This window comes from Camellia sinensis, chromosome 4 (assembly GCF_055761805.1).
Source record: "Camellia sinensis isolate YWXY chromosome 4, ASM5576180v1, whole genome shotgun sequence".
NCBI lineage: Eukaryota > Viridiplantae > Streptophyta > Magnoliopsida > Ericales > Theaceae > Camellia > Camellia sinensis.
Window position 1 is genome coordinate 111,638,028 of NC_138964.1, and position 72,089 is coordinate 111,710,116.

Here is a 72,089-nt window from a genome sequence, read left to right on the forward strand (position 1 = left end):
AAATATATTTAGTTTAAAATCTCTACAACATATACAATATTTTAAAGAGGACATATATTTTCAGATCCATCATAAATATTATTTATAGAGATTTTTCTGTATGCAAAATTTTGATCAGAACTTATATAACATTATATGCAGAATACATCACGCGCGCTATTAAATTTTTTACATTACATTGATTATATCATATCACACTATACTACATTGATTATATCATATTAAACAAGAAGAACAAGATGGAGTTATGTATATATGTATATATATATATATATATATATTATAAACTAGATGGAGAAAATTATTTATTTGTTTGAAAGTTGTGAACTTTGTATTAAATTGTCTACAAAAACGGTGGCTCCATGTTTGAAAAAAACAAGAAGAAAAAATCAATCTTATTTTTATCTTTTTAATTCTTATCATTTGCTGACTATTTTAAATTTAAAGAGTGTGCTTATGTAAGCAATGACATCAAGAGCCTGCTTATGTAAGCGATGACATCAGGAGCGTGCTTATGTAAGCCATGACGTCAGGAGCGTGCTTATGTAAGCCATGACGTCAGCAAGGAGCGTCCAACGGGTATATTTTTGTGTATAAATAGAAGTGTTGGATGTGGAGAAAAACCAAGAACTTGAAGAGAAAATTTTCTGTGAGCTTCAAATTGTATTCTTCTCTTTCACTTTCAAATCTAAGTCTAGTTTTTGTTCTTACACTTTCATATCTACTCTTTGTGAGAGAATTATTGTAAAAGTGGGTCAATTACCACTTATTCTTATTCCTTATTTCTGTGAGAGATTTTGTAAGGGTAAGGCATTTATTGTTGAGTGAGGCTCAATAGATAAGAGTAAGTCCTGTGCCAAATCCACAAGCTTGGTGGTGTATTTATTCAATTGATAGTAAAGAAATTCTCAAGGAGGTTCCTTGGGGAGTGGACGTAGGCCTGGCGTGCCGAACAACTATAAATCGCAGTGTTTGATTTTCTCTCTCTATCTCTTCTACTTTTATATTGATAATTATTATTCTGTTTTTTTTATTTATTAAAATTCTGAATATTGTGTTATTTTTAATATTGTGAAATTTTTAATAACCCAATTCACCCCCCCTCTTGGGTTGCCTATCTGGGATAACAACAGACTTGCAGACAGTGGTCAACTTCATGATGCAGAACAATGTGATGTAACTAGTACTTCCTTTGCAAGACACACCGGCACCAGTAGCCAAGACTGATATCCAAAAAAGAGGACAGAAAGTAGTACCAACTGTCCCACAATATGCTAAGGGATAGGAAAATTCACATCGGCAATCACGAGATGCCGGGCAGACAGAATCAGTGTGAGGGGAGTCACAGAGGACATCACGGACCAATGGGACCTATATCAGGGGATCTCGTCAGATCCAAGGACAAAGTCCTTTGTTTTGACGATGAAGGGGACGTGGAAAAGTCCAAAAAGACGCATCTTAACACAAGAAGCAGCGCGCCAAAGAGGCTTTAGTCGACTGACAACCGAGCTCTCGGACGAACGAAGAAGGACCTGAGAGATTACTTTCAAAGGAAGAGGTATAATGTTGAGATCACATCCAACGTCCAGCCAAAGACATCATTCTCGGTGGAGTTGGATCTATGAGGGTAAGTTTGATCCAACCTTTCACATCGGTTTATAGTTAAATTCAATGGCTTTGTGGAGTGGAAATGAACAACTATTATGTAACGTGTTCTCATCGTCGTTCGGGGAAATAACATTAGATTGGTTCTACAAACTCCTGAAAGGGTGTGTGAAGAGTTGGAAAGGCTTGGTCAAGATGTTTGCAGCTAGGTTTGTTACAAACAAATTGCAGTCACTAAGGGTAGACTCCTTATTGGCTTTGAAGATCAGTGATGACGAAGGTCTTAAGGCCTACGCCAAGAGGTAACATGAGGTTTATAACCAAATTTCGGCTTATAACCAAGAACTTGTAATGATATCTTTTAAGAACGACTTAGATGATGATTACCCACTTCGACAGTTGCTTGTGAAGACACTCCCGAAGAACATGGAGGAATTTATAGCACGGATCAAAAAATACGCCAAGGCAGAGAAAGATAAGAAAGCAAAGAAGATGAGTACAATGAATCAAGGGAAGACAAACGGTTTGCGAAGCGAAGCCGAGGAAATACCAATGTTGACAGGTTGGAGTTAGGATTGAGATCCGTATAGGCAGTGAGTATAGTTTTCAAGATCCACATCTATAAATCTTGGAGAGAATCAAGAATCAGCTAACTATTGGGCACCATAAAAGGTCCCGAGAGAATACATGGATTGGAACCCTGCGAAATGTTGTACCAGATCCAACAGAAAAAGCCCAGGACAGATGGATATCGGGAGGCCAATGATATCTTTCACTGAAGAGGACCTAGATATGGTACAACATCCAGATAACGATGCTCTAGTGGTGACATTGAAAATTGGTGACTACCAAGTAAAGCACATCCTAATTGATCAAGGCAACTCTTGTGACATCATGTACGTCAGATATTAGAAGGAGCTCGGCCTCCATAAGGATGATTTAAAGCAAACCGACAACACTATGGTTGGATTCAATGAGATGCTGACATGGCCGCTAGGAACCACGAGTTTGGAGGTGTAGGTAGGGACTAAGAAGGTAACTATAGAGTTTACAATGATAGATACCCTCTCTCTATACAACATCATTCTGGGAAAACCTTGGTTGTATGCAATGAGGGTTGTTCCCTCAACACTACACCAATTATTGCGGTTCCTAACTAACCAAGGGATTGAATAAGTGAGGGGAGACCAAGTGCAGGTGAAAAATTGCTTCATGGTAGCAATGAAGTATACCTACAATGTGAGGAAAGCAGAGATAGCAAAGATTGAAAGCGAAGACTAAGAGGTCTTGGAGGATGTTGGCAAAGAATCTACCGACAAGAGGGAAGAACCCTTGAAAAAGGTTCTAGTACAGAAAGGCGATGAAGAGCAATTCTTTCTCTTCGGCTTCGGCTTAGCTGAGGAAGAAGAAAGAAAAACGGAGAATTTTTTGAGAGAAAACATAGATGTGTTCGCCTGGACACCTTACGAGATGCCAGGGGTTAGCCCGAGGTCACCTGCCAATTAGGATATTTATGTACCAATAAAGAAAGCAAAAAAAAGAATGGGATAGAAAGAAGCAGGGTAGAAAATTATTACAATACTTAAACAATTACATATCTGAATAAGAAAAGAGATGAAAAAAATATTACAACAACATAAAACTACATAAATCTTTCAAATTAAAGAAAAACATAAACTTCATGTGCCTTAGAGACCACCGAAAACTGTTTTGCTCGTCATCGGAAGACTGCTCTGTTCTGTTCAGAAAAAGTTGGCTAGCTAGCCAAAAAGTTAGCCGCCCAGCCAAAAACTTAGCCAGTTGGCCAATTAATTAGCTTGCTAGCCAATAAATTGACTGGCCAGGCAATTAGGCCTGGGAAAAATTTGTTTTGTTGCCACACCAAGAAAGAACAAATGGAGGATATGTAGGTAGCCCAACTAACCACTTCCAATTAGATTACAACAGGTTTATAATATGAATTAAAGCAAGAAGATTAATATAAGAAAGAAAATATAAGAAAATGAAAGAGATTGAAACTTCACCTTCTAAAGAAATGATGAACTTTTTTGATTTTCAAACTCTCTATTGGTCACCCTCAAGTGTATGAAGCATGTTCTCAATCCTCCATTCAAAAATTTAGAATTCTTGTTAGAATGGTGATTTGAATCGTTTAACAGTGTGTGTGGGAGAAATTGTTTGACTCTCTAATTTTCTCACTTTCAACAACAAACACTTTTCCTTTGATCAAAGCTATTAGAATTTGGCTATAATGGAATTTCTTGGATGGTTTTGATATATAGAAGATGGTATAACAGTGTATATGGAAAATTAAGGTTTATGACTCAACTATGATTCACCCTCAATTCAAGCAAGACTTTTCCTTATATCAAATCTCCCCTCTCTCTAAACAATATGATATTCCTTATAGACAATGGTGGAAGACTTAATAGAGAAGATAGTGGGAGACAAGGTGGAAGACAAGGATCATGGGATGACAACGATTAAGCACTTGACCTTTGCTTTAGTTACTCCTCTTTTGAAGAGGCAGACTCTTTTGATAGTGGAGGGTAAGTGGATACACAATGCATATCAAAAATATCTAAGGTGGCATCTGCCATACGCATTAAACAAGAATTTTGTCGAAACTGCCCTATTCCTGGACAAATTAGTCGACCGGCCAATTAATTGGCTCTAGCCAAAAAAATGTGCCTTGGCCTGACTAATTTGCACAAAATAGGATTTTTCGATAGAATTATTATCTATCGAAATTGAGAAAACATTATAGACATACTGTTCTTTGCTGAAGAAACTGACTAATTTGCCTTGGCCTGACTAATGTGCCTTGGCCTAACTAATTTGCTCCTATTTCCATACTGTTCTTTGCTGAAGAAACTAAGAAAACATTTCACTTTGGAGTTTAAAAATGAGTCTCGAAACATTATGGACATACTCGGAATAAAGTGTGGAAGTTTCGAAAAAGAATTTTGAACGGGACATAAACACTTGGCCAAAATAGGCTTAGGGTTAGGAAGAAAACTCAAATTCCCTCTTTCTTATTGAGGATTTTGTGAGATAGCACATTCTTGTTTTCATCATCGGGTAATCAAAAGAAAGCACCTAAGTCTTAGGGCCAGCCAAAATGATGTCTACAATACCGAGCTAGACAACTGAAACCAAAAATAAAGAGAAAAATACAAACAGGGGAAAGGTCAGAAGTTACCCTAATGGCACTAGAAATGCCAACTCGATACATCATTCCATCATCCAACTTTTTGAAATGAGCCATGTTATTGGGTAGAAGGAACCCTTTGTTAATTTGAAAACCCAATTCTGGGGTTTCCATAAAGCTATCATTGGTTGACACGTAGGTGGCACGGTTGCGCAAAAACATCTGAGGCCTGAAGCGGGCCTCTATGTACATTTGTAGAAGTAGTTTGTGAGGATCCTTCAGCTTTTTGACACTTGGGAGGAGGAAGTTCTAAAGAAGAGAGTTTATTCATGGTGGAAGGTTTTTTGGATTTTACGAATTTAGGAGACGTAAACCCCACAGCAGCATCAATTGGACTAGATTTAGAAAAAGCTCTACTCTTTTTTTTCTTTATTTATAGATTGGAGCTCGGTTGACTTGCATAGCCTCTGCTTCTTCTCCATAACAGGAGGGTTGGAACGACAAGCCAAAAAAACAACCACTAGATCCTCCACTTTAACTCCAGGTATTTCCATTGTTACATCAATGACTAGTTAGAACTTCTTCTCACTCGAAGTAACACCAGTTGAACTACCTTGTTGATTAGAAGATTCTTCAAAGGTCTCCCCCTCGTCAAGTAGGTAGGGTCTAGGAGACATATACCCAATAAGCTTGGGTGCAGATTTTTCAATTTTTGGAAAGGCCTAAATCTTCTTCAAGTCGCTAAGACGCACTTGATACTCTCGCAAATTTTTGACTGTGTTGACATTGGAAACGAAAAAAAAGGGGAAGATCAAACTAAACAAGTCCAAATTAGAGGAAAAAGAAAAGTTAAGAGTGGAAAGCTAGACCAAAACCTGCTCGCCAAATTTCCTTGGGACTAGCTAGACTTTCAGGGAATCATCATTAAATTCCCAATTTCCAAAAATGGCAACAATATCATCCTCTAGGTCTTTATTGGTTTCGGGGAGGATGGTGACAAGCTTTTTGGATATCTTCCCAGGCCTTCGATGATATTTGAGGTCTTTGACCTCAGCCTTGGCATCGTAGGTAGTATAGACGCAAACAAACAGGATTTCTATCTGTCATAGTTAAAGGCCCTAAGTCCTATTTAACTCAAAAACGCCAACTTCTTTTCTATCTCTCGCTCTATATTTCTAAATAAAATAGTGATGAGTTATGAGAGATTTGGAAATAAGGAGGAGAGATTTATATTTATCGAATCAATACGACTTGACACGAGCATCGTTTCATCAGACGCACGCGTTAGATTGGGTCTAATAACTTGAAAACACGCGTCCGGGTCAAACGTGGTGCATTAGACGAAAGGACAGCAACCCAAAAGCATCAGTTTAAGTGAATCATTGCGCAGAATCAAAATCCCCGATAGAAGAGGAATTGAAATTTGATGGTTCGCTCCCAAATAAATAACACTCGAACTTCTTCTGTGGTCAGAAACCCTAAAAAAGTTTAAAGATGGGGAGAATTGTGGAAGGGCAAATTAAACCATTGAACAGGACCAAAAATCTGGATCCATAATATTAGAGGTGCAAGACTAGAGATCTTTGAGTCCAAGAATTAGGGGTCCAAATGGTTAGGACCATGGCATACAGGATGCATGCCCATAAGGGTAGACTCTCTCAAATGTGTCTTCCTAAAATAATGGCCCAACTAACTCCTAGATAAACGTGCCAATCTGGTGCATGATCTCTAGAAAAAGGAGGTTGACATGAGGAGTGGAAGGAGGCTTAACCGTCCACAACGGCTAGTGAGAGCAGAGTATAAATAAAGAAGGTAACAAAGGCTAAGATACACACGATTCAATACACTTCCTGAACCTATACTCTCATATTTTACTCCTTTGTTTACTGTTTTGCTAACTTACGCATCAGAGAGTCCCCAGGCTTCTCTCCACCCACTCCTTTGTCTTTTTATGAGTGTATTTTTAGGGTTCAAGTAGTTTTATTCTCACCAGAGTACCACCACAGCCAAGTGGTTCAATTTTACCCACCACAATTACTATGAGAAGCATTTCTCTTTCCTGTCCTTCTGTTTCCTCCCAATTTGAAGGGAAAGTGGAGTGCTTAAAATGTTTGTATTATTTCCTCCTTATAAGCCCTCTATGCAATTCCCTTCCCTCTCCTTTAAAAAAATCCAAATATGATTTTAATTAATTTTATTTGACCAAATCCTTCACTTTCGTTCCTAAACCATCAATCCAAAAGAAGTGTAGAATTGTAAATAATATTTGTGAGTTTGTAATACTACTGTTAAGTAAAACCATCTCCAATCAATCACCAAAATTTTCATTTAATTTGATTTCAAATTTAAGTAGAAAGTTTGATTTGATATGAATTACTTCGATTTTTTTATCAAATTTTTATCAAAATCTTTTAAAAATTTATCTTTTCATCTCAAATTTCACTTTTCATCAAATTTGATGGGAAAAAATTGTCTATAATATTTCATATTTTTAAAATTTTATCAAATTCAAATTTAATTTCTCAATTTTATGAAAAGAATGACTCCATTTATTTGATGAAATAATTAAAGATAATTTTTGAATACTCTTTTATCAAATTTAAATTGATGAAAATAAAATGAAAGATGGGAAATGTTCTAATGTTCAAATTGTAGTGGAACTATTCGAGTCAACTCGGAGACCTCCAAGTCTAACAGATAAAAGAGGAGAGAAAGAGGAGGGGTAGGTGAGAGAAAGAGGAGGAGGGTTAGGTGTGAGTTGTGTTTTCGGATCTCTATCTGTATGTCTGTCTTTCTCTTGTGAGTTGTGTTTACTCCAAGTTTGAAGCAGCGACCCGTCCTCCATCCAGCACAGATCACATCACAGGTGCTAGAAAGGAGGTAACTTCTCATTCCATCTCTCTCTCTCTCTCTCACTGTGGTAACTTTGATTATTTCACTACTAGTCCACAAAACCCATGTCAACCACACACACAATCAACTCAATTGTGTTCATCACTCTCTCTTTCTCTCTCTCTCTCTCTCTCTCAAATTTTACATAATTGAATTATTTTAATTTTTTTTTTATATATTAAAATCAGTTGAATTGAAACAAATATAATGGATGCATAATTTTGCAATCCCTATGGAATTGGATGTGCTTTTTAACTTTAGCTAAACTCAAAATATGCCTCAAGTCCACTGTCAGGTTAAACAAACCGTTACCATCTTATTTTCCTATTGGATTACATTGTTTGTTTTGGCCGAAAATATTCTTTATAATAAACATTTTTTTGTAAAGTAAATGTTCATTATGTTTCATTGCAATCTTGAACTAGTGTGCTAATAGGTATGGTAGTGATGGTATTGTTGTTGTGGTGGTAATCAGTGGCGGAACAGGAAACACGAGTAGCAGGGGAATCTTATTTGACGTGGGGACGGTAAATAAATCAAGTTAAGCCAAATTTTAGATTGTTCAAAGAGCTTAAAAAATATGTTTAAATTTGTTTATTTATCTCTTTAACCGATCTAAAATGGATTAATTAATGAGCTTTAAATCAAGATTCAATAACGTAGTTTTTTATGTACTTTTTATATAGTGGATATAAGCTTACTAAGCTTATTATATGTTTTTATAATGGATATAAACTTACCAAGCCTAGTTCAACCCCAACTCAGAAAACTATTTTCACACAAATAAAAATGATGGGTATTTAATTTTTCTTTTTTAAACACAAAAGACAAAATGAAGAAAATAAAACAATATTTTGGCTCATATATTATTGTGTAAATTACACTAATCCCTTGATATTTGAATATATATATATATATAGAGAGAGAGAGAGAGAGAGACCCATAACTTTGGCATAATTATATTAGACTCTCTTAAGATTTTAATTCATATAACAATAAGTCCCATTTCATTCATAATTTTTTAGTCATATGGATGGAAAAATAATGTTGTCATCTGTTTTAAATTGTATATTTTGTTTTGTTTATCTTTGTATTTTCATACTATCTGTATTAGTTATGGTCTCTTTAGCCGTACTAAAAGGAAAATCAATATAATCATCCTAAAACTATGGAGCTTGTATTTCCTCCATATTTGAAGAAAGGTCAATGTAATTTAACTTATATTATTTTGCTGAAGTTGAATATTGAGTAACATATGAAATGGAAACAATAGAAAGCTTTATTGAAAAGGATTGCGTCTGGCTGATGAAAGAAAGACATACATGGAGGATTCAAGAATTGAGGGGCAAGGAGGTGGCAATTATGTATAACACAAGAACTAAAAAACAAAAATTAATGACACTAGAACGAAATTTTGAAGCTTAAAGGTCATCGCCCTCTTGGTCTTCCAATGGTGGTAATAGAGTGGTGAGGCAGTGGTGTTGGTGGTGGCATGGTGGCGCTCGTAAGATTTTAGTTTGAAAAATATTTTTTACCTTCATAAGTAGAAAATATTTTCCACCTAAATAAGTTTATTTTTTGTTGATTATAGAAAATATTTTCGGTCGACTTTTATTTTTTGTCATTTGTACATTAGAAAATGTGGAAAATGTTGGGGTTTTGCTCTATATGAGGAGTTGTGCACATGTGAGTAGAAGCCATGAAAGTCTAAGAAAGCTACAAAATGAAGAAAAGAAATGCAACTGCAGATTTGGGCTGAAGATTCAACTGAGCTATTTGTTGTAGGGTGGTTGTATAGCATGGCTACCATCAATGTTGCCGGTGGCTTGTTGGTAGGCAAGCTTGACTTTAGGCTATCTCATTTTGGGATGAGGTTAGTAGAGCAAGCATGGGGAAATCAAGACAAGCCAAATGAGAGAGTGAAGAGAGATTGACCCTCTATGTGAGAGAGAGTGTTCCATCAGTGTGAGAGGGGAAGCTAAGTGTGAGTTGAGTAAGCATGAGTGTTACCTCCTCCTCCCTTGTAATATCTTTGTATTCTCTCCATCTATACTGAAATTTGGTTACTTTCCTGTAGATGTAGGCATTAGGCCAAGCCACGTTAAATTTTTTTTATTGTTTTGTGTATGGAAGTTAATTCTGGACATCCTAGGCGGAGTCCTCAGATCCCAACAAATCTTGGGATCCCGTCTAGGATGTTCAAAATAAACTTTCATGCACAAAGAACCCACATACACAAAAAGACAAATAATTTAACATGGTTCGGCCCAATGCCTATATCCACGGGAGAGTAATCAAATTTCACTATATATATATGGAGATTATAAAGAAATTACAATGAATGAGGAGGAAAACACTCTTCCTTAACTCAAGTCCCATATGACTCTCCTTCTCACACCGAGGGAGCACTCTTGCTCACACAAAGGGCCAATCTCTCTGCTTCACTCTCATTTTTTTCTCTTGGTTTCCTCACTCGCTCCAATAAACTCATCCCATATTTATATACAAATGGGAGAGTCTAAAGTCAAGCTTGCCTACCGACAACATTAATGGCTGCCACTCTACACAGTCACTCTACAACAGACAGCTCGGCTGAATCTTCAGCCTAAATCTGCAGTTGCATTTCTTTCTTCATTTTTTCAGCTTTCTTTGACTTTCATGGTTTCCATTTTCAGAGCTCCTCACACGGCGCAGAAATCCAACAGAAAATGCTTTTCATAAATTGTTAGAAAATGCAGAAAATATTTTTCATAAAATATTTTTTGCTGAAACAAATAAGTGTCAAATAAAAAGAATTGATGATCAAAAGGAAAATAAAAAGAAAGGAAGGTTTTCACTTGTAAATGGATGTCAAACTCATTTTAGGTGGTGGAATTGCATTCAGGTCAGAGAATTGAAAGCATCATCTCAATGCCTAGCCCAGACAAGGAAAGCAGACCTCCAAGTAAAGAGCTAAGACGAACTCAAGCTCTAGAATGGATTGAGTCCACCACAAAGCCAGATCGCCAGATATGCAAGCTGGACACAGCTTCTCCAAAAATTGATGACAATGAACTCCAAGAGCTTTATGATTCACTTCCAAGATTTGGCCCATTTTACATTACAAACGAGGAGTCCTTGATGTCCAAGCTTAAGGAGGCGACGTGGCAACACATATTAACACGTGCACATGACTCAAATCCCAAAGCGACATACTCTACTTCATTAAGAAATATAGAAACACAAGCTAGAGGTGCCTATGTTGATGGCATAGTGGATGATGAAAGTAAAGTGACTAGAAGTCAATTTATACAAATGATGATCAAGGATGGTTGCTTTATCCTCCAACTGGCATTATTTGCTCTTGGAGGTTCTGAACAACTGTGTTATCCACCTGACCATCTCGTTTTTGGCAAACAACGGAACACTGATCAGCAGATCCGAAGATGGATCAAGTCTTTGTTCTTCGTTGGAAACCAAATTCCCCTTGTGGTATTGAGAGAACTGATGAATGGAAGCTTCTTCCAGCAAGTGGTAATGAAAGGGAAATGGGAACAACCACAGGACTTATTCAAGAGGGTCTTGTATGATTTATTGGTGTTGCCTGTGCTGGAGGAACGAAGCCAACAATGCCACCATACACCTACAACTTTATTGCAAGCACTTAAACGAAAATTAAGACTTGAAAAAAAATCTTTTTTGCTTCAGCAACAACCTACAGACCTTCTTCATGGCCTTCAAATGCTGGTAATTGGACCAGGAGGTGACTCTCCAAGCTCAACCAAATACAAAAATGATGAGACTGTCGTCCTTGACATTGAGAGTTCTTCCTTCAGCTACAAAATTCATAGTGCTACAGAGCTGAGACAAAGAGGCATCCATTTCAAGCATGCCAAAGGAATTGGAAGTGGAGGGATAAAATTCATGACAAACATGTTTCGTGCAGTGCTTACATTGCCTACTTTCTTGGTTGATGATGATACTGAGGTTTTGTTTCAATATCTCAAAAATTATGAGATCTCTCAACCGCTGGGTAGCAACAAGGGTGATGTGTGCTCCTATTTGCAGTTTATGAGCGAGTTGATTCGTACATCTGAAGATGTCAAACTCCTTGTCGACAGTGGGATAATTTCGCGAACAACTCCCGAACAAAGAGAGAGGTTGCCAGGAATTCTAAAAAGGTTGGCCAGTGGGGATACTAATCCGAATTTGCGCCTTGTAAGACTCAAGATTGATGATTATTCTCGCCCTCCATGGGATAAGATAAGGAACTTCCTTAGTCTGGTATTGTTACTCACTGTGGTGCAAACTATTTATACTGTTCTGGGTTATTACAAGAAGCCTTAATCAATGTCTATATGATTAATTAAAAAAGCTCCATGAATTGGATTTCAAGCTAGAACAAAAATGTGTTTCATATGCATGATTTAATTTAATAAATGCTATGTCTTTGATTGTATGATCCAATCTTAGCCAACCGAGTCCATTAATGAATCCTTGTATGTAGAGTATGCCTCTAAAAATGGCCGTCTTGTTTTCACAAATACAAATTTGTCACATGCTTATAGTATATAACCTAAATTAAATCAAAGGCAAAATTCATTTTAGCCCCTTATGTTGATGGAGCACTTCACAGTCTCATCTCACTTTTAAAAATAACCAAAGATTTCTCATGTGATTTTGGCAATTTTGAGATTTTCTTTTCTATCATTGTTAATTCTGTCCACATTGACAGAATATATAGTACATGTGTAATTTAAGGGTTGATATGAAGAAAAAACAAAAGTTAGTGAAAATTCAATGTAGAAGGACAAATATGCATTTGTCTTCATCTTTTTCGCAAAACCCTAACCCTACCCATCTTCCAAAAAACATAATCTGGACACAAGGGCAAGGAATTGAACATGTTATATCCTCAACCTCAATCCATCACTAGTAATCTCAATTCACTTTTACTATCCACTAGTACTTTTCTAATTTTCACTATTTGCCATGTGGTGATAAATTAACATGTAACACCCCGACCCTTCACACGTCATCGATATTGTTCGCTTTGGGCCACGCCCGCACGGATTTGTTCCTCCCAGTGGGTCACCCATCCCAGAACTACTCCAACCTAAGCACGCTTAACTGTGGAGTTTTGTTAGGGATTTCACCACCCGGGAAAAGGCCTTGATGCTATATAAGGGTCCAGGTTTTTACTTTTATAGCCCAGGAACTCCCCCTCCATTCCCGATGTGGGACACCGGGGCCTTACATAACATCCTACCAACCAATCTTTCTTTCAATCACGAATTCTTTGTTATTTGACGCAAAAAAAATAAAAATAAAAATAAAAATAGCGAGTTCTATGCACAAGTTTTTGTATTGCTTTCTAATTCAATAATAGGGTAAAGGAAACCGATTGAGAAAATTGCATAGGGCTAGCTATCCATACATCTCGATCAGAAAAGAATCAAGAAAAAAAGAAGAAGAAATAATTGGAATTGATCGATCTATTTCTCAAAACAAACATAAAGGAAACAAAATATAAAAGATAAATCATAGAAATGACAAACTCAATCATCTCAGCCACACCCTACCACCACCTCATCACCTCCATGTTGCTTCCAACCATATCCAATAGCATTAAACACATCAAGAGCCTTCACTCCTCTCAAAATATTCTGTAAGAAATTGATGCATTGGTGCCTTGTTCATGTGGAATTTATAAACCTCCACTCAACTAAGTCCAAGACAACCAAATCACTTCGTTTAAATAAAATTTCATTTCTTTTGTTGGAAAAGAGAGAGAGAGAGAGAAGAGAACTTTGAATTTTAATTCCTTTTACTACATTTTCATCACATTCTTTCATGTTTTCTTGGAAACCAAATAAGTGGAGATAGACAGTTATAAAGAGAGAACTATGCTTTCTCTAGCTTGTCTTGAAGCTCCTACAATTTCTTTATGTTGAGAATAAGGTCTCCATCAAGAGCAAATAGATGAGATGGGGGAAAGAGAAAGGAGTGGCATGTTTGGTTGGAAAGATAAATTAGTAGGGTGGAATGTTTATATCAAATTTGTTTGGCTATAGGAAAAAATGTAACTAATATAATGTAAAATCACTTCTTTGGTAAATGTCAGTTATTCAATAAGTCTAACAAGGCAACGCAGTGTAATTTCAAAAATTACAAGAAAAGTCCTTATAATTGTCAAATATCTCAAGAAAAGTATGTGTTAATTAACTCTATTTCTTTTGGGCAAATTACAGACACATAACTCCCTTGAATGTTACCATAATTACACTTGGCTCGAAGAGTACGGAGAAATGACACCGACCTCCTAATGGGCTTCAAAACTTAACTCCATTAACAAAGTATGTAAAAAGATAAAAGTGCCCCTTGATATTATCTTACTAGCATGCAATTCATTCAAAGCTTGAGCAATCATCACCTCATGACAATCACACTCTCTATTCTCCTTCCCCAAGCCCACCACTACCGCCCCTCCTCACTACCAGAACCCATCAAACTTAGTACTACAAGATTACTACTCCCACCTCACCGCCGCACCCCACCCACACCAATTGCCACTGCCCATTATCTTATATTCCTCAATTTTCTCCAATTTTCTTCACTCTACCAAAGCACCCATCTTTCACTATTGAAACTGCCACCATTAATAAATCTCACAATACTCAATTTCTTCTAGCACCATTACCCCTACCGCCAAACCCCCATGTTTCACCTACAACAAACCAGATCAACCAAGAGTCAAAAAAGCAAAAAAAGAAGTCTCATATATATACGCATTAGTGGTGGGCTAACAACGCGCGCGCGCGCGCACACGTATATATATAAGTATACACAAACCCTCCATGAATACATTTCCCTCATTGCAAATTCATGAGAAGGAGGTTCCGCAAATGGGCCATAGAGAACCATGGATGACATATGAGGGGAGTTTGTCGAATCGCCATCATCATATTTACTAGAACTAGAAAAAAGACTCAATACTTACCAAGAGGATCTAGATATGCTCTCTCTCTCTCTCTATATATATATATATATGAGTAATGCTAGAGACTCCAAATATTCTACCAAAAGTTTTACCAAATGTCTCACATGGGTGTGGGACCCACACAATGTAGGTCCCATGTGGGTCCCACACCCATGTGAGACATTTGGTAAAACTTTTGGTAAAAATTTTGGGGCCTCTAGCATTTTTGTATATATATATAGTCTTTGTTCATGGTTTTGGGATTTATTAACACAAGAAGAAATTGATGGAGGCAATGATTCAAAATTTATGGGAGAGATAGATCATACACATATTTTTTTTCAATCAATTTTTTATTAGTAATCTATATAATAAGGCACAAAGATTTTTGAAAAATATATCAAAATGTATGTGAGATACATTTTAATCTAATGGCTAAGATCAATTCTAAAAATATATTAACGGTACAGATCATAATAAAGGACAAAGATTTTTGAAAATGTGAGATATATTCCCGCTCAAATATCTCTCTCCCTCAGCCTTCCGCCTATCCACGTCTCTCTCTCCCTTTCTGTTCTCACCCACGTCTCTCTCCCTCAGCCTTCCACCTACCGACGTCTCTCTCAGCCTTCCCTCTTTATCTCTTTCTCCCCCTCTGTTCTTCTTCTTTCCGTTTCTCCCTCTTTGTCCTTCGCCGCTGCTTATCATCACCATAGTCGGAGAGCGACACAAAAATCGCCATGAAATCTCTGCTTAATTCGGACTCAACTACCATCTCCCCCATCTCCCTCATCAATCCTCGAAACTTCACTCAACCGAAGATCCAAACCTCTCTTCACTTCTCTCCAAAAGATAACCACCACCACCATTTGATTCGACGGAAACACAGAAATCGCCATGAAAGCTCTGCTTAATTCGGACTCAACTACCATCTCCCCCATCAATCCTCGAAACTTCACTCAACCGAAGATCCAAACCTCTCTTCACTTCTCTCCAAAAGATAACCACCACCACCGATTGATTCGACGGAAAGCTCGGTTCACTGCGAAATCTGTGATTGATTCGACCACGATTGATCAACTAGGGATTCCGGAATCCGATTTCCAAAATCCGACAGTTTCGACTTTGCATCGGAGCTCCAAGTTTCGAAAACCCAATCAGACCGTGTTGGAAGCTCAAGCCAAGGTCTGCACTGGCCCTACTCAGACTAGGCCTCTCACTGAAGAACAAGCTTTCAAGGTTTTGGACACCATTTTGAGATCAGGTCAATAAATCTCTCTCTCTCTCTCTCTCTCTCAAACCTTTTTGTTCAATTTTATTTATCAATTTGTAGTTCAATACACTCCACTTTACTTATATATCTGTCTATATCATTCCAAATGCTTCTGGGAATTTGAATGTTTCTTAATTAGCTCATTTTGACAAATTTCAATTGTTTGCGAAATTCACTCTTACTTATGTTGGAGGCTGCATAACTCAATAATAAGGGCATAGTTGAGCTCGGTAATCTTTTGTTTTTGGGATAAGATTGAGAGCTAAGTAATTAATGAATCACTTTCTAAAGAGATGCCTAACGCCATTAATTTCAGGTTGGCAGTGTGATTTTGTCTACCCATTTTCCAGAATTTCAAATTCAGTAAACTCCGTGTGGATATAAATGAAAAGGAAACTTTTGAGGTATACAGCAAACCATAATCATTTGTGATAATTCATGCTCAACCTTCAATTGGTCTATGTAATCATAGTTTTATTTAATTGATAGAGGGAGCTTCAAAATCTGGAAGATGAACAAAATAACCGTGTTCGTGGCTTTCGAGAGGTGATCGATTTGATTTCTACTTCTCAGAAACCTGTTGTTGCCCACAACTCACTTAGTGGTTTGTCTCTTGAATGAACAACTTTCAGTCAATTTAAACTATACTGGCCAACCTATTTCTTTACATTTATTGATTTTCCACTCCTATTTTTTCCTTGGTGCAGATTTTACATTCATTTATTCAAAATTCCTTTCCTCACTACCTTCTAGCATGGATGAGTTCAGGTGTTCTGTGCGTTTGGTTTTCCCCCACATACTTGATGTCAGCCATCTGATGAAGGAAATTGGCCTTATGAAAAAGGTGACCAACTTACCTGCAGCTATTTCGTATTTAAAAAGACGATTCTTTGCGCCTATTGATATGAAGATTTCTCACCAAGGCAAGTCACTCTTACATACTTGCCTCTCATGCTCACAACATGATTTGTTTTAAGTAGTATATTGATTGGAAAATGCCTTCATGATTGGTTCTCTCAGTGACATGGAAAACCAAGGTATTTGCCAATATAGTTTCTGTCATCTTTGGAGAATTGAAATTGCTGCTAATTAATTGTATTTGATGTTTCACGAGGTAAACAGTAATTTAATGTTCCATTAACTGGCCAAGTTTCAATCTTTCAGATGATGCAAGCGAGAGCAATATCCATGGCCATGATGTTCTGAGGATAAGTGAATTGTTTGCTAAACTGTGCACTATTCTAAAAATTGCCCCTGTAACTCACGAGGATGAAAATGGCCATTTGCCTTCTGTACTTGAAGACTATACAAACATTTTCAATCCTTGCTCCACAAGTTCCCAAGACCACACTATTGATGAGGATGTCTCGGTTTGGACAGACAACAGAAGAAAAGTTGACAGTAAGGATTTGGTTTTCTTGTGGGGATTTAGAGGTGGATGTCTGCCAGAACACTCAAGAAACTTCATGATTCCCGTGATGTGTTCTTTGAAGAATTTAATGTTCGACTGCTGGATAAGAGTTACTTAGATGTAATTTAAGGTGTTGGACTGATATGCATTTGTGTTTATAGCATATTATTCTACTTCAATTGTGTCAGACATTGTTCTAGAAATAACCTTATTTTTCATCCTCTAAATTGTGTAGGTGAGGATGAAGAAGGGGAAGGCATTGTCTTGCAATCATGGTATCCGTGGGAAGGAAGTGACCGAGATTATGATTACGAGGAGGTATGTTTTATGTTTTATGTTTACTGTTATAAGAGACAATTTTTATGTTTTTCCAAAAATTCTGCTCAATATGTTTTTCCAATAATATATATGGATGTGAGCATGAATTTAGATGTTATGAGAGACAATTTTTATCATTAGATGAATATTCAATTAAGTGAATTTTTGAATGATACACCATGCAACAGATTTGGATGATATAGATATATGGAAAAGAAATTCTGCACAGACTTTAACCAATTCTGCAAAGAAATTCAGACAAATCTATAGTATTTATATTCAGAAAAATTCTGCACAGACCAATATTTGAATTTTGTATTCGGGTAATTGAAAACATGACTTCAGTATTCTCTCATTTTTATCTTAATTGAAAACATGACTTTAGTATTCTCTCATTGATTCGGGTAATTGTTCTTCTTCTTGAATTTTTTTTTTCCTCTCTCAGCTTTTGCCTTCATCAGAGCTTCTGTGGATCACTCCAACCACTCTCACCGTTGTTCACTCCGGCTGTGACATCACTTTGGCTGCTCGGCTATTCACTTCGGCTGCTCGACATCCTGCTCGGCTGCTCGGTTAGTTTATTCACTTCGACTGTTTTTTTCCTGCTCGGCTGCTCAATGCTTTGGTAACGTTTGGCTGCTCGACATCACTCTTTTTCCTCTCTCAACTTTTGTTATTTCTTTTGTTAGTGCTTTGCTTTGATATTGAGCCAACTGCTGCTCGAGTGAATTTTTTTCTTTTGTTATTGAGCCAACTGCTCTGTTTTGTTAAAGAAAATAGTTGCTTTGTTAAAGAAAATATTGCTGCTCCGCTAACAAAGTGACTATACCATGGTTGCTATGGTTTAGACTATATCATGGCTGCTTTGTTAAAGAAAATAGTTGCTTTGTTAAAGAAAAAATAGTTGATATTAAGCTAACTGCTTTGTTTTTTATCTCTTTGTTGCTTTGTTAAAAAACTGTTTTTTTCTTTTGTTAAAGAGTAGTTGCAAAGGCTATGTTTTTTATCACCAAAATCAGTTGGCTCTGTTTTTTATCACCAAAATCACCAAAAATTTTGCTCAATGTTTTTTATTCTGTAATTAAAAATTCTATTTTTTATTACTGTCAACTGTTTAAATTAGTGATAAGAGACAAAAATTCTGCTCAATGTGTTTACTGTTATGAGAGACAATTTTTATGTTTTTACAAAAATTCTGCTCAATATGTTTTTCCAATAATATATATGGATGTGAACATGAATTTAGATGTTATGAGAGACAATTTTTATCATTAGATGAATATTCAATTAAGTAAATTTTTATCATTTCATGCTCACATTCAATTTTTATCATTTCATGAATATTTATCATTAATTGAATAGTTGGTCCAGATGATGATATGTGAGCATGCATATATATAGTGACTTATTGATGCTTCATATCACTACTTGTAATTAATTATTGAAGTGATTAATAAAGCAGGTACATTTCAGGTAATCTAGATGTTTGATAGGTTGGATTTGCATCTTTAGGTATTTTTCAATTCGATTTTCACAGTTCTTATGCTTTGAATTTGTTCTCAAATAGAGGTCCTCACTTGAATTTTGATTTTGATCGTGAATTGTATAGGGAAAGGATGAATCTAATGATCCGCTTTCTAGGTTGGGTTTTGTATTTCTTACTAATGATTTCTTAGTGGTGGTTACCAAAATAAAATATCACTTGGCTGGTTTTGTTTTTGATTAAATAGATAATGGTTGTTTGCCTATGCCATTTTCTGTTCTGATAAGATTGCTAATTGTTTCAGTCTTTTTCCCGGTTCAGAATTGTTGTGTGATTTCTGCCTCTCTCCTTCATAATTGTTGGCTTGATATTCAAACAGGTTATTTTAGACCAAAAATGACTTAGATAGAATATCACTTGGCTGGTTCTGTTTTTGATTAAATAGACAACGGTTGTTTGCCTATGCCATTTTCTGTTATGATAATCTAGATGTTTGATAGATTGTGGTAAATAGTATAATGATTTCTTAATGGTGATTATCAAAATATAATATCACTTGGCTGGTGCTGTTTTTGATTAAATAGAATGACCATTTTACAGTGTTGCAATGATTCCTATTTTAATTTTTTTTTTAGTTACATTTTTTTCGATTAAAGACATATAATGATTTCTTAATGGTGGTTACCAAAGTATAATATCACTTGACTGGTTCTATTTTTATTAAATAGACAATGATTGTTTGTTTATTCCATTTTCTGTTATGATAATCTAGATGTTTGATAGATTGGGGTAAATAGTATAATGATTTCTTAATGGTGGTTACCAAAATCTAATATCACTTGGCTGTTTTTGTTTTTGATTAAACAGAATGATCATTTTAGTGAACATTATAAATCTTATGTGTTTGTTTCTTAATTTGCATCAAGGCTGGGAGGAGTTGTTATTTTATTTGAGTTTTGAGTTTTACTTATGGTCATGTATTGCTTAACAAATATTCAAAATGTATTTAAGGTCAGAAGCAAAATGAATCTGAATGGGTGTAGGTGAAGATTGAAGAAGGTGCTGTAGGGTGGTTACATACACAAAACTGATAGGACTAAACTGATATAATAAATGGCTTTGGGCTTTTGGACAAAATAAATGGGGTTTTTTAGGCTGTGTTGATTTGTAAATGATGGGGGAATTAAGTTGGTTAGAGTTTGTTGTTAAATTACCAAGCGAAGAGTTTGCTTTTTGAATTTTATTTAATTAAATTCTTTTTTAAATTTTCCCTCTGACCTTATGTGATCAATTAAAGGAAATTCCAAAAAGAAAAAATTGAAAAAAAATAAAACCCAAAGAAAATATTGATTGATTTGTGTAAATTAATGTTTTTATCAGTCATTAATTTTTATATGTGTTGACAATGTGTTGTGTTTGTTCATAATGTTTGTGTTTAGTTTGAATTGGGTGGTCTATAAAAAAAACCTTTCATTAGTGTGACAATACATGTGTTTGTTTTGAATTGGGTAGTCTCTTTTAATTATTATATTGGCTTTTTTTTCTGTATTTTACAAGTGGATGAAGACTAGAAGCGAATGGCAATATTGACTCCCTTTTTACAGGTGTACATTTTTTTAAGCTTAATTTTTTCTTATCTCTTTAATGATTTTGTATTTATTGTTGTGTAAACTAAACGTGCACTTTTTTGATTGATGAGTGTTGGAAGAGTGACAATCTTGAGAGCAGAATTTACACTATTTTTGGTTTCATCGTTTACAAACTTTGAAAATGATTGACGTTGTATAAAGTTAAAGAATATTTACAGGTTGATGCTGTGTAAACTTATATAGAGTTGGTTTGGTTATTTAGAGGTAGACATTTGGAGGTGTTTGTTATTTAGATTTTGATCAAGAATACCATTTTTGTATTGGCATGGTGTGCTCCAAAGGGAGAACACCATTTTGTTGTTCCTCTTATTTGAAGTTGTGTTTGTAATAAAGGGGATCCTCTTGATAAAATGTATGTTATCTATTCATTTTTTGTATGTCATGGGAAAACAGAACTTTAGGTATACTTAATTCTCAATGTTCCTAACTTAAGAGAGAATGATAAATGAAAATTATTCAAACAGAACATTATTTACACCGTGTCTCTAAGCACGGCATATACTAGTATCATAACAAATCATGAAAGGATATATTTGGTATTTTAAAATAAAAAATTAGATGGCGTGATCAAATTTCATCTAATTGTTTAATGTGTGATTAATGATATAATTGTATGTGTTATGCAATTAAAATTTTAAGAGAGGCCAATGTGATTCATGAGGTTAAATGTAATTATTATAACATTCAATCAAAAGTTTAAGTAATTTATTTATTTATTTATTTTTGTATATGATTCTGCATTAACTTGGATGAGGTCTCCATTTATGAGAGAAATAGAATAATGTCACGAGACCATAGTCAAATGTTCGGCTCACCCATCATTGTTGGTGATGGTGAGCCTAATCTCCATAGTCCTTTTCTAGAGTTTTTAATGTGCTTTAAGCTTATTATTAAAAAGTGCATTCATGGAAAGTCCTTACATTCTAGAGTTCGGAAAAAATATATAGTAGTGTTGAATTAATCATGGCCGTCCATCAAGTCCAAATAACTAAAATGAACTTGACCATACCGTGAGAAATTAGTCAATTTTTTTGGAACGACATGTATTCGTACTTTTTTATTAATCCTTATATATTATATATTTTTATATATTTTTTAATTATTTAATACAAAATTATAAATTTTATTTTTTTACACATCACAATATTTTAAAACATAACGTGACCACACCCAATAACCACTCACATACCATACTAACCCACTCCCATCAAATGAAACTTCTTCATTAAATACAAGACCATTCAATATTCCAGAAACGTCTTCATCTTCTTTTATTAATTATCTTACACTATGAGGTTATTTGGGAAGAGATTATTTTAATAAGTTTTTAATTTTTTGGTTAAAATATAAGATAAAAAAATTAATATATTTAGGATGATTTTTTAATTTTTTATAAAAAAATGTATAAAAAGTAGAGAGAAAATAAATTTTTTAACTTTTTGATATAAGTTGTTAGTTTTTTAGATTTTTTTGTGACTTTTTAACTTTTTAACTTTTTAACTAAAATCACGACTTGCCAAACGAGACCTATGTCTTCTGATAAGTTTTATTTTTTTATCAATCATAACATCTTAGACCATCTCCAACGGTTTAACAAACTTGGCATCATATTTGAAATTTGGTGAAAAATACACTTTTTGGAGCTCCAACGGTTTCACCAAATTGGTATCAAAATGAGAATTGAACAAAAAAATCATCAAACTGAGAACATAATATAGGTTTTACCAAATTACTGTGCGTGATCGTTGGAGGAGACCAACCGGTCAACTAGCCGGTAGACAAACCGGTCGACCGGTTCATTTCTAAATAGGTAGGTTCAAACCGGTCAAAAAGGTTCAAATAGGTAAAAAAAAAAAAAAAATTTGCCTTACTGATCGACCGGTCGATCAACCCACCGGTTGTCTCTTGCCTTTGATGACAACCATTGGAGCAGCTCATATCAGATTGAGAAAATGGTTATTTTTTTACTCAGATTTGATGAAAAAAAAAAGTGAACCATTAGAGATGCTCTTAAAATATTACATAATCATACTTCGCACCGAATAACCACTCCATTAAACATGAAGTTGAAAAACATCCCGATTTGAAAATCAATTAGCTTTCATTTGGGATGTAGGTTAGTTTTTGACTTTTTGATTATTTTAACTTGAGACTATAAAATCTCGTTTGGTATAGACTTTTTATTTTTTTGATTTTTATAAAAAAAAATAAAATTATTATAATTTAAATATAATATTTTATCTTATTAAATTAAAAAGTCTATTTTTTTTTTATTAAAATAATCTCAATTCAACCCAAACCTTCATAACAAAAATATAAGTTGAAATAAATCTAACAACGCTGCTACAGAGCCAGAATGGACGGTGGCCCGAATGGCTCAAAAAGTGTTCTTCCTCTAATTTATGGTACACGTGGAACCCGCGTGTGCTGGTTTGGAGATCACACAAGTGAAATGAAAAATAAAACAGAAAAGAGAGGAAATAAGAGAGGGAGGGAAACCAGAACAGAAAAGAGAGGAGAGAAGAGAGAGAGAGAGAAGGAAACCAGAACGAGAAGAACGACGAGATAATTCTAGCTTCTTGATTTTTCCTTGTTAAACATTCACAAAATGATTTTTTCAACATTCACAAATTCCCTTCTTGTTCTAATGTTAAACATTCACAAATTGATTTTTTCAACATTCACAAATTCCCTTCCTGTTTTAATCTAATGGAAGATGTTTAATAGAGAGTGTGATTCCAGAATAACACAAAAAAAAAAAAAAAAAAAATTCAAACAGCACATCACAAATTCACTGGAGAACATTGTTCAGTACTCCGGCAGTGAGGGAATCGGGCGTGAGAGTGAACTTGTGAGAGGAATATCCCGCTGACCACCAAGCACGATGACAATCCTTTCCACAGTACAACTTTTCGGCGTTATTTGGAAGGACAGAGGAGGTGAAGAACAACAACTTTCCGGCGTCATTTTGAAAGATAGACTCGAATGATTCGGAAGAACGATGACAAACAGAGTAATGGAGAGACACAAAGCAACATGGAGAAGTTTGACACTATGTTTGGGAACTTAGGAGAGAAAAGAAAAGAAATGATTATTTAAGTTATAAGAGAAAAGAAAAGAAAAGAAATGATTGTGATTTCTCTCTTTTTTGTTTGGATAAAGAAGAAATAAAAGAAAAGAAATGATTGTAATTTCTCTCATTCTTGTTTGGTTAGATTTCATTAAGAGAAAAGAAAAGAAATGATTTTATGATATATTATCAAAATAACCTTTTTATATTTTTAATTATTTTATTTCTTTTATTTTTATAGGGACAAAATTACTATTATGAAAATAGTGGTTTTTTTCCTCTCTCAATCTCTTTACTTTTAGGAAGATTGAAAATGAGACTTATAAGAGAAATGCATTTCTCTTAATTTCTTCTTATTTCTCTCTACTTAAATTATCCAAACAAATAAAAAAAATATACATATTTTATTTTATTTTTTTTTCTATTTAAATTACTCAATCCAAATATAGTGTGAAAATTTAGGTATAACACCGAAAAAAGAGAGGAGAAAAGAGAGGAGAGAGAACGAGACATAGGGCGTGTGAACTTACACGTCGAGCCGTTCGAGTCCTGAAGCTTTTTCCTAAATCTAAATTAATTAGACTATTTAAATAACAATGTTAGAAGATTATAATTTTTGTAGTTATAATAATTCAAAACTGTTAAAATAACATCATTTTAAGTGTAAAATATACCAAAATAATATCATTTTAACAATTTTAAATCATTATAACCACAAAAATTGTGCCAGTTAAACATTTTTCCTATTTAAAATGACAAATGATTCCCATTTTTTTATTTCTCCCTTGTCTTCTCCGAACGGAAAGCAAAAGAAAGCTCCCTCTATCTCTTTATCTAGCTGTAACGATCACCCCCAGCTGATCCAAGTCAAAATTCTCTCTCTCTCTCTCTCTCTTTTCGGATTCTGAATTACCCAAAATCAACCAACACCGCCTTTGTGAGTGAGCCCCAATGGGATGCACGCAATCGAAGATCGAGAACGAAGCAACGGTGGTCCGATGCAAAGAACGAAAGCAGTTCATGAATGAAGCAGTGTTGGCTCGTAACGCCTTCTCTGATGCTCACTTCGACTACACCATCTCCCTCAAGAACACCGGTGCCGCCCTCAGCGACTACGCCCACGGCGAAGTCCGAAATCCCCTAGCCGCCTCCCCCTCCGCCCTCCCCCTATCCAACTTCGAGCCCATCCGCCCTCCTCCCCCTCCCACCACCTTCCCTCTCCAACGCGCCGCCAGCATGCCCGAAATCTCCACCCACAAGTCCCACCCCAAGCTCTCCGATTCCATAATTGAGGAAGACGACGAAGAAGAAATCGACAATGAAGAGACTCACAGCTTGAAACACAGAACTTCTCGCAATAGGGGCGGCGGTGGTGCCAAAAAGGTGGGAGGTGAGGGTTTAGCTCCGCCGCCGCAGACTGATCCGGAGGCGCCGCCGCCTCCGCTTCCGCCGCCGACTGATCCGGAGGTGGCGCCGCCTCCGCTGCAGCAGCGGACCGATCCGGAGTTGGTGCCGCCTCCGCCGCCGCCGGAGTCGAAAGGCATGACTTGGGATTTTTTCTTTTCGCCCATGGAGAACGTACCTGGACCGAGCTTGGCGGAGGTTGATGAGGGTAGGGTTGAGAGGGAAGAGATTGAGAGGAAGATGTTTGACGAAAGGTCTAAAAGAGTTGAGGTTGTTGATGGCGATGGTGATGGTGGAGTGAAGAGGAGTGTGAAGAAGGCTGAGGCTCATGTTGAGGTTGAGGTGGAGGTTGAGGCTGAGGCTGCTGAGGTGGTGACGGAGAAGGTGGCTGAGCCACCACCTCCGCCGCCGACAAATGCTGTGAAGAAAGGGAAGAAAGTGGCTACCACAGAGGGTAAGAGAGGAGGGAAGAGTGCAGCGAGCGTTAATTTGCTGAAGATATTTGGCGAGCTTGATGAATGTTTTCTAGAGGCATCAAAGTGTGCTCATGAGGTTTCGAGGCTGCTTGAAGCAAATCGGTTGCATTACCATTCCAATTTTGTGGATAATCAAGGTATTAGGCTTTATTTGCTCATAAATTTAGAGTTTTTTGGTGTTTGAGAATTTGAAAGATCCTAAATTTGAAGCATTGGTGGGACTTCATACAAGTTCTTTGAAGTTTGACATGATGCTGTGAAAGCTCCCCCCCCTCCAAAAAAGAAAAAAAAGAAAAAAAGAAGGCTTCTTGCTGAATCATTAACAATTGAATCTACAAAAATCACAAAAAAGGGAAAAATTGACAACAATGTTAGTTGTATTGCAGAAGTTTACTCTTAGGAAAGGAACTTAATTTATGTGCACTGATAAGTTAAGTCTGAAATGGATTGGAAATGCTAGTGTTTTTCTAGCCCTGTTATTTATGGGAATGATAGGTGGACATCTGATGATTCTATTGAGAAGGAAACTGGTGATGCAACACACAATGGTTAATTTTTTTTTTTTTTTTTTTTTTTTTTTCTCTTATATTGTTAAACAATGTGCATTTTTTGGGGGGAAGATAAGTTACTTTTCCAGAACCATTGTGTTATAATAGAATTTTCGCAGCCTGTAACACATGGTTACCAAGCTGGGAAGGCCCCTTTCTAGATATTTATTGATTTACAAACCTACCGTAGGCCCTATGGGGAAGGTTTTGATTCATTGCTCAGATTTGATCAGCTTGGAGTTTGTTACGAAAGAGATTCCTTTATCAAAACCCCCGTCTTTTTGGCTGACCACCGTGATTCCCTTTATACAATCCATCAGGCAAACAGCGGGATCATACAATACTTATATAACACACAATTCAAATGTGAATGTACGAGATCATCAAATGTGGAGGAACTTCGACCCCTTTTCATTTAGTTTATAGGCTTTCAATCTCCTCCGAAGTCCGTTCTTCTATCTTCACAAAAGTTACCTGGGTCTTTTGAATATTATGAAACAATCTGTTTGGCATTTTTTAAAGAACATAGATTAAATGAGCTATGTTACATGGGCTTCCCCTGTTTCATGTTATTTATGAAAAGAACCTACATTGTATGCTGTATGAAGTGAATTCCAAGTTTCTTGGTATGAAATACTGGTGTTTCTTTTCTATTTTATGATAGCATGGGCATTTTGTTATTATATTATCAGGGGAATTTGTTATTATATTATCAACAAAAAAAAAAAAAAATGATAGACCTTTTCCGATAGTATTTGTTAAAACAAAGCATTTGAGATATCTTCGGGGAATTTTGGTCACTGTTCCGTAACCTCTTTTTCATAATAACATATTTCCGCAAATGATTTTTTATTGCTTACAGTTCAATTGCTGTGATCTTTGTTTTGTAGGACATACTGATCATTCTGCAAGGGTCATGCGAGTCATTACTTGGAATAGCAATAGATCTTTCAAAGGTTTACCCAATGCTGACAAGGGGATGAATGACGTTGATTCAGAAGAGCATGAAACACATGCAACGGTGCTGGATAAGATACTAGCGTGGGAGAAAAAGCTTTATGATGAAGTGAAGGTACGTTGTAGCAATTTGTTTGATTGAAATTTCACCTTTGTCCTTATACTTTTCTTTTTTGCAATGATTGATCATGATTTAGATTTTCTGTTTCTTATTCTTATAACGATTGGAGCTTTAGCTTCAGTGAGATAGATTTAGTGCATTTCTTTCGATTCTTTTTCTTTTCATTTTTCTTCTATTAAAGTGTTACCCTTTTTGAGCATCTAAGTTCTTAAAATGGCCAAAAATTTGATGCTTTCATTTTGAAATATTGGGCTTAGCAATATATTTTCAGCATTTACATATTATCTCTGGTTCTCAGTTAACATTGCCATTTGTTTATCCCCCCTTCATTTGAAAGAAGAAAACATGAAACAAGTTTATGTTTTTTCCTTTAAAAACATATCTGTTTCGTCTTTTTGTTAGTCTAAATGGTACTGTAAAAATGTTGCTACAAAATCTTTAATATCTGAAGTGTAATAATTTTTTTTTTGGGGATAAGTAATCAAATTTTATTAGAAAAGTATCGAGATGATACAAAGAATGCAAAAAAGAAAATTTATAAAAGGGCTTAAAAAGAACTAACTAATCAAATCCTTCACGAAATCTACAAAAATCAAGACATCAGGATCAATCGAACCCGTAGCCCAACTATGCAACACCAACAAAAGCCTACTTTCTAACCAAGGAACTGAATGACACATCCTGAAAGCTACGCTTATTACGCTCCAACCAAATCAACCAAAGCGAATAACGGAACCAAGCCTTTTGACGCCTTTTCCCAACCCTAACCCCGCTCCAACTCTGCAAAGCACCCATCACGAACTCCAAATGCACCCAAGCTATGCCAATCAGAGCAACAATCAAGTTCCACAGTTGAAACGCAACCGGGCAATAAACAAGCAAGTGATCCACCGTCTTCTCATCTCCACAACACATACAACACCAAATCACCAAAATATGCCCCAGACAAATCAAGTTATCAATAGTTAGAATGTGGCCCAGAGATGCTATCCAAATGAAAAAAGCAACCTTAGAATGCGAACCCGTATTCCATATGCACTTACAAGGAAAGATAGCACCGTCACTACCTTCAAGCACACTATAAAAAGAAGACACCGAAAAAAATCCTTTAGATCTCGAACAATCCCACACCAAAGAATCCCATCCAGGCTCCATCTCCCCTATGCTTCACTCTATACAAGAAACCCAATAGCTCCACCAACTGATCCACCTCCCAATCTTGAATGTCACAACGTAGATGGACATTCTAAACAAACAACTGACCCTGCCTAACCCTAACCGAAGCAACCATTTCCTCTCCATCAGTAGCAATGGCATAAATCAAAGGAAATGCTCGCCAAAGTCAAACCACCACACTACATGTCATGCCAAAAATGAATCCTATCCGCCACTGTTACTTTCAACCGAACCCTATCCCAAAACTCCTTCCACCCCAATCAAATCCCTTTCCATAAACTCAGGCCACGAGATTGGCCAACTCGATTTGAGCACCCCCCCTCCCCCCAACCACCAACTGCCAGACCATACTTCACCACCACCACCACCACCACCTTCCGTCACAATTTCTTCCTCTCCTCCACAAAGCACCCCAATAATTTCCTTAAAAGAGCCTGATTAAACATAACCAGCTTTTGAAACCCCAAGCCCCCTACCTCCTTGGGACTGCAAATCCGCTCCCAAGGTGCCAAATGATATAATGAAACCCCTCTCTCCCACCATCTCATAAGAAATCCCGTTGCAACTTTTCTGACCGCTTAGCAACTATCACAAGAATCACATGAACCGATATAAAATATGTCGAGATACTGGATAGAACACTTTTTGATCAAAGTAATCCGCCCCTCTTTTTGACAAGTACTGACGCTTCTAACTCGCCAACCACCGTTGCACACGGTCCACCACCCCATCCCACACCCCCTTCACCTTAGCAGTAGCCCTCAAAGAGAGCCCCAAATAAGAGACCGGCAACATAACCACATTACATCCCAACATTGTTGCCAATGCTGGAAGCTGCACCATCTCACTCACTAGAATCAATTTTGACTTCGCTAAGTTAACTCAGAGCCCTAGCACAACCTCAAAGCATAACAAACCACATCGCAGAGATGACCAATCTGACTTGCATCCGCATCACAGAAAATGAGCGCATCATCATCATAGTAGAGGTGAGAAACCGCAAGAGTAGCAGGACCTATGAAGCACAGATACTTAAAAAATGGAGATGTATTCGTATCGGATACTTATCCGATACCAATACTCCTTGGATATTCATGAATATGTATCAGATACTTCTTGAAAGTATTGTCGGATACTTCTTAATTAATTTTTTTTTATTAATTTTGGAGTAATTGGACACTTAATCTTGAAGTATCAGATACTCGAAATCACATATTACTTCTAATTCTTTGTTTAGTTTTTTGATAAGAGGAATATAATGAGAGTTGAAGTAATAGAATTTGTCAAATTGATGTATCCTTATTGTCTCTCTCACTTCTCTCTCGCTCTCTCACGTTTCTTCTCTTTGCTCTCGTTTTATTTTTGGTGTTGGCATGTAAGGATGATGTTTAATTTGCATTTTCTTTTACTTTTAGTTTTGGATGTTTTATGAATATTTAAACACTCTTAGCTTAGTAAGAATCTGTCTTTTTATTTATTAATTTACTTTAGGTTTTATTTTCATGTATATTACATTATTAAAATTATAAAATATATATATATTTTTTAACGAACGTATCCCTGTCGTATCCCTATCCTACTTTTTAGATTTTGGCGTATCGCCATATCCGTATTCCCGTATTGTCGTATTTCGTATCTGTATCCATGCTTCTTAGAGCAAGACCCCTCCCCACCTCAAAGCCTAATAGCAAATCCCCTTGAACCGCTCTATATAGCAACCTACTTAAAGCCTCCACTACCAAGATAAATAGTAAAGGAGATAAAAGGTCACTCTGCTGCAAATCCCTCCACGTAGGAATGAACCCCGCCAGCATCCCATTGACCAAGACCAACATCTGCACCGTGAAGATGCAAAACTGAACCAATCTCCTTCATCTATCCCTAAAATCCATCCTTTCTAGCACATACAACGGGAACATCTAATTCACATCATTATAGGCTTTCTCAATATCCAACTTACAAATAATGCTCGTCTTTCCATGTTGAAACTGCGAGTCCACACACTCATTAGCCACAAGCATCCAAAATTTGATGCCCACCCACAAAAGCATTCTGAGACTTTGAAACCACTCCCTTCAAAACAACCTGAAGCCTAGTAGCCAAGACTTCGGCCAATATCTTGTAAGCACTACCCAGAAGACTTATCGGCCGAAAGTCCTAAATATCCTCCGCCCCTCCTTTCTTTGGAATCAAAGCTATAAAAGTCGCATTACGGCTCTTATCAAACTGTCTCGTTAGATGAAACTGCTCAAACATGGCCAATACCTCCGCCTTCACCACACCCCAACACTGTTGGAAAAAAGCAATAGAAAAACCATTAGACCCTAGCGCCTTATCCCTAGGAATACTCTTCAGAGCACCCAACACCTTCTCCTCTGTGAACAATCTCTCCAACAACAACCCAACCGCCTCTGAGATAGTGTCAAAAACAACCCCATCCAGCCTCGGTCTCCACATCTCCCCCTCATCTCGAAATAAATGTCGATAAAAACCACTATACGATTCCTAACATCCTCCTCTGTTGACAGGACCACCCTATTAACACACATTTTCCCTATTTGATTCGATTCAACCTCGGATGAGCATTGGCCATCCAATGAAAGATTTTTGTATTAAGATCCCTATCTTTCAACCACAAACATCTAGATTTCTGATGAACCCTTCTTGTGAGCAACCCACCTATACGAGCAACCCATCCATACTCCTTCCGAGCCCAATTCAGAAGGGACAAATCTGCTTCAGAGAGACCCCTCTCGTCTTCTTTCTCATCCAACTCCTGCAATACTAATGGGCCTTCTGAGTCTCTAGACGACCAAACACTTCCAAATTCCACTACTTCAAATCAAACTTGAGAAGTTTCAGTTTCTAAGCTAACTGACAGCTAGGCATACCCACCACATTGTAACTATCCCACCAGCCACCCACCTTTTCAACAAAACCCTCTATTTGTAGCCACATATTCTCAAAACAAAATGGTGACAGGGCCACGTTTGACCCTTACACTATCCAAAAGAACTGGCTAATGATTAGGGTGGAATCATGACACGAAAGGCATCCGTTATGAATTAGTGTTGGGAAAATCTCTATATTTTTCCCTCCTTGTGTGAATAGAAAATTGGCAACAAACCACAAATAACAAGCAATAATATGGCTGAAAATTAAAGGCAACAAAAATAATCACAAGGCACCAAATTTACGTGGTTCAGCAAAGTGTCTACGTCCACAGGTCTAACTCTGAATCAAACTTCCACTATAAAATAATAAAGTCACAAGAGATCATCTCTAGTCACAACTAGAGGCATACAATCATCAAGAGAATACTCTTGGATCACTAATAAACAATTATATTATCATCACAAAAGTGGGTTTCAACAAAATCAACAAAGGTAAAAAAGTTTAGTTCTCACCAAAGTGGATATCCCAAACTACCAATCTGAAAGAGCTTTGACGAAATTAACTCTGATCGAAGTGTAGAGCTTGCTTTCGTGAACAACATGCTAGAATTTCATTAGAATCGGGCAAGAGTTGTACATCCGATCCTAGCTTCAAACATGGAAGAAGACTTAACCTTTTCTCTTCTCTTTTTGGTCTTTCTCTCGGTTCTCTCTCTGCTGCTAGGAGCTTCTATTTCCACACCCCTATTCCTCTTTGTGCACATCCTTCTTAGTTCACACACTTAAAAAAATATATATATATATACTCATTACACACACTTCTATTCCAATTATACACCCATATCTAAAGTATACACACATAACTTTCCAACACTCTCAATCCACACAGGGTCAGCATCCACATAGCTATGCCTTGGTAGGAGAAGCCAACTAGTTCCAACCTCCATTGTAGTCACGATTGAGAACTAGGGAATTCCATTGCAGTCTCCTACACAGGGAGAACCAACTTGCTTTCAACCTCCATAGAAGACCTCCATTGGTTCATTGGGAAGTACAGTATCAAATTAATATGTAAGGTTTGGAAGTATAGTTTGAACCAAACACATTGATTCGGAAGTACAGTGTTGAACCAACGTGTTCGGATGTTGAAAATCGAACCAATATGTTTTGTTCAGATGTTGAAGGTCGAACCAATATGTTTTGTTCGGATGTTGATGGTTGAATCGATGTGTTATTTTCGACCCTAGTTTAACGAACGGCGGAGGGGGTGGCGTCAATCGTCTTCTTAAGAGAAGGGGGTGGCGTCGATCGGCTTCTCAAGCGGAGGGGGTGGTGGCAACACAACACCACCCTCGTAACCCCCCACTTCACGACGCAACACCATCGCCGCCACAGCTCCCACCCCTTCGCGATCCTCAATCCGCAGAGAAAGAGAGAGTTGCAAATGGCGGGGTGAGGGAGGGGTTTCGATTCGAGAAGAGGGGGACCGGGGGGGTGGTGAGGCAACGGAGGGAGGGACTGTGTTGAGAAAGGGGACAACCGAAGGGGGTGGCAACTAGTAGTGGGGATAGTTAGGGTTAGGGTCATGGTTAGGGTTTTGGTTGAAGAAGAAAGGGATATTATTTCAGAGCAAAAATGTAATAAAAAAATATCATTAAGCGTGTGGAAAGAGGGGAAGTAGTGTGTGCAAATAGAAGCTCCCTCTGCTGCTGTATATCTTAGAGACAAAATGTCTCTTTTGTCCTTTTTGTTTGACAGGTACAAACTTAGCTTCCATGGGAAGCTTCACAAGATAAAATAAATAAAACATTTGACTCCAAAAGGATTCTTTGGCTAAGTTTGGCATCCCTTAAAAAAGTTAAAAAGTCAAAAAGTTACTATCCTATTTAAATCATATCACCTCTCTACCATATCACGTCAAACCCAACCAATATTTCATAAAAAGTAAAAAAGTGCATTTATTTAGATCATCCCAAACAACCCCAAAGCCCCCCAATTAAGGAGGGAAACCACCCAACAATTAGAAGGGTTTGTTTCTCCATCAAGATTTCATAATAAGGGAATTGTTCTGCTCTTTTTATCATGCCATTGTGTATCACTCACCAAAAGAAGTGATAAAAGGGCTGACATTGGAGAAATAGAATGAGCTTTAGAATCATATTACAACTTTTGTTAATTTTTAAGGAATGATTGCCATTAAAGTTTTTTCTTATAAACGGTCATCTGATCCAAAATTGTTGTTGAGCTGCAATATCTTGTATCTTTGACTTCACAAGAATCTTTTCAAGCATGTGATGGGCAATTAAATGCGCCATTTTTTCATCCATATATAAAGAGAGAGAAATAAAAAGAGTGAACGAGGGAGAAGAAAGGAGATGTGAGAGGGAGGGCACATTGTGTTCTAGCTTCTTAATCAAAGGAGAAGAAAAGGGGGATATCTAAGAGAGATATAATAGAGAAGAAAAAGAGAGAGAGTTGTTCCATGGACGTAATTATTTTTTTATTGAGAGAGAACTGTCCTTCCTCTGTTTGGTCTTTTGTGCGTTTCAATGGTGTACATCCCCGTGGATGTTATAGCATACATGATTAGGCTTTAGAGTGTATACTGTTTCCCCCTCTCTGAAAAGTTTTTGTTAATAATAGTTTGGCTTATAAAAAAACCTTGTATTGGCTTGTCTTGTAAGTTGTATCTTATATTACAAGCTACACCTTAGTGACATATGCTTATATGTCATAAACAGAATTTGATTATTATCTGATATCTTATTTGAGGAGCACCACCTATGGGTTGTGGGATGCTATCTTTATGTGGCTTTTATGCAGCTCTATCTATCTTATTATCTGTATGCTTCCTGTTTAAGCCATTGTTCCTATAGTGTGTGAGCTATCAAATTTTGATTTTACTCCAATGCATCTTCTTTGCAGTAATTTCTTGTGATTTTATCACCTTTCCTGGGTACTACAACACGTGTGATAGTTTTACTCTAATCCATGTTCTTTTCAGTCATTCCTTGTCATTTTTTCGCTTCTCCCATTCCGCAAAACATCTTTTTAATGGTGCCTTTATGTCTTTCATGGTCATTACCGGGCCAATTTTGTAAATTCACCTTTTTTGTTTCCTTGTTTCTAGTAGTAGTTTGTTTAATTGATTCTCATTTCGAATATTTTCTTACTACTCATCTTTATTATATATATACATAAATATATATATATATTTTATATTGTATCACTGAAATTATTGGTTTTGTTTATATGGTTGATTATCATGGACAGCAACCCACTGTGGCTGTACTTAGTTTTAGATTTTCACAGCTAAGTTATTTCCTCATTAGCTTAGGCATATGGTGCAGTATTTGTGCTAAGACATGGGCTAACTCATTTTGGAAACCTTTGGATTATTATGCATTCTGCCATTTTCTTGTTTTGCATTATTCCGAATTGTATTAATAAATCGATGAAAATGGGAAGTGCATATAGCAAAAAACTCAATTTTCGTGTTGCTATTTGTTTATTAATAATTAGCAAAAGGTGTGCATTGAAGGCTTCATGGTTTAGTTATCTTCATAGTACCCTGTTTCCATCATATACATTCAATATTCAATCATAACAATGAAAGCCCTTGGTTAAAGCTGAATTTTTGTTGTTTGCTGACTTGATGCTTAACAGATTGGAGAGCAGATTAAGCTTGAATATCAGAAAAAAGTTGCTTCACTAGATAAGCTGAAGAAACGTGCTACCAATATTGAAGCAATGGAGAAAACAAAAGCAGCAGTAAGTCATCTGCATACAAAATACACTATCGACATGCAATCCATTGAATCAACTGTGTCAGAAATAAATCGTTTACGAGATGAGCAATTGTACCCAAAACTTGTTGCACTTGCTGGTGGGTAAGTTCCAATTCAAGGGGAAAAAACATATTGGAAATACATTTGTTTGGAAAGCATATGGAACTTGGCTTATTTTTCTAAATTTTGAATTGTTCTTGATATTGTATGTTGTTTCTCTTCTTTTCATATGAACTTTGGTACATCTAATCTCTGCCTCCTCTTGCTTTTTTCTTTTTTTCCTCTTTCTTTCTATGGAACCACTTTACTGTGTACTTTATTTGTAGCTTGGATGCCTCTCCTATCCAACCTAAAGCCCCTTTTCCTTTGTACTTTGTTTAGCACTTCTTATGTCTTCCTTTTGTTTCCCTTTGTTTGATGTATAAAGCTTTCAACAAGGTGCAACCATAGTACTAGTTTTTTTTTTTATAAAATCAGGCATGTTAACGAAGTGATAGCAAAACTATCCTAGAAACTTTCTAAAAACAAATACTAGTTTCTGGGGATTCAAATTTGAGCCATAAGAGCTTCTTTTTACTCTTGGCACCAAGTTTATTGCCTTTACATTTGCTTTGTTAAGATTCTTGGCTACAACTAAAAGTCTATAGTGTCTCGGTCCCGGGGACACTTTTGGCTGGTCTTATGAGGACTTTGCCAACTTCCACTGTGTTATTGTCAATTAATAGGGAATTTAACTCCAAACTCCCAATTATTGCAGCATCTTTTGCTAGACTATATCTTGTCTTAGCCTTATTTTGTCTTTCCTTAATATCACTTCAGCGGTATGGCTAGATTGACTAGCATTTTTTAGCAAAATGTGTCTGGTGTCTGATATGTTGCAACACCGAAGAGTCTTGTTAGTATGTTTCAGTTGTCGTTAGACTTAACCTGGGTAGATTTGTATTGAACTTCTTGATTTACCCCATGGTTGGTACCTTGTTGCTACCATTGGAATGGAATGGCCAGTGCTTGTGTTTGTACCCAAAATAACAGCCCAATGAGGGTGTGCCACATGGGTAGGAAGAAGCTGTGAGGGATGACCAAGAAGTTGCTAAAATAAAGGGGGGGGGGGGGGGGGGGCAATCTTGGTGGGTCCATGAAGCAAAATATAAGAAATTTAAGGAAAGCTAAATTTAAAGAAGTGATGATATTTGGACATTGGCATGATTTCAAATAAAGACTAATAGGAATCTTATATAATTATGTTTCTAGTATTATTAGAATCTTATTTTATGATTATTTTTATGTTTTCTAAGATTTTTAAGTCAGCGTATTTAAATAATTTTCATATTTGCTGACATGGGTTGTAGGGATCGCCCATGGGTTGTCTTGTGGGTCAAGTTATTTAATTGGTTTTTATTTATATTTCTTATTTGGTCTTAAATTGGTTTTGAAAGTCAAAAGTAGTTTTGGTAGTTTTCTTTTCCAGTTCTAGTTAGTTTAGGAAGTCTCTTAGTCCTATACAAAGCCATGTAATGTTTCTAATTTCATAGAATTGATATTTTAGAGAATTTTCAGAGTTTTTGAAACTTCTTGATTGTGTGATGCAATCAAATCCTAAGTGTGATGCCTAAGAGATTCTATGAGTGATTCCTACACCTATCTTCTTCGTCTCTTATTTTGTTCACTTTTAACAGCCAAAAACACTGTTCACAAATCACTGTTCACAGCCTCATAATTGCCCCTAAGACAGTGCCACAATCTCATTTTTTTTTATACTCAAAACTCTTACCCCTTTATCACCCAACAGAAACCCTTCAAAACCCTAGCCAATCACCCCCCAATGAATCCTAAGCCCTTCCCTACCTATTAGCCTTCAATTTAACCCTTAAAGCCCTAAATTACTTATGGTTAGGCTGTCAAATATCCTCTTCTTTTTTTTCTTTTTTTTTTTTTTTTAATTTTTAAATCCACCGCTGTCCTACATCAGTCCAAGCTGGTGCATTAAAATGAGAAGAGGCAGTTAGGCCTGCTGACGTAGAATGAGGTAGGAGAAGAGAGGGAGAACTCAAAAACAGCACTGCCTAAATCTCTCAATAATATTATTCCAAAACTTAAAATTTCAACGGAAATCCTAATTTTTATAAGCAACAAGAAACCTAATCAACTAATATCTCTTACTAATTTTTATTTAATTAAAACTAAAAGCCATCAATTACATTTATGGGACCAAAAGGTCTTCAGGCCCATGGGTTTACCCTAGGCTTCCAAATCCGAAAATTGGCAGCTGTGCTATCACCTGCACTCATATGCACTAACTCAGTTGAAATGTTTTTTCCTGTCCTGACACACCTGTGCTATACTAACACGCAGCCAGAAGTGTTTTCTTCACTTCAATGGAAACAACTTGTAGAATAAAGCCCCCCAACAGTTATTTCACCTCACATCCTGACACTGTTAGCTTCATGGAACTCATGCTGCCATAGGAAAGCTTGATCTGGTGCTATGAAGCACGGACACCTTCCCGGGGCCTACATATCAGTGTCGGACATGCTATGGACATGTGTCCAACACTCTCCCTAGAGTGTCCCTTTTTTTTTTGAATTTTTTTACAGGTGGACACATTTTGGATACGCTCGGACACATTTAAGACACTGTGGGGTATAAAACGTAATTTCTAAAACTTCTAAATGGGGCCAAACTGTAAAAAACAAAAACCGACAAGAAGAGAGAGAATCGAAGAAGGAGAAAAGAAGAGAAGAACAGATAAGAGAGAGAGAAGAGAAAGAGGGTGAAGAAGAACCTAAACCTGTTAAAACTCGAGGGTAAAGAACCAGTTGAAGCCTAGAGCGAGGTATGTCCTTCGTTCTTCTTCTTTGCTTCGTTTTTCTTCTTCTTTCTTTAGTTAACAGGTCGTCTCTCTATTTGTGTGTTTTTTGGCTCTCTCTCTCTCTCTCGTTTTTTTCTCAGTTCGCCTCACTCCGTTTTTGTCTCTCTCCCCTTCTGTTTTGTTTGGTCTCTGTTGTGTTTATATATATATATATATATATAGAGCAATACTGGGTGGCCCAAGAGGGAGTTTGGCTCGAATGGCTCGAAATTTATCTTGCCAGTTGTCCGGGCAGATGTCTGGCGAGGAGGCTGACATCCGCGGTCGACAAAGGTGACAACCGCGGTAGACAATTTTTCACCCGGTCGTCCGGGCGGACGTCCGGTAAATAAGGATTCGGGCCACTCGAACCCCTCCTTTTCGAGCCCTCAAACATTTCTGATATATATATATATATATACATATATATTATTCTCACTTTTGAGAGATTAAAAATAATTTTTTTTTAATCTTTTTTTCCTTTTTCTTCTCTCTTTGATGAGAGATCAAAAATATCTTCTTTTTTTTTTTTTTTTGGTTTTATAACAAAACCCTTTTTTTTTAATTTATATCTGAGCCCCTCTTTTTTCCCTCTTTTAATTTTTTGTTATGAGCCCCTCTTCTTTTTCCCTCTTTTCATTTTTTCTATTTTTTTTGGATATTCTTGTTTGCTTAACCTTGAACATATATAAAAGTAATTATTTTTATTTGTTAGAAAAAATCAATTTGTTGAATATGTTTTATTGAATGTGTGTATTAATTATATTGTTATTGTAATTTCATAGGAACCAATTTTTTATTCTTAAATATGGCATTTCATGTTAAAGTAATGAAATGTATATTTCTTTTAATTTTTTTTTAGTGTTATTTTAAATTTTTAATTACCTTCCAATGAACTTCTTTTTTTTTTTTTTTTGTTCTTTTTCTTTTTCTTTTTTTTAATCAATTTTAGACATATAATAAATAAAAAAATTATATATATTGAACGTGTCCCCAGCGTGTCTATGTTGAAAATTTGCGTCTCTGCATGTCTGTGTTTTGTCCATATTGTGTCCCGTGTCCGTGCCTCATAGATCTGGTGTGTTCTGAATCTCCTCTTTGACTGGAAACTATTGCTGCCCAAAAATTCAACCGACATTATGAAATTTAGGAAGTTTAAATCATTATCTTTCATGTTTTCCCTGCATACAGATGATCATTGGTTATCCATATTCCTTAGATTTTATTTACAGTTTTTTCCTCATGTGTTCACTTTGTTGATCGGATAGTATTATTGAGATGCTTTATGGGCGCCTCGTTGTATGCAGATTGTGATGATCCTCTTCAATGGATAATTAGTGGAAATGGGAAATTTGTAGCCAGACCATTTTACTAGGTGCTGAATTGCCGGGTAGAATGGACTTCCCTTGAAAGGGTATCTGCCATGTTAGGATGCCTTCCAAGGTATCCATTTTTTTTTGGTTTAGGCTGTAGCTTTAGAAGCCATCACAACCGTTTTCGACTTCGGTTGGTGTTGCATGCGCAAGATTGCTATGGAGATATTTCTATATTCTGTTGTTACTAGGGAGCTTCGGAATTCGATTTTTCTCATTTTTTGGATTTACTTGGTGATGCCTTTTCTTCTTAATTTGTTGAGGTGTTGGCATCATGGTTGTATTTAGGGAAGAGTCATGAACTCTTGGTTGGCTGCCCCCCTTTGCCTCATGAGGAAATGTTTTGACAAGAGAGGATAGGATATGCTATGAGTATAGCTTATCTCGGTAAGGGCTCAGGTTGGCTTGGTTTGTCAAGTTTAAACAAGCTTGAGTCAAACTTTTAGGCTTGTTTTATAAACGATCCCAAGCTCAGGCCTTGCAAAGCTCGGGTCAACTCAGCTCATTTGTAACCCTACCTATAAAGTAAATCGAGACAGTTGTTCCTAGATTGAAGAGTGGTATGCTTTGACTTTTCTGGTTGTGTTGAGTGACGGGAAGTCATCTAGATTTGGTGTTATCTTTTGTGGATTTTCTAGATGACCTGGGATCGATGGAAGGAACTTAGTTCAGTTGTTCATGATTTTTGAAAGATGACTTGGATCTCCCATCATCTTTCTTTCAGCTTTATGTAGATATATGTTGCTATATTTGTTCTGCGCCTCATTTGCAGTGAATATGCCTTTCCGTACATATTATATTTATGTATAGTGCAGAAACATTGAATTATTGCTGAACTTGTTATGTACATTATTTAAGAAATCTGAAAACTTGTTTAGTAATCTTGTAGGAATTACATTGTGAAAAAATCTTACTTCATCCCCAATAACAGGTAAAATCTACATGTTAAATTTTGAAGTTTAAAAGTATTTGCAATTGCAACTACTACGAAAAACAAAACCTGCATCTTGTACCAAGTCTTCCTTGCATTATGTTTTAACAAACTCTTGTAAGATATAGATATGTATATTATTTATATATTTCATTGCTGGAATATCTAGCAAGTGCATGTGCTACAAGAAACATAAATATTTTTGTGTACTCTGGCAGGATGGCTTCAATGTGGGAGACCATGCGAATACAGCATGAGAAGCAGTCGCAGATTGTGATAGGATTAAAGTTGTTGGACATCTCGCAATCACCCAACGAGACCAGCGAGCACCATCATGAACGGACAGTCCAGCTGTGGGCTGTTGTCCAGGAATGGCATTCACAATTTACAAAACTCGTGACCTATCAGAAGGAGTACATAAAATCTCTCTACAATTGGTTGAAACTGAATCTTGTTCCAATAGACATCGACTTAAAGGAGAAGACGAATGTTCCATCCACTCAATATCCCCCGATACAAGCTCTCCTACGTGCCTGGAATGAGTATCTTGAAAAGGTTCCTGCTGACAATGCAAGAACTTTTATAGGCAACTTTGCAGCGGTCGTACATACAATAATGCAGTATCAGGTAGAGGAGATGAAATTGAGGGACAAGTGTGAGGACACACGGAAAGAGCTTACACGCAAAGCCCGACAGTTCGATGACTGGCAAAATAAATACATGTCGCGGAGGACACCACCTGATGAGATGGATCCGGACAGGGCACAAGATAAAGATGTGATCGCGGAAAGGAAGTTAGTAGTGGATAATGTGAATCAGAAGATGAAAGCGGACGAAGAAGCTTACCAGACACAGTGTATTCAAGTTAGGGAGAAGTCATTGACGAGTCTGAAAACCCGACTGCCAGAGGTTTTCCAGGCAGTGTTCGAATTCTCTCGTGCTTCTTCAGATATGTACAAGAACTTGTGGTCCATTTCACAGTCCGGTAAGCTGAATGAGAGCTTGTAATCAAATTTGGTTTGTGTGCATAGCTATATGCCTAAACCCGAACCTATATATATTATATTGCATAAAATTATATTTATGTTGAGTTGTCTTCGTAAATATTTAGATAGACAATATTACCCTGATCGTGCTATATAAGAAAAATTATGGCAAATCGGACTCATTTTTATACAATTGTATATTTGTATAAGAACCGTATGTATGATTGTTTGTGGTTTTTAATTTGTATTAAAATTTAAAAATAATGTTTTGTTTTTCTCTTTTGTTTTGTTAGAATATTCAAAGATTGTTTATTGTAAACATTTATTATTGGGTTTTTTTTTTATTAAATAAAATTTTAATAATGCAAGATTAAAATGGAGGTTATGTTCACTAATTTTCAATATAATGCTAATTCGAATCTCAATTTGAGTATTGGTTTGGTATTGCATTTAAAAATTTGAAATCTGTCATAATTGATTTGGTTTTAATAATATTGACCTAGTTTTAAATTTAGTATTAAATTGAACCAAACCGATGCGTGTCCATCACTGCTAATGTGATCAAGTATAACTCATGAGGTAAAAAATTTCAGATTTTTTTGAATATATTTTTCTTGTTTGGTTAGCTTGTACCGAGTGAAAAGAAATAGTTAGGGAGAAATTAAATTTTTTTTCCCCTCAGTTATAATACATAATTAGAAAAGTTATTCAGAATTATATATATATTCACAACTGACTAACTTTAAATCCAAATCCTATTTCACTCACTTTTCATGTTAAGTTTTCATGATAATTAGAATTATTGTTTTAAAAAGGTGGGAATATTTAGGTGTCTCCCCAACTAGTGGAAAACTGTGGGGAAAATCAAGGTGCAATGCATTTTTTTTAAAAAATATTTACTGTCCTTTCTCCCCTCAACTTTCTTTCTCAACCCCCTCAACTTTCTTTCTCAACCAAACAAGATGAAGGAATATATTTTTCTTACATTTTTTTTTTCCCCTTCCCCTTCCCCTTCTTACTTCTTCCGTCCCAAAATATTAATCCCATATTTTATTTTTCATTATCTCAAAATATTAATCCATTTTCAAAAATTAAGGACCAAAAGAATACGAATTTCCTATTTTGCACTTTTTTTAAATTCATTAGTAATATTTTTGAAGTGCAATAAATGTAATACTAAAGGTAATTTAAAAAAATTAATATGTTAATACTAAAAAAAATTAAAAAAGAAAAAGAAGAAGAAGGAGAGGAAGATAGAATCCCTAAATGAGACTAATATTTTGAGATGGATGGAGTACTAATTACCATTATTGATCACAGTAATTTGATTAATGTGAGTTATGACTGATCTCCAAACATTACTCAGATCAAAACACATCAAATATTTCTTAAATCTTGAACTCTATATATTGATAGTTAAGAGCTGAATTTTCTTCGAAGTGAAGTAGGATTGAGGCAGTCACAAAACAAAATACCAAAATTTGAACATGTTTTATAATTCATTTTAATTCGCCATTTTCACCCAAAATAACCAAAATTTACCAAGAAAAGCAACACAACTTCCCTACTTTCTTTCAAATAATTTCCTAATTCGCCAGTGGCCAAAAAGTTCCAAACCAAAAATAGAACTTCACATCTTTATAAACAACAAATGCAAGTACTTTCTCATTAGGGAGACCATTTTTGATTTCATGGAAGCATTTCCTTTACAAATGGACAAAAACTCTTTTGCCCTTTGAAACTGTGTTATGGGAATTCATTAGCTGAATTTTAAAATGAGAGCTTCTTGTCAACTTTGTGACAAATTGTCATCTTTCATTTTTTTGGAAAGAAGCATATCTATTGACACCTGGAATTCAACTGTTCACCCTGCGAATGTTTAGACTCTTCAAACAGTAAATCACGTCATACTGAGCAACAAAAAAATCGTCTTCGGTTCCGTGTTTCGCTGCGTAGAGTCATTCTTCCAGTAGTCTTCAAAGGGCTGGCTTTGGCCAATCGTTTTGCTGCAAAAGTTAGAAAGGGAACTCTTTATACCAATGTCATTTTCATTCTTCTAAAACAATAACAGGAACCATGCCCGAATTTTTAACAAATCAAGCAAACAATTGTGCTCCATTTGTTTCTGAGAAAAACATTTTTTATGGAAAACTTTTTTCGGAAAATGTTTTTCAAAAAAAAAGTTTTCCTATATTTAGTTATCGCTGAAACTAATGTACGAATTGTAGTATTAGTAGCGCTGGAGTGGCGGCGGCAGCAGTGATGGTGGCAATCGTAGTGTGGTGCAATGACTTTAGTTCAAAAAACGTTTTACCTTTTAAAAGTGGAAAACATTTTTTGTTCAAATAAGATTATTTTCAATTGTACTAAACGCCAAAAAATTTGGAAGGCATTTTCCAAAAAAATGTTTTCTGCCTAAACAAATGGTGTTTTGTATATTGCTTTTCTTATTTCTTCTTTCCCTCCTTTCTTTGGGTGGGGGGACTTGGACTGTTTAAGGCTATATTTGGATCATGAATTTAGGTAGGATTTGGAAAGAAAAATGAGAAGGAAAAGAAAAGGTGAGGGAAAGAGAAAAAAAAAAAAAAAAATTAACTTATATTTCATTCACATTTTCTTTTCCCTTTTCCAAATCCTCTACTCATATCATATACATAATCCAAACACACCCTAAGTTGATTGGCCTACATTGCATATATCTTTAAGTTTAATCTGTGACGGCTTTGACGGATTTGCATCAAATAGAAAGAAGGAAGACTGCCCCCCACCAATACCAAAAATAAGAAAGAAGAATGTCCACATTGTGTAGGATTTGCTATCAGTTAAGAAAAATAAGTGAGAATTTACCTATTTCATAGAAAAGATTATTAATGTTCATGGCAGTTTTTGCAGACGTTTCTATGAAGAACATCCCATTTTCTTGGGAGAATTGCTCACCCTCCTGCAAGGGTAAAAGAAAATAGCTTTGCATAAGAGGTCCAAAAACCAAAAACCAAAAATAAACACCTTGTGCTGCCGATAGACTAAACATGAATGGATTAGATATCCCATCAAAACCACAAAAGTAAGTTCGGTTAAAAGGAAGATTAGAACATGATACTGTTGTGAGAAAAATTCTAGGAAAAATTGGCACCAAGCTGTCATATAACTATTTGTTGATAATATACTAACCACTAAGAAGCAAAGACACTTATAGAAGTGGTGACGATGTTTGACACATCAAACACTAGCAACTCGAGGACACTCATATAATATATGTGCCTAGTACCTTATGGACATGTCCATAATTCAAAAAATAATTACAATATTTTGTCCCAACACAAGAGTTCCATTATTTTAAAGAAATTTTGGCACAATACACATGGCAACAAGTCAAGCACGCTCACACTTTCAATAAAGGATAGAAATGAGTATGTCAAAACTATAGAAAGAGAGAAATAATAAACGGTTGTACCCAATGCACAAGGCTCCCACTTCTAGCAGCGTGTAGGAGGAGGTATTAGGGAGGCAACCTTCTCCCCACATTTTGTAGAGGTTGGTTTCTGTGACTTGAACATGCCACACAAAAAGCTATAGGTGGATGGCACTTACCATCACTCCAAGTCACGATCTCTTAAGATACTACTAGTAATGTATGTAATATGATAATCAAGTCTATCCAAAGGAGCTCGAGATTAAGGTTATATTCCTTTTTGTCATTGCTTTGGGTGTGTGTCTTGTATTCTGCGGGACCTATACAATTAATGATGTTTTACATTTAGTTGGATTAGATTGTAGAATTTGGAATACACTAGGAGCCCAATATGTGTAGGGTTTTATTAATTGTATGGGACTAAGATTCTACGGTTTCCTTATAAATAGGGAACCTATAAGAATTCTAGAGGTGTGAGATTGGGAGGAGGAAAAATAGAGATGTAAGGGGTGAAAGAAAAAATACCTCGGGTAACAGGGTGAGCAAGGGCTCAACTACTGTTAAACATGGGGTTCAAGTAGTGGTGTGCATTTTGAGTATTGTGGTCATTTCACATCTATTCTTTAATTTATCATATAGTTGAATATCTCTCTCTCGTGGATGTAGGCAATTTGGGCCGAACCACATAAATCTCCATGTGATTATAGTTTCTCTCTTTGATGTGTGCATGGTGTGATTCCATTTGCATTGGTGGGATGTGAAATAAATCCCAACATTGCTAACCTCACTAATTGGATTTATGTTCGACATTAGACATTATGTATATAAATCCTTCCTACACCCACGTCTCATCTTTAACTGGGAGCTCACATCTTGTGAAGTTTCCTTTCTTTTTTCAATACAAGTGAAGTTTCCTTTCAAAATAGTCGTGATCCTCTTTTATCATCAATCACCTTTACTAAAAGGGGAAAAAAAAAAAAAAACAAATATTGAAAGCTTGCATATACCTCAGTCTCCACCTCTCTGTCCTGTTCCAAGTCAGACTTGTTTGCTACCAATGCCATTACCAAATTTGGATTTCCTAGAAACAATTAAAAGAAAAATAATTAAATGATCCATGCAATCATCCTAAAGATAACCACATAGAGAGGTAGACTGTGTGTAGTTGATAATTATAGTCAGTAGTCTTTATAAGATACTAAAATCAGGTAAATAAATTCAGAAATAAAAGGACTTGTCAAGTTGAGAAAGAAAAGGCAGAAAGAGCACCTGTTTGCAAGTTCATTGTGTTACCTTGTTTTTTCAGTTCTTCAACCCATTTTTTGGCTCGAACAAATGTATCCTGGAGAGGAACCACATTACCATTCAAAAGGGTTACACTTTGAGAGATGAACAAATAGATCAAACATACGACAATGGACAAAATAATATATGTTTAAAAGATTTGACGGCATCAGTGATGATTTATAATCACAATCATAATCAATATTTAAAGCATAAGAAATCAGGTTACACAAATATTTTGATTGTACTTTATAGACAATCAGTGATGATTGTACTTTATTTTCACTCATTTGATGCCTACACAAAATTCAGGAATCAAGAGATTACTTTGCCATCATATATACTAAGGCTATCACAGTATTCATCTATGTAAGAAATTAGGTTACACAAATATTTTGATTGTACCTTATTTTCACTCATTTTTCTATTTTATATGAGAGATTGAGAAAGATGATATTTTTAAAATAGAAGGGAATTTATGCTATGTTCATAAGTTGCAGCCCTTAAATGATGTGTGATATTATTTCATTAAGAACAATGTATGCCCATACTGATGGGCAATATAGATTATGTTTGATTACCATCTTCTAAGTCTCTGGTTGGCATACAAGGTCAATAAGCTTTTCATGCCATTGAGAAATTAAAATTTCAAAAAATAAAAAATAAAAAAATACAAGAATTCAATCAAATTACAAAAAAAGAACTTAGACTGTGCAAATTACTAGTTTAAATAAACAACTGAAAGGATCTCAAACTATATTGTCATATTGAGAATCATGTCATAAATTGAAATTCTAATTTTGCAAATCATGAATCGAATTGAATTGAAATCATTAAGATTCAGTACAAACTATTTAAAAAAAAAAAAAACATTTAAAAATGAAGATGTTAAACATGAATATATGAAAATGAATGCAATAAATTGATCTTGGCATATGCTATAAAATAGTTCTTAACAAGAACATGATCATACCATCTAACTGGGAAGTCATTACCTTTATAGTAAGAGATGTGGGTCCAAATCTCACTAACCATAAAATTATTCAAAAACTATAATACAATCTCCATTGAGATTCAAAAAATGGACCTAGGAACCCTATATAGAGCAATATAAGAAGAAAGAATTAAGTGAAATCTTCTATTTTAAAACCTAAAATATTTTAAAAGGTGTATATGCTTATTGTTCAAAAAAGTTAAAACAATTGTGGAACCATTGGTCTAAATAACCGGACCCATGTAATATTGAACCATACTTATTTCACTAAAATAGTAATAGAAAATTCATGGGCCTAGGTTATTTTAACCTATCTTTAGAAGATGTATTACAAGATTCTTTTAAGGAAAAAAAAAATGAGGAGAAAGGGTAAGAACAAGTTGGGTTCTGACGGTATCTAATTGGATCCTATTAAAAACTCTAATTACGAAGATAATAACAAATCATGCACAAGTATTGGTTATTTTCATACCAAACACTCTTAGAAGTTGTATTATATCATTTTTACTCAAAAAAAAAAAGGAGTTAAAATGGGTCAAAATATGTCTAATACAACAGTTTCTAGAATTGCAAAAATCATGAATGAACTATGAATCATGCAATTCACCAATTCACAATAGATTCTATCCCAAAATAAATTCATCTATCGATTCGTATCGATCTATGATAATCGAATCATAAATCGTAAGACTCTGATAACAGTGAAAGATTAATATATTGATCTAGTTATTAGTTGAAACATCCAATCACTTTCTTGCATTTTCATAATTTCAATTTCAAAACATGATCATATATGAATTAAACAGAAGATGCAGCAACTAAAGATAACAGCAAGAACTCCCAAAAAATGCTACCATGCTTGTGATATCATACACAACAATGGATGCTGCTGCACCGCGATAATACATCGGAGCCAAGCTATGGTATCGTTCCTGTCCTGCTGTGTCCCATATATCAAATTTCACAGTGGCTTCAGGTAATGACAATATCTGAGTGAAAAATGCTGCTCCAATGGTTGGTTCCTGCATGACACGTCTGTCAAATATACTTGACCACAGACACAAATAAATAATTACTAAAACAAGAAAATAATCATCAGGTTTAAACAAGACATTAAAGTGAACCTGGTTGTCGAAAAATTGGCCTTTGACAAATCTTAATACCAAACTGGTTTTCCCAGTTCCCATGTCGCCCAAAAGAACCTTCAGAAAAATTCAAGAAATAGCTAAGAATTGACGTATTGTGACATTTTTCATTCAAAAAAAAAAGTTAATCAAGCATAGCTAATCCACAATGCATAGTTATTCAAAATCACATTCATTTCAAAATAGGTCAAAAACCATACAATATGCAAAAACAGAAAACTTCAATACAGAACCAGAGTTTAAAGCCCGACATGAAAACAATACAGGCACTAAATTTAAATAATACCAATGCATCAGCTGAAATTCAGAAAGAGGCATACAAAGATTAAACAACCAGAAACACCTTTTTTTGGGGGGGGGGGGGGGGGGGAGTGTAAACACTTGTATAATGTAATAGACATGCATGCATTATTGTCAAATCGTACATCATAATCCAAGAATTATTAAATTAATGAAACACTCCTATAAGCACATCCAATTATTTGTATCTGGACCAAAAATTCCAACCTTTTCAAAGTAAACTCTACACGGTGAAGTACCACCCCAAATTAAAGGATCATGGCTCTTAAGTGTTGACTGGTGTAGAACATCGTCGCAATTAAGATTTAAACAAGAAAATTCAAAACTTCAAGATTCAGATTGCAAGATGCTCAAGGGTATGTATGTGTGGAGTAAAATTGGGAGTTTTTCTCCAAGAGGCCATGTGCACAAAAATGGTTTGATATCATACAATAGTTACAATCTGAAATAGCATTTCAAAAAATTCTATGATACTATGGTGATCCTACATTCCCTTTATGGTATGTTTATTTATAGAGGGAAGAAAGGGAAGAAAAAAAATAGCTTTACCCTTCCCTATTCCTTTTCTCCATAAATCTCTCTACAAATACATGATCCAAACACAAGATTAGGTGATAGCTCCAATTTTCTACAGCAGTGCCACGATGTCCAAAGTTGCTCTAATGCCAGATATTGGATCTGTTGAGGCTTGAGGAAAGGACAGGAAAAGGGAATGGAAATGGAATTACTTATATTTGTTCATTTTCTTTTATGGCTAATCAAATAAAAAAAAAGTGGATTCGTTTAAGAATGCCTAATCTTTTTCTTCTTTGTTTCAACAAAAGAAGAGAATTCAGCTTATTTGACAAACCCTAGAACCAAAAATTGGAGATGACAAGGGAACTACAATGCATCAACAATACAATGTATTAAAGGGAGTGTCAATATAATGTGTTAGCAAGTTCTTTTTGGTTAAGTATTGCAATAGTTTTATTATTATTATTATTTTTTTTTACAAATTTCAGTAGTGTTCTGTGTCTTAAGATTCCCCCACTGCACTCACTTTCCTCCAAATTTGAACATACAAATCTATAATTGTGAAACTCTCAACATTAACAGAAAGATTTACAGGGAAATGGAGAAGAAGAACAAAACTGTGTATCTAAACAAAAACAGAGAAGAGATGGGAAAAATATGATTGGGAGGAGATTAGAGAAGAATATGAAAAGGGTAGGACGTACCCACCAGCTTAGCTTGGATAATCTTGTTGCCAGGCCTCGCCATTCAACTCTGATTGATCCCGAAAGCAGGGTCGAACCGATAGAATTTTCTCGAGAAGGTGAGAGAAAGCAAGGAGGTTGCTTTGGTAGTTGAAAAAAAACAACCCTTGTTGCAGATTAACATACTATAGAAAGAAACAAAAGGGATTACAAGTAACAACTGGTGAGGGAACAGAGAATAATGAGAGAATGGTAGGTTTGTTTTTGTGTTTTTGAATTCTTTGACTGGTAGTTCCATTCTATGGCATTGGCAATGTCGCACTCTCTGTCTCTCTCTTCAAGTCCCTTTCCATCATCTTAACCTTGGAACTTGGAAGGAACTAAGCCCACTTGGAGGAGGGTCCCTGCCGTGGACAACTCACAGCTGTGACTGCTGTGAGTTAAAACGGTGGCGTTTTAACATTTATTTATTTATTTAATTAATGTGAGGGTTCATTAATTCTTCTTTCATTGTAACAAACAAAAACAATAAACTTAACAGGGACTCTGTCATCTTCTGGTCCCGCAGTCGTGTAAAGTTGAAAGGGTGTGTTTGTGTTGGACCCCTTTTTTTTTTTTTTTTTCCACTTTCTTGACTCTCTCTTCATTTGATTGGTTACTTTTTTATTTTTATTTTTTATTTTTTATTCTTTCTCCTCTAATCACCACTCGTCACGTATCTATGGGGTGGTGATGGTGGGGGTGGTGTTTGGAGGGGATCTCAATCATCACTCTAAAAAAAATTTATTTTATAAATAGAAAATATAATAAAATAAAAATAATTCATGGAACAAATCAATTTATGAAACTAAATTGTATTTTTTTAAAAAGATTAATTTTAAAATTAAAATCAAACAAATCATACATGTTTTGACTTTTTCAAAATTGGCTTAAATGCATCAAAAGTGAAATTGAAAGGGAAAAAAAATTGTATTTGAACAAATCAATTTATTAAACCATAAGTAAAAAAAATGTAACTTCAAAAAAAAAAAAAAATAATTGTATAAAAAAATAAAAAATAAAAAAACCCAACTTAAGGCCAAAATATATTTAATTCACATCCAACATCTATATAAAAAAATAAAACAAAATTCTGAGACATTCAAACTTCAAAATCTCCTACCAAATATCCCAAAATCTATCTCAACCATTCTAAATTATCCAAACAAAATTCTAAAAACTTTCAATTTCAATTCTCAAAATAAAAACTACAAAGTGGATCCCCATGTCAATTTTGTGGAGGCGGTTGGGAATAAATAGAAAAATCAAAAGAACTCTCATTTCTAAATTCAGTCTCCATTGAATTGTGCCCCACCAGATTAAGTGATATTCCCTAAAAAAAAGAAAAGAAAAAGAAAAGAAAAGAAAATTCATTAGAATAAATTTTATGGACTAAATTACATTACAAACACATATCTATATATATATATATATATATTACTTACTTGAGAACTTTGTGGCCTATGTGATGCTTGGAAAGACAAAGGTTGTGATTGTGGATACCTTGGTGAGTATGAATTAGTATCACATGTGAGAAGATTATACTTATAATTTATCAATTGTGGCCAATAGAGACTCCCAACATCCTCCTCCATAAAACACCGTGAAAAGTAAATACACTAATACAATGTAGTCTAAAAAATAAACAAATAACATAAAACAAGAGCTAACCTGTGGTTGACTTGAAGATGAATTTTGAACATTTGTGATATTGCTTGATTGACCAATAGTCTAAATAAGTTGTTAAATTTATCAATACATTACACAATTTATTAAAAAAAAAAATAATAATAAATAAATAACATAAAACAATAGCTAACCTGTGGTTGGCTTGATGACGAATTTTGAACATTTGTAATGTTGCTTGATTGACCAATAGTCTAAAGAAATTCAAAAAGTTATCAATACTTTACATAATTTATAAAAATAAATGCATGTCATTTGAAATTTTCAAAGTACATAGGTAATACCTTACTAAGGCGGGTAGGTTGTGAAATAACTTTTGTCTTCTTATTCATCATCTCATGCCAAGGTTTTAATCTACCTCTCCCTTTGTGTCCAACATCTTTCTTCTTTATGCCCTTAACTTGTGCAAAGTTGGGGTCATCCACATCTAATTCATTGGTACCAAAATTTCCAACTCCCTTCATCATATTATTTACTTTTACACACAATTCCTTAATTCCCTCATCAACCAATTGATAGGCAGGTTTGTGCATAGATGCTTGAGTTGCTAGTTTCACCATTCTTGGACAAAGATCTTTATAACGTGCTAATATTAACAACTTCGGATCATCCTCATCCGCTACAACATTTTTCTCTTCAACTTTACAATCTTTTGCATCCAATCTCCATCGGCCTAATAGATACCTTTCGGGAATTTTCATAATATTCATTCTATCAAGTGCTTTGATTGCATGACTACATAAAATTCCAAAGTTCTCAAATTTCTTACAAGTACAATGTATTTCTTGACAGCTTTTTTCACCTCTTAGTCCAGTAACTTCCACCCTACCCTCCACAATATACTCTTCACCATTACCATACAAGCCAATCACGCACTTAACTTCTCCTTCCAACTCATGGAATTGCTTCACTTGACAACAAAGGGACGTATCCAACTCACAATGAAATAAATCAAAGATAGGAGGGGTGTATAAACTCGCAACCTAGATTAAAATGGGAGACTTTTTCAATTTCATTCTTGGCAACTTTTGTCTAGAATCATATATTGCAGAAATTTTCTCATACCGCTTATCTACAACAATCCGATTGAAGTGAGTAAAGAATTGAACAATGTTATAATCATCTTTCAAATATCTCCTTAATGTTCCATTTAGACTTTCACTAAGTTGTGTGCTTCGCATTCCTCCAGTAAATACCCACATCATATACACATGCGCCCACTGCTCTCTTTTTCTCCAAGTTCTTTTCATCTACTCATTCTCTTGCAAGTTGTATTTATCAATCAAAGAATTCCAAGCTTCAATTAATTCATGCTCATTCTCGTAGTCATAAATGCAAGCTTTTAAATCGCTACTAAATTTTGAACCACTCTTGAACAAGTAACCTAAATGCTTTAAAGCATTTTGCATTAGGTGAAAAGTGCACAACCCATGAAAAACCTCAGGCATGATTTGTGAAATTGCCTTAGCCATTGCTTGTTCTTGATCTGTGAAAATACTAACAGGCTTTTTTCCTGACATTGTATCCAAAAATGTTTCAAATAACCATTCAAATGACTCTGCAGTTTCATCATACAATAATGCTGCACCAAAAATCACTGTCATTCTAAAGTGGATAAAGCCAGAAAATAAAGCAAGTGGACGGTACTCCTTATTTGTTCGAAAAGTTGTGTCGAATGACACCGCATCACCGAAAAGCCCATAATTTGTTATCATCTGATGATCAGCCCAAAAAATATTAGTAATCATCTCATTTACATCCAACTGAATGGCATAGTAAAAATATGAATTTTCTGCCACTTGCTGCTGGAAACATCTTAACAAACTCCCTGCTTCACCATACTGCAAGTTTCGCTGTCTTTTTGCATGTAAGTAGGTTTTCTGATCCTCCTGCGTGAACCCTACAAACTCATTCCCTCCTGCTATAGCACCAATAAGCTCATGTGAAGCCTTAAGAGATATTCCAGTCTCATGAGCTATATCTATTTATACCGTGAGCATCATATACCTTTCTCTGAGATGGCATCAAATGAGTACATTGAGGAAGATGCAAAGGGTGGTTGTGGTTGTTATCAAATTTTGACACAATCCACTTCGACAAGTCCCGCTTAAAAGATATATGCATGAATGCTTTACAATTTGTTCTTGTCTCACTTCGAGGATTTTTTATCATCGTGTACCGTTTATCTTTTTCCCTCTCTCCCTCCTTACAACAAACAAACTTTCTACTAGTCATAACACCATCTTTCTTACTTTTGTTACAATAATCTCTTCTAATACTAAACCCCACAATTCTTCCGTATTCATTATAAAACTCATATGCAGCTTCTTCTGATGGAAACTCCACACCAAGATATGGTGATTTATCCTTGGCCAACTGTCCCATTTCTTCGATGCATCCCTCAAGTCCACCATCGTCCGTTATACTATCCTCCAGTTCAACACTAACAAATATGGGGAAAATATATATATATATATATTAAACGAAACAAGAATCTGAGCAAAAAAGTTATTAATTAATTTTAAATGCTAAGTAATTAAGCAATTCAATGAAATCTAATAAATTAATTAATAATGTAAATTAATTAAAAGGATAGGGGAGAGGAAAAGAAAAGATGTGTAATTTGTACAGTAACATTGGAAATTTATTGTATCTTAGTAGATTATAATATACAATTGCAAAATTATATTAGAATTAGTATATTATATAATATAGGGAATCTTTTGGCAGACACGCTTAAAGATGTGAATCATATGCCCTCTTATTATATAAATTTTTGATATATGTTTTGTATTTTTGTCACAAATGTTGTCATTTTTTATTGAGTTATAACAATTTATGATTAAAAAATTAAATTCGCATTTTATAGTAAGGTTATAGATTTTTTTATTGAAACTTTTTTTAGAACATAAAATGCATAACATTATTACAAAAATACATAACATTGTTATAAAAATGTGTAACATTTCCACAAAAATACATAACATTGCTATAAAAAAAAAAATTATGAATTACAAATTATCGTAACTCCTTAAAAAAATTATATAATATTTATACAAAAATACATAATATGTACAAAACAAATTACATAATAAAATTTTTTTCTTATAATATACAACTGTGTTTCTCAATCCATTCACAAAAAACAAACCAAACTATTATACTTGTTGAACCCACTAACATACTGTACAAAATAAAATACAAAACATATATACATATAATATATATATATATATATATATAGATAGATACACATACCAGTTTGTTGAACAATAATGGTCTGTAAATTCAGCAGAAGAACGGTGAAGCAAAAATAGAAAACACTGTTCAATCTGTTTGAGAGAAGACAAAAATGTTAAAAAATAAAAAAATAAAAAATAAAAGCTAACTTTTCACTCCATGTAAATAGAGACTTTTTGCTTACAGTGAAGATGGCAACATCCCTATTAGGTTTATTGTTTTGTTTGTTATAGTGAAATAAGAATTAATGAACCCTCACATTAATTAAATAAATAAAAAAAAAGTTAAAACGCCACAGTTTTAACTCACAGCAGTCACAGCTGTGAGTTGCCCACAGCAGGGACCCCTTCTCCAGCCCACTTTGCGGAGGAGTTATTGCTTGCTCCTTGAGCAAGTTTAGTGGTGTCCAATTGGGCAAGGATAACTCATCTCTCCGTACTCCTAAATATCTTTTTTGTGGGTTGTAAAAGCATCCGCATCAAATTAACTAAAATCATTTTTTTGCTAGATTATTGATATTGTTCATCAAAAACAGACTGCATCAGTCTTGTTACTGTTCTTCGCTAATATACAAATGTTATAGTACCTCGCTACAACAAGCGAGGTTCTGTTCATTGCTATAATAGGCGGAGTTGTGTGTTACCGGATGTCTGCCGGTCAACGGCAATTTTTTTTTTTTTTTTTTACATTTCCTCCAGTTTTACCTTTTGTAAAACATAAGAATTATTTGGTTCATAACTCATCAATTTAATTATAAAAAAAGAATAACAAATATTTTAATAAGATTGAGTTAAAATACAGAGTTTGATGCAGTGGGGTGACTAGCGAAAATAGAAAAATGACTTTTCAAGTTATAATTTGACTAAAATTTTGAAGAACCTGATGCTCTAAGCGTGGTACATATAAATGATTCCAAACGTTTATTTGGTCTCGTAATAAATGATATCTATAGTCTATTTTATAAAATAAAATATGATTTATTTATATTTATGTATGTTTGATGAAATTAATCTTTTATATGAATGATCTATAATGTGAGACTTATGAACTGGACAGGTTAAATCATCAATCTTATTTTCAATTGGGACCCATTTGAAGGGTATGAATGTATATGAATAGATGAAAGTATGGAAGGGAGCTCGTCCCAGACAATAATCCTTCAACAAAGTTACAAATTTTTATAATAAAAGTGAGAGCAATTCTATATATACATTACTAATTATCTCAGTACACACCATGGCCCTTTTTGTTTGGGGTTATAGGGAGGGGATTGAGATTGATAGTGAGGTGGGACTACTATATGGGGTGTTTGTTTTGAGAGATGGGGAGGGGACTACTAATCCCTTGGTATTAGTAACGGCCTTGGAAGGTGATTGGTAAGGGAGAGGTAGAGATGGTATTAGAAAAATAATGAGGGGATTAGAAATTTTTTTATTTATTTTATTTTTTATATATTGGGAATTTTTTTTTTAAATATTAATGTTTAATTTTTTATATTTTTTTATTTATTTTATTATTTTATATAAAAATAATTTAACAATTCCTCACTATTAATCCCTCACTATCAATCCCCTCACTAACAATCTCCTCACTATAAATTCCCTCACTATAAATCCCTTCCATTCTATCTCTGAAAATAAACGGGGCCCATGACCTTTCTTTTTTGCTTAGATCACATCACACTCAAATTAAAAGCTTTAATTTTTGTTTGATACATATCACTAATTTTCAAATAATACCAAACTATCATTCGTCATTTCTAACAAAACCCTAACCCTAACAACTACTACCAATACCAGCCACCCTCTACCCTCCGACCATCATCCCTTCAACGGTCTCCTTACCTTCCTGTCAATGGCATCAACCACTTCATCATCTCTTTCTAGTCCTTGCCACTACAACCACCGCCAACTCTCTTCTTCAACCTCATTGCACCTCCCCTCAACTCTGTTGTCCACCCATTTATCGTCGTGCACCGTCTTTCGTTATGTCTTACCCTCTACAACTGACCCCGTTCCAGCCCTTTTTTTTTCTTCTTCTTCTTCGATTGCTCAAACCCTAGATCTAGAAACCCAAACCCTAGATCCTAATCTCTCTCTTCCTCTCACAGGACTACGTTGCGATGGAGGGTAACCGCAAGAGGTTGTTAGCAATGGTGGGAAAGTGGCCGATGGGGGTTTCGAGTTGTCGTGGAAATGAAAGGCTGTAGAAAGGGTCGCCGACAATGATAGTGGCGGATGCTGATGGTAATGGTGGGGTGGCTGTGAAGGACGGATATGTATTGAGAGATTTAGAGATGTACTTGAGAGATAAGATGGTCACTTGATTAAGGGATAACAATGTAGCAAGAAAATTAGGATGATGATGGGCATTGAGAAAATTACTGGTGCACAAATTGAGATTCCGTTTGGTAAGCTTCTCAAATTATAGTTCTACCTATTGACTTGAGTGTAGTGTTTGTTTTGAGTTTTCAAATCATAATTCTACACCCATTTCTCAAAACTCAATTCAAAACATAATCATTACTTTTCAAAACTCTTAACAAAACACATAATTCAAAACTCTTTTCAAAACTCAATTCAAATCAATATTTTAATTTTTTAAATATTTTAAAAATATTTTAATTTGTTAAGATTTTAAATATTTTAATATTTAAATATGTTACGATTTTTTTAATTTTTTAATTTTTGAATATTTTTAAATATTACGATTTAAATTTTTTAAATTTTAAAATATTTTATAAAAATAAATTCAACCTCTACTTTATAAAAATATTTTTAAATATTTTAATTTTTTTGTTAGGTATTTGGTTACGATTTGAGTGTAGAGTTGTGAAAGTAGAATGGAGTTTCGAATTATGTGTTTGGTTATGAGTTTTAAAAATAATTTCTTAACTGAGTTTTGTTTTATGTGTTTGGTTATGATTTGAGTGTAGAGTTGTTTTTAAATTTAAATTATTTAATTTTTTTGAATATTTAAATTATTTAAATTTTTATGAGTTAAATTTTTTGAATATTTATTTTAATTTTTTACTTATTAAATTTTTTAAATTATTTAAATATTTATGATTTAAATTTTTTGAATATTTATTTTGAAAAAAAGTTGTTTCCTTTGTAGTATTTTCAATTAAAAAAATTGATTAATGTTATTTTCTGTTAATAATAAATTTTTTTAATTGAATTTTAAAAAGAGTTTGGTTATGAGTGTTGATCAAAATTTTCAATAGTGTGAAAGTAGTGTGTTTTGTTATGAATTATAACAATTTGAATTAAGTTTTGAAAATTCTTTCCAAAACTTATAACCAAATAAATTTTCTTACTTCACATGTCAAATTAAACTTTCAAAACTCAATTCAACACTCTATTCAAAGTTCATAACCAAATAAATTTTCTACACTCAAATCATAATTTCAAAACACATAAACTCAAATTATAATTCATATTCTCAAATCATAGTTAAAACATCTTCCTCAAAATACAATTCATTTCCTCAATTCTCACACTTGAGTAAGCCACACAAGACACACTATTTAGTTAAGGTACAAGTCAAAACAAAATGTACTATTTTAATTAATTTTTAAATTTTTTTGCAAAACGACAATTTAAAAAGTAAAGAGAAAATTTGACTTTTTTATAATGATTTTTGACTTTTGCTAAAATAATCTATTGCTAAAACGCCATATAAGTTATGAAAACAGAATTGAAACATATTAACAATGATTATTTGATTTTCAAAATCATTTTTTTAAATTTTTTTTAGCCAATATATTTTTTTTCATTTTAATTATGGCTAAATTACAATAAACCCCTTAAACTATGGCACATTTATATTTTGGCCCCTGAACTTTAACCTCAACAGTTATCCCCTTGAAAATATTATCTTATTAAAGTTAATCATTTTTGTTAGAATTTGTTAGGAATTTACAGCAAAACAAATTATGTGTAAAGTACAAGGCAAATTTATTAAATTTTTAGGACAACAATGAAATTACATATAAGACTATTATTATTTAAAAAAAATCAATAACGGGTACTGTTGTCCTAAAAATTTAATAAATGTATCATGTATTTTACATATGATTTGATTTTTTTTTTAATAAATTTCTAATAGAATCACTGCAACAAAATGCACAATTGGCGACCAAAACCAATTTTAGTCGCCAAAAGCACCATGTTGGGCAACAAACAACCTGATTTAGTCGGTATTCGTCTAATATTTTTAGCTACTAAATTAATTTAGTCGCCATATGTAATTATTGGCGACTAAACTTAGTTTTCGTCGTTGTTTTCCACCATTTTGCGACCAAAACATTTTGTCGCCAAAAGATGGCGTATTTTTATTGGATTTGTGGCGACCAAAACTAAGTTAGTCGCTGTATTTACTCTCATTGCCGACGAAAAATTGGAATTAGTAGCCAAATAGGGTGCTTTTGGCGACTAATGTTTAGTCGCTATGAATCATTTTTGGCGACAAATGATGATTTAGTCGCTAAATCTTTGAAATTTGTTTTAGAGGGAAATCGATTAAATATTCGCGCCCAATATATATATTTCAGGGACACATTTTCGGACCTATTTTCTCTCACACATATATTACCTCACACACCAGCAGTCGATAGCAAACCTGATCGCCGATCATCACCATCGCTGGCCACTGGCGTTGGCCACCACAACCACTGCAAATCGGCCCCACGACAATCTATCAGGTATTTGTCTCTCGTCTCTCTCCCTCTCTGTCGCTCTGGGTCTCTTCCTCGCTGTGTCTCCCATTCTACTGTAGGGTTTTTAAATGTTTTTTTCTTTCAGTTTCCATTGATTTCGCAAACAAATTTTAGGGCTTTTTTCTAATTTCGTCATTGGGTTTCGTTAAATTTTCGGATTGCCGATTTCTGATTCTCCATTGTGGATTGTTGAACTATATGAGCAATGTGCCTCTGTTTTAGGAATATTCGAAACTAACCCAATATATATATATATATATATGCATGTATTGGCGGGGATGGAGAAGGTGTGAATGGAGTTAACTTCTTGCTTGTACTTGATGAAATCTTGGTTCGTTTAGTGGATAAAATTCTATTTTAGTTGGTGGGTAGGTGCAGAAATTTAATACTTCCAATGGCGGCTCTCCATTTTGACTACTTGCTTCTTCTTCTTCTTCTCCTTTTTTTATTTTTAAAATCACTGTGATGAACATTTTCTTCACCAGTTGTGATTTGGTTGAAATTTTCTTGGGTGTTCCATTGCTTAATGCAAAAGTACCTTTAAGATGTAAATTTCTTATTTGGGGAAATCTACATTGTACTTACTGATGTGGGTGCTCTGTTTGCTCTACTGAGAATTGGGTATTATGTGATTTCTTTTTTTAATTTTTTTTTTACACAAATGTTTAGCTCATGAAATTGTAGAATGGGTGAGCCTGCTGAAGCAGTTCAGGTTAAGGTAGTGGAAACCAAACAAAGGAATTCTGAGGTTGGTCCATGGGAAGGATTACCTGGGGCTTTGAATTTACTCTCTTGTTTGTTTCTCAAATGTGAGGAAGGATAATGATATTCATAAAACTTATTCATCATTATAGAAAATGAAGGCTAAATAATATCAGATTACAGATTATAGAAAATGAAGGCTAAACAATTATTCTGTCCACCTGAGCATGCATTAGTAGAACAGATTATAGAAACCTCAAACCAAGAGAGACAGAAGGCAAAAGATGACCATCAAATAGAATCGACAACAAAACTTGACTAGTTAGCTTGATGATGTCCAAGTCCATTTCCTTGCTCACATCATTGACCTCAATCTAGTTATTTGATACACCAATAGAAGAACACAGTCAGATAACAGATTAGTTTCATGAAAACAGTGTAAATATTAGATAAAAATGTTGTAATATGAACAGAAGACATTAAACTACTTCAAGATTCTTGAGCTTAGACCATGAACCACTTATAGTTCAAGAAAAAGTAGGACCTGTTTAATTCTGAATTCAATTGAAATTGAATTTGTGTCTATTTACATTCAAACTGAATCTGTAGAAGAAGTAGGATCTGTCTAATTCTGTTTACATTCAATCTGTTTAATTGAATCTGTGACTGTATTTTATATTTTGTTAATATTTTTTTATTGAATCTGTTTAATATTGAATCTGAATCTATTTAATATTGAATCTGTTAATAGTGAATCTGTTTAATATTTTATTAATCTGAATCTGTTTAATGGAATTCAATGTAGGATGAATGATGAATCTCTTTTTATTTGACTAATATATAAAATAATATCATGAACATGTGAATGGAAAACCTTTATGTGGATCCTACGGAATAAAAACCAAAGTGATTTTCAAAATTTTCTTATACATACTAACAACGAAATCAGCGAACATGTGACAAAATTAACTAAATAGTTAAAGAGAGCAATGGATTTAAAGGGTATAGGCAACTGAAGTACTAAATTAACCCCATGAAACAAGAAATGATTTTAAAAAGTACGTATAATTGTTCATCAAGACACAATTATATGTCTCCCTGTAAGATGACTTCAGATATAATCGTTCATGTATGTCACAATTGTTCATGTATGAGTTGAAATGGTTATTACTATTTCGTTCACTTCATTATTGCAATGCTAATCGAACCCGTAAACTTACTTAAGCTCTCTTCCAGGACAGTGTGTTTTTCCAAGTTGCCGTCCATTCCCAGGTTCATCTTCGCTTGATGTGTATTGTTCCAATAATGGACAAGAGTTAGATGATGATCACCGATAGGCTAAAAAGTAAAGAGTACCTTGAAGGTGTTCAGTCATTTATTGAGTTCGCTACGAAGAATTTAGGGCCGCCGGATGAAATCCGTTGTCCTTGTGTTGATTGCTTGAACGACACAAAATTTAGTCCACACGTTGTACGGTTGCACTTGATTCGAAGAGGAATCGCATGTTCTTATCGAACTTGGGTCCACCACGGGGAACACGTTCCAATGTTTCGTGCTTATCCTACTATGCGAAACGATGATATTGAAAGCCACCGAGCTGGAATGACAACCAATCACGAACATGTGGATGAACTTCCAACCATGTTAGAAGAGATTTACATGAGTGGTCTCATGGATGATCATATCGACGATGAACGTACTAGTTCGGAGAGGCACAATTTGTTGAAGTTCATGAAGTTATTCGATGATGCTCAACGCAAAGTATATCCAGAGTGTGAAAAGTTCTCCATCTTGTCCTTCGTAATTAAGATGCTTCACGTGAAGGTGTACAATAAATGGAGCAACAAATCTTTAGATATGGTTATGCAAGTTTTCAAAGACATTCTACCAAAGTGTGATGAAAATGTTTCATGGACCCTTTACGAAGCAAAAATGTTCTTACGTGAATTGGGTTTGGGATATGAGGCCATTCATGCACGCAAGAATGATTGTAGTTTATTTTGGAAGGACAACGCCACGTTGGAGAATTGCCCTACATGTACGGAGTCTAGATACAAGTTGAACGACAACACGGGTAAGAAAATTCCATACAAAATACTGAGGTACTTTCCTTTGACACCGAGGTTGAAGAGATTGTACATGTTGAAAAAAACAGCTGCACATATGAGATGGCACAAAGATAAGCGTGTGGATGATGGAGTATTGAAGGAGAAAGAGGAGCGTCAAAGAGATCGGGAGGAGCTATTGAAAGAGAAAGATGAGCGGCAAAGAGATTGGGATGAGCTATTGAAGGAGAAAGAGGAGCGGCAAAGAGATCGGGAGGAAATTACGAGGGAAAGAGAGCAGCTGATCAAACAAGTCGATGAAGAAAAAAAAGCACGGGAGGCACAACAAGTACAACTCAATCATTTGAACGACGTAGTGTCCCGGCTCACAACCCTCTTGGAGGGTTCAGATGGTCATCCTATAATTCGGTAAACAAAATTTTGTTTGACAAGCTAGTTCAACTTCTACAAAAAATATGGATCATATTCACGTAGAATTCTTTTCTAAAGTTGCTATGCAAATTTTGTTTTTGTTATGTGCTTCGAATAAGTTTTGAGGCATAAAGTGAGTAGACTTTGCAGCAGCCGACGTGGTGTTTTGCTACATTACACAAAGGACCGTAATCTGATTTCCATAAGGTAACCACATGATTTCAATGAAATATGAAGTTCCCAAAAAGCAAATACGATGAGCCTATGAATATGAGGGCAGTTACTATATTAGCAGTGATATCCAGTTAAATGTCATTTCAAATTTAAGACTAATTGCAGCAGCCAATTAAATTGGAATGAATTTTGATTTAGTACAATATAATTAGTACAATTGTAATATTTGTTGCATAAAAAGGACGGTAATACGTGAAAAAGGCCATAGACTTAGCCGAAAAAGGCCTTGGAGGGCCGAAAATTGAAAGCAGCCCCCTAACTAGTGTAGGGATGGCACGGTTAGCTTCCTTGTGTGAAATAGGACTTGTGGGGATAGACGGGACGCAATTAGCACGTGTACGTTGGGAGTTGTCGTGGAAAAGGCCATATACTTAGCCGAAAAAGGCCTTGGAGGGCCAAAAAATGAAACCAACCCCTGAACCAATGTAGGGATGGCACGAGTAGTTACCTTGTGTCAAATAGGACCTGTGGGAACAAACGGGATGTAATTAGCACAGGTACGTTGGGAGTTGTCGTGGAAAAAGCCATAAACTTAGCCGAAAAAGGCCTTGGAGGGCCGGAAAATGAAAGCAGGCCCCGAACCAGTGTAGGGATGGCATGGGTAGCATAGTTGTGTCAAATAGGACCTCTGGGGACAGACAGGACGTAATTAGCACGGGTATGTTGTGAGTTGTCGTGGAAAAGGCCATAAACTTACCCGAAAAAGGCCTTTGAGGGCCGAAAAATGAAAGCAGACCCCGAACCACTGTAGGGATGGCACATGTAGCTTCCTTGTGTCAAATAGGGCCCGTGGAGAAAGACGGGACGTAATTAGCACGTGTACGTGGGGAGTTGTCGTGGAAAATTCCATAAACTTACCCAAAAAAGGCCTTGGAGGGCCGAAAAATGAAAGCAGCCCCCGAACCAGTGTAGGGATGGCACGGGTAGCATAGTTGTGTCAAATAGGACCTGTGGGGACAGGCGGGACGTAATTAGCATGGGTACGTTGGGAGTTGTCGTGGAAAAGGCCATAAACTTAGCCGAAAAAGGCCTTGGAGGGCCAAAAAATGAAAGCAGCCCCCGAACTAGTGTAGGGATGGCACGGGTAGCATAGTTGTGTCAAATAGGACCTGTGGGGACAGACGGGACGTAATTAGCATGGGTATGTTGTGAGTTGTCATGGAAAAGGCCATAAACTTACCCGAAAAAGTCCTTGGAGGGCCGAAAAATGAAAGCAGCCCCTGAACCACTGTAGGGATGGCACGGGTAGCTTTCTTGTGTCAAATAGGACCTGTGAGGAAAGACGGGACGTAATTAGCACGTGTATGTTGGGAGTTGTCATGGAAAATGCCATAAACTTAGCCGAAAAAAGGCCTTGGAGGGCCAAAAAATGAAAGCAGCCCCCGAACTAGTATAGGGTGGCACAGGTAGCATAGTTGTGTCAAATAGGACTTGTAGGGACAGACGGGACGTAATTAGCACGTGTACGTAGCGAATTGGTGTGGAAAACGCCATAAACTTAACCGAAAAAGGCGTTCGAGTGCCGAAAATTGAAAGCAGCCCCCAACCACTGTAGGGATGGCACGAGTAGCTTTGTTATATGAAATAGGACCTGTGGGGTCAGATGGGACGTAATTAGCACGCGTACGTTGGGCGTTGGCGTGAGAAACGCTTTGAAGCTACACAAAAAATATATTAAAGCTTATATTGACTTCCGAAGTTGAAAGATAAGAAACTTGACATTTACCACAAGTGTTGACTAGTTTCTATTGCAATATTTAAACTGTTTCTATTGTTAGCATTTGCTTTGAACCTCTCTTTTCTACCACTTTTTCATGAAGTTGTGATGGCATGTATTAAAGCTTAAAAAAATATATGTTTTGTAAGCATCTCTATATATGTACATTTATGAACAAAATACATATATATTTACACATTTGACTTGGGGCTTATGCTTGACTTGGGAAGTTTCTTTGCACTTTAAATGTACACTTTCAATACAATTTAAAGTGTAAAGAAAGTATATAGAAATTCCTAAATTCAAACTATAGTTAAATACAATTTCAATTACAATTGACATCCTTGCAATTTGTGTTTTGTAGATGGCTATAACTTTTTGTTTACAATGGAACTAATGGGTGCAATTTTTGTTGTGTAGATGGCTTTTGGCATTGACATGTGGATCTTCTAATTTTTTGTTAAGAAGATCATTCACAGTTTTGCAAATTTCGGAAGCTTTTTTGTCGTCCTGTACTTTATGTGTTGACTGTGGACCAATCATACATATAATTTTTGACGGGGTACATAGTATTTTTGGAGCTCCTATTAATTGCTCTGGTCGTATAGAATCAATGACGGGGTACATAGATCATTCACATTTGCTGTTGCTCTACATGTATTAATTGCTCTGGTGGTATATACATAGATTACCTTTTGTCGTGGTACATATTACCATGGTAATTTGTACCTTGGCAAATGGTCATTACAATGCGTAGTATAGTAAAAATGTTTTGTAAGGAGGACATTGTTTTGGTAACGTATTTGGAATGTATGCCGTTATTATTTGTAATTGAAATATATATAGTTGGCTTCTATATAAGTTTACATTAGCATGTGTTCTTTTTTGTTTGATGGTTGTAAGTGAAACATGCATTACGGAATAGGTGATAATATATATAGGTTGTATACCTATTACAGGTTGCGGTGGATACAGGTTCTAATAAAATTTATTAAAATGAAAAAAACAAAATAAAAATATAAGATGATGTTTTTGGTGACAAAACAATTAGTAGCCAAAAAAGAAATAAATCTTTTGGTGACTAAATATTTAGTAGCTAAAACAAATCGAAACACTTTTGGCGACTAAATATTTAGTAGCTAAAACAACTCAAAACACTTTTGGCGACTAACTATTTAGTAGCTAAAAGTCAAATTATTTTTGGCGACAACAATTTTAGTCGCCAAAACAAATGAAAAACACTTTTGGCGACAACATTTTTGGTCGCCAAAACATAACAAAAAAGCATAGCCGACTAACATGTTTAGTAGCCAAACAACAGTGACCCTTTCAGCGACTACAGATTTAGTAGCTGAAATAACAGTATTGGCGACAAAAGATTTCGTCGCCATAGGGATTTTCAGTTTTCGCGACAAAATATTTAGTAGCTAAAGAAGTGAGTTAAACAAATTAATAGACCCTTTCGGCGACTAATCTGTTAGTCGTTAATGGGAGTCATCGGCGACTAATACTCTTTTCATCGCTAATAGTTATTAGTTTTGGCTACTAACGTGTTAGTCGATAATTTTGAAGTACTTTTGGCGACTAAATGTTCTTTAGACGCTAAAACCTTCGGTGACGATGTATTCCCGACAAAGCCAGCGACCAAAGTATTTGGTCGGCAAATCCTTTTGGCGACTAATATTTTAGTCGCCAAAAGTGTGTTTTGTTGTAGTGAATCCAATAAATTTGATTTGATTATCCTAAAACACATGAGTTGATTTTCAATAATTGGTATTATTTTATTTGCCTTGCACAACATTGTTTCCTAATTTATTTTAGGAACATGCTTCTCTTTAGTCTACAAAGTGGATTGGATGATACTGTTAGGCCTGTGTGACCCAACACGAGTCCCATTTCGATGATTCGAACCATTCAATATATAGAGTTCGTCGAGTACTTCATCCCTGTAAACAATCATGTCGATCTAACTTCGATAGCCTCTTAATCAGAACACATTTTTGTCAACAATTTATTTTTAAAATCATATTTACTATTGAAAAAAGGGATTTTTTTATTGATAAATCTCATTTAAAGATGTTCTAACCTAATAAGTTCATGAAAGAAATTTATTACCTAGTTAGCCTCATTTGTTTATGCTTTTATTCCGTGAGGTCATTTTTTTTTATATTTATATTATATGGTAGACTATTATCATGTTTATTATTGATATATATTATAGAGAAAAAAGATATACACGTTTCCTTTTGCCTATCCTTCTGTTTTGGCAGTTACCATGATTCACACTTTTGATTGTGATTTAGTTTTACTTTCGTTGTGGTGTTACTTCGTTGCGTTGGTGTTGAAGGAAAACAACGAATCAAGACTGCATTAGTGTTATTCGTTTGTGCTATATTTTTTTACATAATTTTGCAAAGTTAGACATTGATCAGAGAAAGAGAACCAGCAGATAATTTCGTCTCAAGGGTAGTATTGTTTTGTTTAGGGATGCATGTTCATTTATATTTGGATTCATATAAAGGATTGTATGCTTTGTTTTTTGCTTTCAACTTCATTTTTTAGAATAGATGGAGATGCAACTTCATTTTTGTCTAGTAATGCGTGCATATAGGGCTCTGTTTTTTAGACGTTGTGAATGTTCATATTATGTTAACAATTTGAACGTTCATATATTATTGGTTATATCGTTATGGGGGGCTATTTGCATGTTGTTTATTGATATTAGATTTGATGGTGTGAATTTGAACTAGTCTAATCTATAACGATGTGTAATGATGGCAATAGAGTTTTTAGTTTGGGATTAGCAGTGCAAAATATGGACATAGCTATATATTTTGCAAGATGTGAATGTTCATATATTATTGGTTATTTCATATTTGTGGTATTGTGTGGTTATAGTATGGTTGTTCACTTCATTTTTTTGTATTTTTTCAAAATATAAATGTTCACATATCATTGGTTATTTCATGTTTGTGGTATTGTGTGGTTATAATCTGGTTGTTCACTTTGTTTTTTTTGTATTGTTTGAACAATCATTTTTTATTGTCATTAAACAATCGGAATAGTCGATTTTTTTTCTTTCAATTTTGTTTCATGTTTTTATGTTGCAGTGTGAATATTCACATTGATATAAATTTTATTTTTTTAAGACTAGTTGTATGTTAATTATAAAGTATGAACATTCACATTGTATTTTTGTATAAGGTTTTTTTTTTTAAGAGTTTTTGAAAGTTACTTGTTGTTTTTGTTACTATGTTTGTTAGTTAAACAATCATTTTTGTTACCATTGAACAATTGAAATTGTTGATTTTTACTTTTTTTCACGTTGCAGTGTAAATGTTCACATTGGTATGGGTTTATTTTCTATAAAGCTACTTGTATGTTAATTGTAAATTATAAATATTCATATTACATTTGGTATGAGTTTTGTTTTTTCGAAAGTTAATTATATATTTGTTATTTTTGTTACTATACTTGTTAGTTGAGCAATTATTTTGTTACCATTGAACAATCAAAATAGTCGATTTTCATTTTTTTCAATTTTGTTTTATATTTTCACGTTACAGTGTTTTACAATTAATACAACTATCTTTAAAAAAAATATACTCATACCACTGTATTGTAGTTTGGTATGAGTTTTATTTTTTTGGAAGGTTACTTGTATATTTGTTATTTATTATGAACATTCACATTATATTTTAGTATATATTTTGTTTTTTTAGAAGTTAGTTTTAGGCTTATTTTTACTGTGAATATTCACATTGTATTTTGATTTTCGTTTAAATTTTTTGTTGTGTTATTTTTCAAATTTTCACATTATAAAAAAAAAAAAATTGAAAGTTCATAATTTGAGATTTTCTCCATAAAATGAGGGAGAGATTCCTCCATAAAATGAGGGACTATTGTTATTTTTTTTATTATGTATTAGTTTCAAAATAGAAACATGTGCAAAAAATTAGAAGGGTGATTTGGTCATATTATGGGCTATTTTGGAAAGATGGTTGAAAGCCATCTTCCAATTTTTAACTTATTTTGGGTGACATCATCTCTCCACTTTTTTACACGTTTTTTTTTTTAAAAAAGCCAAAAAAAGTCAAAAAATCAGTTTTTAACCATCTTCCCAAAATAATCTTATATTAAATAAGACCCAATGGATTACTTAAAAAGAATATGAGTTAGATGAAATAAAATAGTTAGAAAGTGGATTTATTAAAAAATGAGCCTTGAAAAAAATATGATATGATCCAAGGACTATTGATATCCGATAAATGTAAGATTTAGCAAAGATGAAGTACTCGATGAGTTCTACACATTGAACGTTTCAAATTATTAAAATTGGACTCATTGGACCCAACAACACTATCTAATCCACAAAACCTTGTCCTTTATTTTCCTTCTTTTGTTTCAAATTTGTTCCATCAGATTTCAACTTAAATAAAGCTTTGTCAACAAAGGTTTTTTTTTTTTTTTTTGTCTTTTTAATTTGTAAACAAAGATATTTGGGCCATTATTTTTAATAACCAAAACAAGTTGAACTAGGCTACAAATAGACACAATACTTATTAGAAAATTGGTTATAAGTCTATTCTAAGGATTGTTTGAGGCGTTGGATTCATTGGATAATTTTTTTGGTGAGAAGTACACGCTCTGTGAAATATTGTAATGAGAAGTACATTTTGTTGTTTTAGAGGAAATTTTCTTTCCAATTTTGTCCTTTTATTTTTTTTTAACCTATTTGGTCAAATTGTTCAAAAAATTTAAGTGTTGAAATTATCTATTGAAAAAATCTATCTATTGAAATTTTCTGTTGAAAAAATCTATCTGTTGAAATTATTTGTTCAAAAATCTATATGTTTTATTTATCGAACCTATCTATTCAAATTTGTATCTATATGTTGAAATTTACCAAACTTATTTCCATTATATATTGAAATTCACCAACCTTATTTTTCCTATCTATGTAAATTGATTTCACACAGATTTATACATATTTTTCAGATTGATTTCAATCTGCTAAATTCTCAAATTATTTCAACCTTATCTGTTCATTTACACACACACACACACATACACACACACACACACACACACACACACACACTCTGTACTAGTTTTTTTTTTTTTTATCTATATAAATTCAATCTATATTTGTATAGATAGACAAGCACTTCTCTCTTTCTCTCTCTCCACAAACCTATTTTTTCTCTATCTCTTTATCTGTTGTATATTTCGTGTGCTTCTATTGCATCATCATCAATGGAAGTGAACACTTGAGATCTAGAGCAGACGGAGGGCTCATCATTGACGATAACCTTCCAGATGTAGTATCTAGCTACGTTGATAATGTAAGCATAACGAATATAATCCACATCTACAAATCAATTTTAACCACAATTCATTGCAATTGACGTATATCAATTAGAAACATTTATGCATGTCTGTCATGCATATATTACTAAAAAAATAACAAAAATCAAGTTAGAGAGAGTGTGTACGCTCACAATGCTTTGTATCTTTTCAACAGCAACAACTAACACAAAGGCAATGACGTCGAAGACAAAGATCGTAATCAGTAAGATCTTTGATGCCAATGCAATAGAGATCATCTTCTTTACACACATACACACCACAGATCTATATATATACCTTTGCTTACTCTCTTTCTCTTTTTACTCTACGTTCTCTCTATTTTCTCTCTCTAGATATAGAGAGAGAAAGACTGTAGTGTTGGTAAAGGAGACAAGCTTTAGAATATAATAAAAAAGAAAAAGAAAGAGTTCGGAAGAGGCGGCGACAATTAGGGGATCAGGAGGTCATAGGCGGCGAGGGTATTGAAAATAGGAAAAGAAGAGACAGAGTAGAGAACAATGAAGAGGCGGCGTCAGAGCTTGTCGACAGAGATGCCGAGGATGGTGGTGTTGGGGGACAGAGACTGATCGCATATCGATGAGATCGGAGATTAATTGGGGTTTGTTGTCGGCATCTAGACGATGAATAAATTTGACGATGGTGCAAACAAACCTTCGGTGATGGCAATGAACGCGCGGAAACTGTATGAGGTGGTGGAGCTAGCAGCGTTGGATAGGGTATCAGTGGAAGTGAGACAAGTGATTCAGAAGATAGAGAAGAGAGAGAGAGAGAGAGAGAGAGAGAGTGAGTGAGAGGTTTTGAATGGGCCAACAGATAGGTTCCCATACGTATATCCATAGGAATAGGTATTTTGGCCATTTCGCAGAAACTTGTCCTTATGGACATAATATTTTAGTGTGTGGACCTTTGGACAAAGAAAATTTAAATTTGGATTTATTGCCTAAGTGGCCTAATAATAAAAGATCTCATGATTGGTTTTGCCTATCACGCATCAAAATCAACTGAAGTAACACCTAACCTAATCGGATCTAATTTTGGCCCAAATTAAGATCTGACCCATTTGACTATTTTGCTAACATGATACATAACCTTAATGCTTAAGCTAGTTGACTTGACATGTGACCTAGTTAGCTTAATTCCAATTTGTCGGTCCATATGGATTGAATCAAAACTAATCTAGACCAATGTGAACTATCAAAATTGACTTTCTTCCATTGTTTTGACTTATTTAAGTTCATTTAAAAGTTAATTTGAACTTTTTAAAAGCCAAAACAAAGCTAATTCAATGGAGAATTACCCTAAACTATTTCAAGGCAAAGTTTTTAGAATCAAAGTTAGCCAAAGGAATTTTGAAAGAGATCCTTTGCACAAAACCTAAGAAAGATGACGATTCAGTAGGAATGGCAACGGGGCAGGCTGGGGCCAAGGATCACACTCCCCCGTTCCTGATCCCCGAGGTTGAAATTTTCCCCGTTCCCGACAGGGAACCTATTACCGTCCCCGAAAACTTCCCGACTAAAAAAAAAAAAAAAAAAAAAAAAACCACAACAACCACAAAATCATCATCAACATCATCAACAACATCAACAGACCTCAAATCAACAAAATCATTAACAAAATATCAACATCAACAAATCTTAGATTCGCGGTGATGGACAACGGAAGAGGTAGAGCGGCAACAACATATCTCAAATCGGCAGTGATAGACGACGGAGGAGGTGGAGCGGTGGTGCGAGGTGGACAGAGGTAGAGGAGAGGTGTGAGAGTGACAAGGTGCAGAGTCGACGAAGGTGAAGTGGCGGTGTGAGCTGGATGGCGACTTCTACGTCGCAGACAGCGGTGGTGGCATTGAGGAGAATGCGTCATGGACAGCGACAATGGCACTGAGGAGAAGATGTGCGAGAGTGAGTGAGAGTGAGAGTGAGAGAGAGTAGATGAGAGAGAGAGAGAGAGAGAGAGAGAGAAGGGGTTAAGTGCAATACAGCCTTGAGGGTATATGAATGGAGGATTGAAGGATATAATAGTAATTTTACTTTGAGGGAAACGAAGACGGGAATGGGGACGGGGACGGGGATGGTGTCAGGGCCGGGACTGGGGGGACTGGCTGGGGCTGGAAAACGTATCACCGTCCCCAGCCTGAAAATCATCGGGCATTCAATTTTGAATACTATTTCCGGCCCGTCGAGGGTATTTTTAGAGAAAAACCGCTCTAATCGGGGTCGAGGGAGCGGGTCCCCGTCGGGCCAGTTTCAAATTGC

At 35.1% G+C, this 72,089-nt stretch overlaps 4 protein-coding genes and 1 pseudogene across 20 annotated transcripts; 3 read left to right on the forward strand and 2 right to left on the reverse strand.

The window, feature by feature from the left end:
* Positions 1–7,402: 7,402 nt before the first annotated feature.
* LOC114308647 (uncharacterized) lies at positions 7,403–12,035 on the forward strand. 4 transcript variants are annotated; one of them, XM_028254277.2, is made up of 3 exons: positions 7,423–7,636; positions 8,124–8,175; positions 10,533–12,035. In XM_028254277.2, the coding sequence occupies exon 3, from the start codon at positions 10,559–10,561 to the stop codon at positions 11,972–11,974; it is 1,416 nt and encodes a 471-aa protein (XP_028110078.2). In that variant the 5' UTR covers positions 7,423–7,636; positions 8,124–8,175; positions 10,533–10,558; the 3' UTR covers positions 11,975–12,035. The 4 variants fall into 4 exon arrangements, with proteins under 4 accessions (XP_028110082.2, XP_028110078.2, XP_028110076.2 ...); XM_028254275.2 differs by having other exon boundaries at positions 7,485–7,636; positions 8,124–8,188; XM_028254281.2 differs by lacking the exon at positions 8,124–8,175 and having other exon boundaries at positions 7,403–7,636.
* A 3,110-nt stretch (positions 12,036–15,145) lies between these two features.
* On the forward strand, positions 15,146–20,897 carry LOC145789437 (uncharacterized). 11 transcript variants are annotated; one of them, XR_014327348.1, is made up of 7 exons: positions 15,146–15,870; positions 16,196–16,283; positions 16,369–16,483; positions 16,587–16,723; positions 17,002–17,420; positions 17,526–17,608; positions 18,054–18,179. XR_014327348.1 is itself a non-coding variant. In XM_082865953.1 (5 exons), the coding sequence occupies exons 1-5, from the start codon at positions 15,504–15,506 to the stop codon at positions 20,660–20,662; spliced, it is 600 nt and encodes a 199-aa protein (XP_082722079.1). In that variant the 5' UTR covers positions 15,146–15,503; the 3' UTR covers positions 20,663–20,897. The 11 variants fall into 11 exon arrangements, 1 of the variants encoding a protein (XP_082722079.1); XR_014327347.1 differs by having other exon boundaries at positions 17,044–17,420; XR_014327350.1 differs by having other exon boundaries at positions 16,633–16,723.
* Positions 20,898–24,479: 3,582 nt separating this feature from the next.
* LOC114308668 (protein ALTERED PHOSPHATE STARVATION RESPONSE 1) lies at positions 24,480–41,573 on the forward strand. Its single transcript, XM_082865958.1, has 4 exons — positions 24,480–25,827; positions 27,129–27,310; positions 35,053–35,276; positions 40,545–41,573. The coding sequence occupies exons 1-4, from the start codon at positions 24,762–24,764 to the stop codon at positions 41,332–41,334; spliced, it is 2,262 nt and encodes a 753-aa protein (XP_082722084.1). The 5' UTR covers positions 24,480–24,761; the 3' UTR covers positions 41,335–41,573.
* Positions 41,574–42,946: 1,373 nt separating this feature from the next.
* On the reverse strand, positions 42,947–50,027 carry LOC114308643 (ras-related protein RHN1). 4 transcript variants are annotated; one of them, XM_028254271.2, is made up of 7 exons: positions 49,672–50,027; positions 48,127–48,204; positions 47,857–48,024; positions 46,018–46,066; positions 45,732–45,805; positions 44,160–44,253; positions 42,947–43,318 (listed from the first exon to the last, which is right to left on the reverse strand). In XM_028254271.2, exons 1-7 carry the CDS (start codon positions 49,708–49,710, stop codon positions 43,218–43,220), a joined length of 603 nt encoding a protein of 200 aa, XP_028110072.2. In that variant the 5' UTR covers positions 49,711–50,027; the 3' UTR covers positions 42,947–43,217. The 4 variants fall into 4 exon arrangements, with proteins under 4 accessions (XP_028110072.2, XP_082722086.1, XP_028110071.2 ...); XM_082865960.1 differs by having other exon boundaries at positions 49,668–49,973; XM_028254270.2 differs by having other exon boundaries at positions 45,994–46,066; positions 49,672–49,877.
* Positions 50,028–52,621: 2,594 nt separating this feature from the next.
* Positions 52,622–53,756, reverse strand: LOC114260815 (protein FAR1-RELATED SEQUENCE 5 pseudogene; annotated as a pseudogene).
* Positions 53,757–72,089: the final 18,333 nt, after the last annotated feature.

Bases quoted from the DNA above. Each gene is read 5' to 3' on its own strand.
- LOC114308647 (XM_028254281.2), top strand. From the start codon at position 10,559: ATGCCTAGCCCAGACAAGGAAAGCAGACCTCCAAGTAAAGAGCTAAGA.
- LOC145789437 (XM_082865953.1), top strand. From the start codon at position 15,504: ATGAAAGCTCTGCTTAATTCGGACTCAACTACCATCTCCCCCATCAAT. The intron at 15,871-17,525 runs GTCAATAAATCT...TAAATTGTGTAG, and splicing joins GGACACCATTTTGAGATCAG to GTGAGGATGAAGAAGGGGAA. The intron at 17,609-18,053 runs GTATGTTTTATG...TTCCTCTCTCAG, and splicing joins GAGATTATGATTACGAGGAG to CTTTTGCCTTCATCAGAGCT.
- LOC114308668 (XM_082865958.1), top strand. From the start codon at position 24,762: ATGGGATGCACGCAATCGAAGATCGAGAACGAAGCAACGGTGGTCCGA. The intron at 25,828-27,128 runs GTATTAGGCTTT...TTTGTTTTGTAG, and splicing joins CAATTTTGTGGATAATCAAG to GACATACTGATCATTCTGCA. The intron at 35,277-40,544 runs GTAAGTTCCAAT...GTACTCTGGCAG, and splicing joins CTTGTTGCACTTGCTGGTGG to GATGGCTTCAATGTGGGAGA.
- LOC114308643 (XM_028254270.2), bottom strand. From the start codon at position 49,710: ATGGCGAGGCCTGGCAACAAGATTATCCAAGCTAAGCTG. The intron at 46,067-47,856 runs GTAGCATTTTTT...GTTCCTCTCCAG, and splicing joins TGTATGATATCACAAGCATG to GATACATTTGTTCGAGCCAA. The intron at 45,806-45,993 runs GTGCTCTTTCTG...AATTGTTTCTAG, and splicing joins CACAATGAACTTGCAAACAG to GAAATCCAAATTTGGTAATG.